Source organism: Sus scrofa, chromosome 3, assembly GCF_054392235.1.
Source record: "Sus scrofa isolate SSC_HxYL_T2T_F1_AM1 chromosome 3, Sscrofa_HxYL_maternal_Yorkshire_Landrace_v2.0, whole genome shotgun sequence".
Lineage (NCBI taxonomy): Eukaryota > Metazoa > Chordata > Mammalia > Artiodactyla > Suidae > Sus > Sus scrofa.
Window position 1 is genome coordinate 90,489,259 of NC_139385.1, and position 60,948 is coordinate 90,550,206.

At 47.5% G+C, this 60,948-nt stretch overlaps 1 protein-coding gene across 1 annotated transcript; it reads right to left on the reverse strand.

Annotated features, from left to right (window-relative positions):
• Positions 1-44,501: 44,501 nt before the first annotated feature.
• LOC110260000 (uncharacterized) lies at positions 44,502-53,645 on the reverse strand. The gene is made up of 2 exons (XM_085019073.1): positions 49,600-53,645; positions 44,502-48,302 (listed from the first exon to the last, which is right to left on the reverse strand). Exons 1-2 carry the CDS (start codon positions 49,783-49,785, stop codon positions 47,892-47,894), a joined length of 597 nt encoding a protein of 198 aa, XP_084875199.1. The 5' UTR covers positions 49,786-53,645; the 3' UTR covers positions 44,502-47,891.
• Positions 53,646-60,948: the final 7,303 nt, after the last annotated feature.

Genomic DNA, 60,948 nt, shown 5'->3' on the forward strand with positions numbered 1-60,948 from the left:
AAATAAGATATCAAGCATTAATGTCTTACTTTTTTTCCTTCCTACTCCACATCGAGAACCATGAAGAAACTGAGATTTTACCCTACTATCAAATTAACAGCTTAGGCTGCCAGTTTCATAGATGCTGGTAGAAAATATAAGACTCCTGAGTCAGAGATGAAGGACAGTTTGTTCATAGAAATATAGGAGTTGAAGTATCATCATTTTTGCACTGGTTCCCTGAGCCCCAGTTCCCTTACAGTGACATGAAGAAGGCCAGCTGACACCTGCACATGCAGTGGGTTGCATTACAAGAGAGGAATCCTGAGCTTAAGGAACCTAAATCTTTTATAATGGGCAGGAAGCATGTCTGCTCTTTGCCCCGGAAGAGACATTATTTCTATTTTCCAAGATTGTTTGCTATCCGAAAAAATAGTCTGGAAAAAAGGGCATTCAGTGCTTCTTGAGGAAACATGAGAGACCTATAGAGAATTGTCTCCTAGAGTTCCCGTTGTGGTTTAGTGGGTAAAGAATCCAACATGGTGTCCATTAAGATACAGGTTTGATCCCTTGCTCAGTGGGTTAAAGATCCGGCATTGCTGAAGGCTGCAGGGTAGTTCACAGATGTGGCTTGGATGTGGTGTGGCTGTGGCTGTGGCTGTGGCTGGCAGCAGTAGCTCTGATTCAACCCTTAGCTCAGGAATTCCATATGCCACAGAGGCAGTCCTAAAAAGTTAAAAAAAAAAAATTGTCTCATAACATTCAAAACTTACCTTAATTTTAATCCTTCTTTCATTTCCATCCTAGAAATAAGTTTTTTCTTTTCATGGCTAACACTCCAATTTTGATGTTGATGCTGGTTCCCTTTTCTGAGACCTAAGGTCATTGACTGTGTCTTCTTTTCATATCTTCATTCTCAAATATTTATTGAATATTCATGGTACAGTGGGAACTGTTATGTAGCATTTGTGCTAGCTGAGGTACTCAGACAAGTAAGCAAAGAAATAAGTTAATCTTAGAATAGGATAAATTCAATACAGTTAAAACCAAAACAGAATGATGTGACAGAAACTGGGATGGAGCTATTTTATAGGTGGTTATTGGAGAAGACTTTTAGGAAAAAGTGACATTTGCATAAAGACCCGAATCATTCATTCATGAAAATCATCAGATTTCCACATTAAAAGAACAGCAAATATAAGGCCTCTGAAGTAGGAATAAGCTTGATATTTTTTTGAGAAACAAAGAATGTCCATGTTTCTGGAGTGTATCAAGCTAAGGAGGAAAGTGGTAAATGATGAATTTGGAGAGGTAGATCATGGAAGGGGTTTTGAATTTTATTCTGATATCTTTAACCTCTGTTACTCCAGCACATCTTTTCTCTAATTTCTATATATACTTTTCCCTTTCTAAATCACTTTTCATATAGATGCCACTACTTTTCTTTTGCAAATTCTATAAAATAGGGAAAGAATTAAAAGATAAATTCTCAACACAACAAAAAGTGGTGCCAATAGAAATTGTGGGGAGCCTTTCCCATTATGGCTCAGCAGGTTGAGGACCTGATGTTATCTCTGTGGGTCTGATCTCTGGTTTGGCTCAGTGGGTTAAGGATCCAGCATTGCCATAATCTGCAGAATAGGTCGCAGATGCGGCTCCGATTCACTGTTGCCGTGCTTGTGGTATAGTCTGGCAGCTGCAGCTCTGATTAGACCCATAGCCTGGGAACTTCCATATGCCAAGGGTGCGGCCCTAAAAAGAAAAGATTGTGAGGAATTCCTGAGAGAAAGCAGAAGGCTGGAAAATGAGTACCCAGAATAGCACAAAAAGAAAACAGCTGTGCATGGAAGGAGAGGCTCAAAACTTTCAAGTTCTTGGTGGTAGGGGTAGTTATATAAGATCTGTGCCTTGAACACACACAAACATGCTTCCTCTCCCTCTCCCTCGAATGCCCATGCCCCCCCCCCCCACACACACATACAGAGTAGCAACAATAGGCAGTGGTGGCATTTATCCATTGCTGAAATTCAAAAGCCATATGTAAGGTAAACTCCCTGTCTGGGAAAGGCCTCCAATGTGGCTGTAGGGGCCTGAGAAAAGGGTAGAACATGAAGTGACTTGGGAGGACTGAGCTGCGTAACAGACGTGGACAGGAGGAAAATGAAAAGGCAAGGTGGTCCTGCCCAGAAGGGAGGTAACTTAGAGTTTTCTACCATCACGGTAGGCCAGCTGGGGCCTCCTCAGCCTGCACGTCTTCATGTGCCCAAGGCTACTGCTGTACCGCAGTCAGCCCTCCTGTACAGGAAAGATACCAGATGAGGGAAACAGCCCCCTGGCTATAGACAAAACCTGGGCACCTATGTGAACTCAACTTAGGTCTTCATTTGTAGATATGCACAGATAGCCAAGGATCATCAGACCCTTAAGTAAACCAATAGCAGGAAAAAGAAGAGCCCAGATAAACAGACAACTGATGTGTGAAACATTTAGCTCAAAGAACAGAAGAGCATACAAAATGTATTCTAATCAATAAATCAGTAACTTTTTGGAGATTCTAGAAGATAATGGAACAAGAACAGACCACTATCCAAAAGAAGAAATGAGAGAAAGGTCTTTTTTTTTGGCTACACCTATGGCACTTGGAAGTTTCCAGGCCAGGGATCGAACCCACGCCTCAGCAGAAATCTGAGCCACTTCAGAGACAGTGCAGGATCCTTAACCTGCTGTGCCACAGTGGAAACTCCAAGAAAGAGATCTTTGAAATTAAAAACATGAGTGCTAAAAATTTTAAAAGATTATGTGTAGGAGAAACAAAACAATGTAATGGATCTAACTACAGATTGAAATAGCAATCTAAGGAGTTCCTAGGGGTGAAAGATCTAGCATTGCCACTGCTGTGGCATGGATTTGATCCCTGGTCTGGGAACTTCTACATGCTGCAGGTTTGGCCAGGAAAAAAAAAAAAAAAGTTTTAGACAAATAAATGATCTAATTTGTGTGTGTACATTTATTTATTTATTTCTTGCTTTATAGGGCTGCACCTGCAGCATATGGAGGTTCCCAGGCTAGGGGTCAAATTGGAACTACGGCTGCCGGCCTACATCACAGCCACAGCAACACAGGATCCAAGCCATGTCTGTGACCTACACCACGGCTCACAGCAAGGCCGGATCCTTAACCCGCTGAGCGAGGCTAGGGATCGAACCCTCAATCTCATGGTTCCTAGTCGGATTCATTTCCACTGCACCATGACAGGAACTCCTAATTTGTGTATTTTAAAATATTATCTATTAAATAGCATATTTGTAAATCGTGAATAAAATATTAAAACATTTAAATATTTTCATATTTCTATAGGACATGGATTATAGTGGCTCAAAAGTTCAAACAGGAGAACAGTCAAGAAGGCTATTGAAGGGAGTTCCCATCATGGCTCAGTGGTTAACAACCTGACTAGTATCCATGAGGATGTGGGTTCGATCCCTGGCCTTGCTCAGTGGGTTAAGGATCCGGCGTTGTTGTGAGTGGTGGTGTAGGTCGCAGACACAGCTCATATCTGGTGTTGCTGTGGCTGTGGCATACTTAGGCCAGCAGCTGCAGCTCCAATTCAACCCCTAGCCTGGGAACTTCCACATGCCACGGGTGCAGCCCTGAAAAGACAAAAAAAGACCAAAAAAAAAAAAAGCTATTGAAATCTCCAGGCAAGGAAGATAAGATGGTGGCTTAACTAGAATAGTAGAGTAGTAATAACCAAGATGGAAAGTAATAAAAAGGATGGGATATGTTTTAGATGAAGCAGAGACAAAAAGGGAAAAGAGGACATCACAGTGGTGACGAAAGAAGGACTTGCAAGACTTGTTTTTCTTTTCTTCCTTTCTTTCTCTCTCCATTTTTCTTCCCTGCACCCGTCTCCCACCCCCATCTCCCTTCAGAAAAACTGAGTATATCCTTGTAGCCAGAGTATTCTTCATGTTGTTGGGAAAGGGAAAAGAGTTGGTGACAAGAAGATTGGAAAGGTGGCCCACATTCGAAATTAATTACTTGTATATTTAATAAAAGAATATCAGAACTTAAATCAACATTCCTTTTCCTTTTAGTTCCTGCACGGCAGGTATTCGAGAGTGGCAGAGCCGGGCAGTTCTGGCTCAGGATCCCTTGCGAGGTTGCAGTCATCTGAAGACTGGCTTGGAGCTGGAGGATCTAAGTCCCAGGTAGCTCATGCATGTGCTTGGCCAGGGGGTGCCAGTGCTGGTGAGAGACCAACTCTTCCTCCCACAGTGTGGTCTTCACAGGCTGTTTGAGTGTTTTCATAAGATGATGGCTGGTCGCAGCCTCTCTTTCTGGCCTGGGGGTAACAGATGTCTGTGAAGGAAAGCTCCAGCTCGTAGAGGGTTGTAGCAGCTGTAACACTGCATTGAGCAGTCAGAATCTTTTTTAAAAATTAATTTATTTTTTGGCCACACCCATGGCATGTGGAAGTTTCCAGGTCAGGGACTGATCCCTTGCCACAGCAGAGACCCAAGCCCCTACAGTGACAACGTCAGATACTTCACCTGCTGGGCCACAAGACGATGCCTTTAAAAATTGTTTTAAATACCATATAATGAAAGTAGCATGTAGTGACAAAATGATGGGTTTTAGAATTAGACAAGTTTATGTTCAAAGTGAAGCTCCATCACTTTTGGACCTTCTCAGATAGAGAAGTACTTCCTCATATGGTTGTGGTAAAGTCTAAATGAGAAAATGAGTATAAAGCATTCAGCAAAGGGTAGGTGCTAATTACCTGAGAAGAGAACTTTTCTCTCTTCTTAATCAAAAATAACACTAAAACCTTTGGGATTTCCCAAACTTGGTGAGGTTTAAAAATAAGTAAATGTGATTTCTAAAGGCAAATTGTGCATATTTCGTTATTGATGTAATCACTGATTTAGATATAAGAGGTTAACAACATCCAACAGAAATGTAGTTTTTTAGGAATGGACCATTGCTCTGAAATAGTGTTAAACCTTTTATGGCGTATCTTTAATGGAAAGTACTTTTGAGTGTGCCACATATTGAATAATTTGTAACAAAGTCTCACCGTAAACTTGTGTTTGAAATAACTAAATCTGTTGTAGATTTTAAAAATTCTTTGTGGTTAAAGTATATGTATTATCCACATTTTCTTTATTAGAAAATAACTGACATATAATATTTACAAACTACTGAAAAAAGAGCAAACCTTGCTTTGAATACTTCGATATCTTCTCACTGGCTGGTACCATCTGTGACACATCCTGTCTACTGTTTATAGACACACAGCTGCAGCTTGTGTGGGCACCCAAACCAATACTGACGCCCTGGCCCTAATTCCTCTAGAAAGAAGGACATAGGTAGAGAGTTAAAAATACAGGAATAGTAGGAGTAATTGACAGTTTAAGTCTTTTCTGTCTTAAAAAACAAACCCTCCCTCCCTGTTGAGGTTCCTCTAGCTCCTGCCTGATCTCTCAGTCCACATCTGTGGCTTCAGCTACATGATTGGCTTCTGAACCTCTATTTTCCCACTTCTGAGCTCCATATCGCTACTTGGGTATTTAATGTCTACCTAAAGCTTTGTTAGCCTGACCCTCCACAGACTATGCATCTCCTAAATAGTAAGTGCTAACTGTGGGCAGCCCAGTCATTTTGTATGTATTTTTAAATGCCTGGTGACATAATGAAATGTTGCAAAATCAAACTGGTGAATTAGCCCAGAAAAATCCTAGTTGTCTTTCTTATAGAAAACGGAAAAGTGCCTATCGGAGTTTCTGCTGTAGTGTGGCGGGTTAAGGATCCGGTGTTTTCTCTGTGTCAGCAAGGGTTCAGTCCTGGTCCCACACAGTAGATTAAGGATCTGGTGTTGCTGTCTGAATTCAGTCCCTGGCCCTGGAGCTTCCAAATGCCGTGGATGCAACCAAAAATGGGGGAAAAAAATAGTGCCTTCTAAATTAGTATGATTAGCTCTATCACTGTGTGGTTCTCCATCAATTTGAAGGAGAATAAAGGATGCTCACATTAAAAGCATTAGCACAAGGGATGAGGCATTTACTCAGTGTTCACTGCTATTTCCATCTGCAAATGTATTTTGAGTGAACTTTGTAGGAAGTGTGAAACCATTTCTTTAAGTCAAAATAACACATACACAGTATAAAAAGTTGGAGTTCTACAGGCTCATGACTAACATTGGCATTCATCTTCTCCAGCACTCTCTTGAGTCAACCACTTGCAATTCTTCAGTTATTTCTTCTGGTATTTACTTCCATGTTTGTAAATAGCATGTATGTGTTTATTTTGAAATTTTTATTTTATTTTTTTTTTGTTTTGGACTGCACCCACAGCATGCAAAAATTCCCAGGCCAGGGATCGAACCTGTGCCACAGCAGTGACCCAAGCTGCTGCAATGACAGCACCAGATCCTTAACCAAAGAGCCACAAGAGGACTTCAAAAATTTCACTTTTTAACCTGTTAATATTTTACTTTGGAAGAGGAGAACCAGCACCTCAGCACTTACCCCTCCCATACACTCTTCCTTTCCCCCTTCTAACGTAGGATACCAGTTTCTGCTTAATCAATATCATGTGTTTACATTATTTCTAACTGTGTAAATAATCAAAGGTTAGCCTATGATTACATTTTTCTAATTTTATAACTTTTTGGTTTCCCCGAAGTTCAGAACTGCCTTGCTTTTTTTAGTTGCTTATTTTTATTGACCTATTATTTCTTCATTATCAACCTCAACTGCAGAAGTGTAAATATTCTTTTACTGAAAGTGTCAGTGATCAGGTAATCTGTTACTTTCAATTTTACTTTTTCTTGGCAATATCCTTCCTAGAGTTCTCTGCTCTCCAACTTCAGTCTGCATAACATACAGTTATCCTTGTAGGTTTTCTTTTTATTATTATTCTGGAATTATTTTTTGTTGTTGTTCTTTTGTTGGATCCTTTATTTGCTGGATCTCATATCAATTCTCTTTCTTGGTTTCTTCCATGCTTTGGTGGGACACATCCTCCAGTAACTTCCTGAAAATCAATGCATGATAATTAAATTTTTAGATGTTGCTTCTTTAGATGTCTTTATTTTAACCTGGCACTGAAGTGACCATTTTGCTTCATTTCAAATCATGGGTAGAAAATAATTTCCCTTCAGAAATTGAAAGTGTTACTCCCTTGTCTTCTGACTTCTAATGTAGCTGTAGAGAATTCTGATTCTCTTCATGCTTTTTAAGTGACCTGTTTTTGTTGGTTTTTTTTCTACTTTGGAAACTTTTGATATTTCTTAATGATGTGCCTAGAGTTGAGTCTTTTATAAATTCATTGTGTTGGGTACTTGGTAATTTCTTTCATAATGAAAACTCATGTACTTCAGTTATGAAAGTTTTCTTGTATTCTTTCTTTCCATTGTCTTTTTCTTAATCAGATACATGGCTAAGAATCAGTCTGACAGATCCTCCAAATTCTGTGTGTATGTGTGTGTGAGAGAGAGAGACAGAGAGAGGGAGGGAGTATGCAATTTTTCCCTTCTAGGAGCTTTCCTGAATGGTATTTTCAAAGTCTTCTTTTGAATTACTTATTTGACAATCGTATTTTTATTTCCAAGTGTTACCTTTCTCCCTCTTTTCAGAATAGCTCTCCTACTCTCAATAATGTTTTAGTTCTCTGATAACAACTGGACAAAATAGTCAGTTTCCATTTTTCTTCAGTGGAGGGGAGGAATAAATGCCCAGCTGTGCTGTCAGAGAAGAGCACCTAGAAGTCTTAGTATTATTTGCATAGAATTCCAAACAGTTGTCTTGTTTTCAATCCTAAGCACAGGCATTCTATCAAAATTACTTGGTGCCTCCAGTTTCTGAGCTTCTCTAAGGTTGCACGTGCTCTTTGGCTCTCAGTCATTCATCCTCCATAGGTACTAGGTTTTTCACTTTCTTGAATAGATTGTCAGTCCTCATGCCCCCCCGCCCCTGCTTTTTTCTAAGATTTTGTTGACAGCTATTTTGTTATCTTGCCTCTGATTCCCTTTGCCATGTTTTTAGTGCCTTATTGTCATTTTAGTTTGGGTTTGGAAGGAAGTGAATGCAACTACTTGTGCTTAATCCCCCATCTTTATTGGGATGGTCCCCTATGCCAGATTTTGTGCACATTGGTAACTCATGCTACCAAAAGAACCCAATCAAGCATTAAATATACCCTGTTTCCTTGATTTTAATTTACCATTAAAGTACTATTGATTTAGTATTGAATTCTGATATATAAAAAAAAATACTGTAGGAGTTCCTGTGGCACAGTGGGTTAAGTACGCGGTATTGATGCTGCTGTGGCATAGGTTTGATCTCTGGCCCAGGAACTTCCATAAGCCACAGGCATAGTCAAAAAAAAGCAGTACTACATTATTTATTTATTGAAGCATAGTTGATTAACAGTATTATATGTCTCAGCCATACACCATACTAATTCAATATTTTTATAGATTATACTCCATTTAAAGTTGTTACCTGTCTTTTGAGATACAAATTCACATGTTTCTGTTGGACATATTCCTAAAATGAGAGGGCTGGGTTATAGAGTAGGTTCAACTTTAGCAGATACTGCCAAACAGCATTTCAAAGTGGTTGTACCAATTTAAACTTTCACCCTACTCTGTTTGATAGATTCCCTTGTTCCACATTCTCACAGCCAGTCTGCATTGTTAATCTTTTAGATTTTAGCCATTCCACTGGGTGTGTCGTGATATCTCATTTTGATTTTAACTTGTATGTCCCTGATTATTGGTGAGGTTGAACATGCTAATTTGTCAACTTTTCAGTGAGTTGCCTATTGAAGCGTTTTACCTAATTTTCTTTGAGGTCATTTGTTTTTTATTGATCTGTGAGAGTTCTTTATATATTCTGAATATGAGCCCTTTGTTATATGTGTTGCAAATATCTCTTCCCACTTGTGATTTGCCTTTGTGCTTCTTCTTTCCCTTTCTTCCTTTCCCTTCCTCCTTCCTCCCTCCTTTGCTTCCTTCCTTCCTTTTAGGCCATACCCATGGCGTGTAGAAGTTCCCAGGCCAAGAATCAAACCCAAGCCACAACAGTGACAACACCAAATCCTTAACTGCTAGGCCACCAGGGAACTCCTCTTTCTTTTTTTTTGTTTTTGTTTTTGTTTTTCTATTTACCCTATCCAGATTTTTTTTTTTTAATTGTACAGGAGTGCCCATAGCAGCATTATTTGTAATAGCTGGAAGTTGGGTAAAACCTTTCACCCATAGCAGGAGAATAAGTAAACGATCAAATCATTATGTTGTACAGCATAAATATATACAATTTTATCTGTCAAGTATACCTCCATAAAGCTGGAAAAAATAAAATACATAAAGCTGTATCCATTAAAAAATAATAAGTTAATAAACTGCTGTATTCATACAATGGCAAACTACACACCATGAAAAGGAATGAACAACTCTTATATTCAACAACATAAATGAATCTCACAAAAGATGCTGAGCTAGACATACCAGTTACAAAAAAGTCCATACCTTGTAGATCCATGTATCTAAAATTCCAAATGCAAGTAAAATTAAGCTGTAGCATTGAAGGATATATGCTTAGTAAGGAGATGATTGCCATAAAATTCAGTCCTGAGGCCATCTCCAAAGGGAGGTAGGAGGCATAGGTGAATGTTCTGGGTTGCCTCACCTAAAGTTCTGTAACATGACTCTGCTTTGTGGAAAAACAATGAGCTGTACATCCTTTTTATACACTTTTCTGTGTTTCCTATTTCACAATAAAAAAGACTGAAAGAAAAATAATTATTATAAAATAATGGCCATATTTCCCTATGCTATAGGATATATCCTTGTTGCTTTATTATTTTATACATAGTAGTTTGTATTTCTTAAGGCCATACCCCTCTCTTGCCCCTCTTTCCACTGGTAACCACTAGTTTGTTCTCCATATCCATGAGTATGCTTCTGTTTTGTTGTGGTAATTGGTTTTGTTTATTGGAGTCCACATATAAGTGATAATATAGAGTATTTATCTTTCTCTGACTTATTTCACTAAGTGTACTATTCTCTAGGTCTCTTCATGTTGTTACAAATGGTTTCATTCTTTTTATGGCTGAATATTTCATTTTATATATATTATATATATATTTCACATTTTATATTATTTCATTGTTATATACCCATTTTATATATATCACATCTTCTTTATCCATTCATCTCTTGACTGGCACTTAATTGCTTCCATATCTTGGTGATTGTAAGTAATGCTGCTGTGCATGTTATCTTTTTGAATTAGTGTTCTCATTTTCTTTAGATATTTACTCATGAAAAGAATTGCTGGATAAAATGGTAGTTCGTTTCTAGTTTTTTGAGGCATCTCCATACTGTCTTTCTTAATGGCTACACAAATTTACATTCCCACATGGTATACAGTAGCATATGGAAGTCCCCCAGCTAGAGGTTGAATTGGAGCTGCAGCTGCAGGGCTATGCCAAGCCACAGCACAGTGCCTGGCCCTTGGTTGGCACTCAGTAGATGCTTCACAAATGCAGATTAAACCAAACTAAAAAGAACTAGAAGATGGAATGATAAATGCTAAAATAATTTCCCCTTATGTATTATTGAAAATAGATTCTATGGATACTGAATATTCAGGAAAATGAAACTGACATTTATTGAAAAATTATTTGCCACATATTTCTAAATAATTATCCCATTTACTCTTCGATAACTTAACACATACACTGTAGTTTTAGGGTAAAACAAGACCATAATCTGGAATCTTCTTTGTTTTTCTGGATGGATAGCCACAGGTGGCCTCTTCCAGTTCTCTGGCGCCCTCTAGTGGCTTTCTGCTTTAACACCAACTCTCAGCCCTTCTCCCTCCCCAACACAGGAGGCTACACTCACTTTGGGCAGCAGCCAGCCTTCTTTGTTCCTCCTCTCCCTCTAAGGGCAATGAAGTGCCCTACAGAGGAGCATATTTCTCTCTCAGAGTCTCCCCCGGCACTCACCCCTCCATGCCCCACCCCACTACCTTAAATAAATCAGGGAGGGACGGCGAATATTGGTGGTCAGCCTGACCCTGGCTCCACCCAGCGTGGAGATGCGTCCTTCTCCCCACCACTCAACTCTCCCCAGGTCCTGTCCCTCCCCAGGTCTCTGCCCACTTCCAGCAGGTGGAGGCTGACAATCAGGTTAAGAAATGAGGGGTAAGTCAGTATCAAGTTCTCCTCCTCCAGAAAGTCCTCTGGCCTAATTCACCTGGTTCCTGCACCTGGTGGTTCCTCAGTAACACATGTGTACACACCACAGAGTCATAGGGGATAACACACATAAACACACCATGGGAGTGTCTGGGTGCTTCAGTTTATATAAAGAGCTAGAAGATCCCAATGGGGGAATCTCTAGGGAGGTGAGATGGATGGAGTAGGAATGAGGCTGACAGAGGGGCCCTGAGGGCTTATCTGGTCGACCCCTTGGCCCCAGGCAGCTTTTCTTTTCTTTAACTCAATGAATTTTATTATATTTATAGTTGTACAATTATCATCACAATCTAATTTTACATTTCCAGCCCAAACCCTGCTCCATACCTCTCTCCTCACAACCTGTCTCCTTTGGTGACCGAAAGTTTTTCAAAGTCTGAGTCAGTTTCTGTTTTGCAAATAAGTTCATTGTATCCTTTTTTAAGATTCCATGTATAAGTGGTAGCATATGATGTTAGTCACTGTCTGACTAACTTCACTTGGCATGATAATTTCTAGGTCCATCCATGTTGCTGCAGATACTATTATTTCATTCTTTTATGGCTGAGTAATATTCCATAGTGTATAAATATCACATCTTCTTTATGCATTCCTCTGTCAATGGACATTTAGGTTGCTTCCATGTCTTGGCTATCAGATTTAGTGCTGCAATGAACATTGGGGTACAGGTATCTTTTCAAGTCATGGTTTTCTCTGGATAGATGCCCAGGAGTGGAACTCCTGGATCATATGGTAATTCTATTTTTGGTTTTTTGAAATTGCCATACTGTTTTCCATAGTGGTTGCACCAATTTACATTCCCACTAATAGTATCAGAGGGTACCCTTTTCTCCACACCCTCTCCAGCATTAATTGTTTATAGACTTTTTGATGATGGCCATTCTGGCTGGTATAAGGTGCTACCTCAGAATACTTTCGATTTGCATTTCCCTAATAATTAGTGGTGTTGAACATCTTTTCATGTGTGTTGCGGCCATCTGTATGTCTCCTTTGGAGAATTGTCAGTGTAGACCTTATGCCCATTTTTTGATGGGGTTGTTTGGTTTTTGGTAGTGAGCTATAGGAGGTGTTTATATATTTTGGAGATCAATCCCTTGTCAGTTGCTTCATTTGGAAATATTTTCTTCCATTCTGTGGGTTGTCTTTTCATTTTGTTTAGGGAGTCCTTTGCCATACCAAACTTTTAAGTTTAATCAGACCTCATTTGTTTATTTTTATTTTTATTGTCGTTACTCTAGGAGGTGGATCTGAGAAGATACTGCTGTGGTTTATTTCAGAGAGTGTTCAGCCTATGTTTTTCTCTAAGAGTTTTATAGTGTCTGGTCTTATATCGAGGTCTTGAATCCATTTCGAGTTTATTTTTGTGTATGGTGTTAAGAGTGTTCTAATTTCATTCTGTTACATGTAGCTGTCCAGTTATCCCAGCACCACTTATGGAAGTGTATTCTCCATTGATTTTTCTTGCCTCCTTTGTCATAGATTAGTTGACCATAGGTGTGGTGGTTTAATTCTGGACATTCTATCTGGTTCCACTGATCTGTATTTCTGTTTTTGTGCCAGTACCATACTGTGTCTTTGTCGTGTAGGCTGAAGTCAGGGAGCCTGATTTCTCCAGTTCCATTTTTCTTTCTCAGGATGACTTTGGCTATTCTGAGTCTTTTGTGTTTCCAAACAGACTTTAAAATATTTTGTTCTAGTTTGCATTAAATCTTGTAGATTGCCTTAGGTAGTATAGTCATTTTGATAGTACTGATTCTTCCAATCCGAGAGCATGGTCTATCTTTCCATCTGCTTGTGTCATCTCTGATTTCTTTCATCAGGATCTTGTAGTTTTCAGAGTACGGGTCTTTTGTCTCTTTCAGTAGGTTTATTCCTATGTACTTTATTCTTTTTGAGGTGATGGTAAATGGGATTGTTTCCCTAATTTCTCCATCTGATCTTCCATTGTTAGTACATAGAAATGCCATCGATTTCTGTGTATTAATTTTGTATCCTGCAGCTTTACCACATTCATTGATGAGCTTGAACAGTTTTCCGGTAGCGTCTTTAGGATTTTCTAGGTCACCTGCAAACAGTGATAGTTTTACTTTTTCTTTCCAATTTGGATCCTTTTATTTCTTTTTCTTCTCTGCGTGCTGTAGCTAGGACTTCCACAACTGTGTTGAGTAGTAGTGGTGAGAGCGGACTTCCTTGTCTTGATCCTGATCTTAGTGGGAATTCTTTCAGCTTTTCACCATGGAGAATGAAGTTAGCTGTGGGTTTGTCATATACAGCCTTTATGATGTTGAGGTAGGTTCCCTGTATGCCCACTTCCTGGAGGGTTTGTATCAGAAATGGGTGTTGGACTTTGTCAAAAGCTTTTTCTGTGTCTATTCAGAGGATCGTATGATTTTTTATGCTTCAGTTTGTTAATGTGGTGTATCACACTGATGGATTTGTGGATATTGAAAAATCCTTGCATCCTTGGGGTAAATCCCACTTGATCATGGTGTACAGTTCTTTTACTGTATTGCTGGATTCAGTTTGCCAGCATTTTGTTGAAGATTTTTTTAATCTATATTCATCAGTGATATTGACATGTGATTTTCTCTTTTTTTGTGGCGCCTTTATCTGGTTTTGGTATCATAGAATGAGTTTGGGAGTGTTCCTTCCTCTGTAATTTTTGGAGGAATTTAGTTTCCAAAGGATAGGTGTTAACTCTTCTCTCAATTTTTGATAGAATTCACCTGTGAAAACATCCGGTCCTGAACTTTTGTTTATTGGAAGTTTTTTAATCATGGCTTCACATTCAGTACTTGTGATTGATCCTTTCATCTTTTCTATTTTGTCTTGGTTTAGTCTTGAAAGAGTGTGCTTTGCTAAGAATTTGTCCATTTCTTCTAGGTTGTCCCTTTTATTGGCATATAGTTGCATATAGTAGTCTCTTATGATCCTTTGTATTTCTGTGATGTCCATTGTAACGTCTACATTTTCATTTCTAATTTTATTGATTTGAGTCCTCTCTTTTTTCTTGATGAGTCTGGGTGGTAAGATCAATTTTGTTGATCTTTTCAAAGAACCAGATTTTAGTTTCACTGATCTTTTCTATGGTTTTCTTCATTTCATATTTAATTTATTTCTGCTCTGATGTTTATGATTTCATTCCTTCTGCTGACTTTGGGTTTTGTCTGTTCTTGTCTCTCTAGTTGCTTTAGGTATAAAGTTAGGTTGTTTGAGATTTTTCTTGTTTCCTGAGGTAGGCTTGTATTGCTACACACTTTTCTCTTAGAATTGCTTTTGCTACATCTCAAAAGTTTTGGAATGTTGTGTCTTCGTTGTCATTTGCTCCTAGGTATTTTTAAATTTCCTCTTTGATTTCTTCAGTGATCCATTGGTTGTTTAGCAGCCTATTGTTTAGTCTCCACGCGTTTGTGTTTTTTGCAGTTTTTTTTTCTTCTTCTTGATTTCCAGTCGTATAGCATTGTGGTTGGAAAAGATGCTTGATATGATTTCAGTTTTCTTTGTTATGGAGGCTTGATTTGTGGCCCAGAATGTGATCTGTCCTAGAGAATGTTCTGTGTGCACTTGAGAAGATTGTGTATTCTGCTACTTTTGGATGGAATATTCTATAAATATCTATTATGTCCATCTGTTCTAATGCATCATTTAAAGCCTTTGTTTCCTTGTTGATTTCCTGTCTGGATGATCTGTCCATTGCTGTAAGTGGGGTGTTAAAGTCCCCTGCTATTAATGTGTTATTGTCGATTTCTCCTTCAAGGTTGTTAGCATTTGCCTTATATACTGAGGTGATCCTATGCTGGGTGTATATATATTTACAATTGTTGTATCTTCTTCTTGGATTGATCCTTTGATCATTATGTAATGTCCTTTTTCGTCTCTTATAATAAAGTGGTTTTGTCTCTTACTCTTTATTTTAAGGTCTGTTTTGTCTGATATGAGTATTACTACTCCAGATTTCTGTCGATTACTTTTTGAAAGGAACATTTTCTTCCATCCTCTCATTTTCAAACTGTATGTATCCCTAGAACTGATGTGGGTCTCTTGAAGACAGCATATATTCGGGTCTTGTTTTTGTGTCCTTTCAACCAGTCTATGTCTTTTGGTTGGGGCATTTAGTCCATTTACATTTAAGGTAATTATTGATATGTATGTTCTTACTTCCCTTTTATTGTTTTCGAATTGTTTTTGTTGGTCATTTTTCTTCTCTTGTTCTTTTCTCTTGTGGTTTGATGACTGTCTTTAGTGTTGTGTTTGGTTTGCTTTTTCGTATTTCTATATGAATATATGGTAGATTTCTGGTTTGCACTTACCCTGAAGTTTTGATATAGGAGTGTCTCTCTGTCTCTCTCTGTCTCTCTGTCTCTCTCTCTCTGTCTCTCTCTCTCTCTCTCTCTCTCTCTCTCTCTATATATATATATATATATATATATATATATATTCTCTTAATTGCAAGTGTATCTCCAGTATCCTGCATTTGTCTCTCCTCTTCTCACAGTTTCTGGTTTTGATAGCATATTTGTGTGTGGATGATTTCTTACCTTTACTATATGTAAGCCTTTATCAGTGAGCCTTGTCATTTGCACTGTTTTTTGTTTCTAGTTGTGGCCTTCCTCTCCCACCTAGAGAAGCTGCTTTAGTATTTGTTAAGGCTGGTTTAGTGGTGCTGAATTCTCTTAGCTTTTGCTTGTCTGTAAAGCTTTTGATTTCTCCTTCAAATCTGAATGAGAGCCTTGCTGGGTCGAATAAGCTTGGGTGAAGTTTTTTGGTTTTTTTGTTTTTTTTTTCTTTCATCACTTTAAGTATATCATGCCACCCTCTTCTGGCCTGCAGAGTTTCTGCTGAAAAATCAACTGATAACCTTATTGTGGTTCTCTTGTATGTTATTTGTTTCTTTTCCCTAGCTGCTTTCAGTATTTTCTCTTTGTCTTTAATTTTGGTCAGTTTGATTAATATGTCTCAGAGTGTTCCTCCTTGTGTTTATTATATATGGCATTCTTTGCACTTTCTGGATTTGAGTGAGTGGTTCCTTTCCCATTTTAGGGAAATTCTATTATCTCTTCAAGTATTTTTTCTGTCCCTTTCTCTCTTCTCCTTCTGGCATCCCTAAATAATATGATGTTAGTGTGTTTAACATTGTCCCAGAGTTCCCTTAGACTGTCTTCATTTCTTTTCAGTTTTTTTTCTCTTCTGTTCCACATCAGTGATTTCCACTAGTCTGTCCTCCACCTCACTTATTTGTTCTTCTCCTGCTTGTATTCTGTTGTTGGTTGCTTCTAATTAATTTTTTATTTTAGTTATTATATTTTGCATCTCTTCTTGCTTAAGTTTTAAATCTAGTATTTTTTGCTCAGTGTTTGCTCTAAATTATCTTTGCCTCCAGTTTATCTCCAGTGTTTTGCATCATCTTCACCATCATGAGTCTAAAGTCTTTTTCATGGAGGTTGGTAATCTCCAGATCACTTAGCTGTTTTTCTGGCGTTTTTTCTTGTTCCCTTATAAGTCATATTCTCTGCCTTTTCATTATGTATGGATTTTTGGTGTGGTCTCTGTTTTGCAGACAATAGGGTTGTAGCTTCTCTTGCTTCTGATATCTGTCCTCCTTGTGGCTGAAGTTGGTATGGGGGCTTGCAGCAGGCTTTCTGATAAGAGGTACTGATGCCTGCCTACTGGTAGGTGGAGCTAATTCTTATCCCTCTGGTGGGTAGGACTTTGTCTCTGTGTGTTATTAGAGGTGGCTCTGTGCCTGTGGGGCCTTTAAGCAGGCTGTTTGCTGATGGGTGGTATGTTCCCACCTGGCTTGTTGTTTTGCCTGGGGCTCCTCAGCCTTGATGGTTAAGGCCAGATTTTTCCAAAATGGCCACCTCTAGAGGAGTTCACGCTGATTATTCCCGAGACCTTTGTCTCCAATGTCCTTTCCCTACAATGAGCCACAGTCATCCCGTTTTCTCAGGAGATCCTCCAAGAACCGCAGGCATGTCTGACCCAGATTCCTATGAAGTCTCTCCTTTGCCCTAGAACCCAGTGCACATGAAGACCTGTATGTGCCTTTCAAGAGTGAAGTCTCCTTTTCCTGCTCTCCCATGCGGCTCCTCTGCACAGGCCCCACTGGCCCTCAACACCAAATGCTCCAGGAGCACCTCCTCCCAATGCCAGATCCCTAGTTGTGGGAACCTGACGTGGGGATCAGAACTCTCACTCCTATGGGTGAGCCTCTTCAATACAGTTGCTCTCCAGGCTGTGTGCCACCCACCCAGTGGGTATGGGTTACTTATATCATGTAATCACCCTTCCTACCACCTCAATGTGACCTCATCTTGTCTTCTGTAGTAGGATATCTTTTTGATAGTTTGTAGACTGTTTTGTTGAAGGTTGTTCAGCAGTTGGTTATAATTGTTTGCTTTTATGAGAGAAGGTGAGCTCCAGTCCTTCTACTTCACCATCCTAATCCTATCTCTTCAGGCAGCTTTTCTTGTCACTACTGAGCAGACCTTGTCCCCATAGCTACTTCCTCCTGCACAGCCCAGCTCCCTCAGCCCCTGCCGCACCCCATAGATTGAATCCCAGAGGCCAGAGTGAATGGTGCCTCCAGGAAGTCCTTCTCTCCACAGCCTGGGATGCAGGGCCTAGGGAGACAGGGGCCTGCCCAGTGCTATAGCCTCTCATAGCCAACTCCAGGCCTCCTGGTACCAACTCCAGCTCTATCTAGTCACAGGGAACATTCCTGCCCCCACACTTCCCACCTGGCCCCTCAGGCAAAGGTGAGACACAGAGCCCTCAAGCTGCCCTTCCTTCTGTGCCCTTCCTTCCATTCCCACGGGACATGGAAGGGGCCATGTGGACCATCCTGAGCTCCCCACCCTGGGTCATGTTTGCAAACATCCCCATTGCCCTCTTCACAGGACCCCTGCCCTGCCTCCAGCAGCCTGTAGTTAAATCCTTGATAAACATTACCAAACAAATACAAACGAAACAACATCCACCCATTTGGTGCCTCATGTTGAATCAGGAAGCTGCCATCTAATTTTCAGTGAGCTTTGTGCCTGATTTTCCCAAAAAAAGGAAGAGATTATTTTTTCACATTTATGCCTCTCTGTTCAAAGAATTTTTGGATCCACTCCTCTAAATTCTGTGGGGACCCACAAAAGAAATAGATGACAGATCTTAAGCTAGGATACCTCCCTGTCCCCCCCCTTCTCTCTCTCTCCTTCTCTTTCTCTCCCCCTGCTTCTCTTGATAAGCAGATTAGAGGAGGTGAAAGCTCAGTGGCCAGCACCAACTATAGGAGGTTGGAGTCAGAGGCAAGTGAGGGGTGGTGTGGGTGGGGAGGGCCCCAGAGGATGAGGTTGGAAGCTGGACATGAGTAATAAGGAGGAATGGGTAGGGTTTCAATGTGGGGAGCTGTGTCTCTTTCAAAGGGAGGTTGGTAGGCAAAACCATCCTGAGAAAGAAAAAAGGAACTGAAGGAATTAGGCTCCCTGACTTCAGACTATACTACAAAGCTACAGTCATCAAAACAGTATAGTACTGGCACAAAAATAGAAATATAGATCTGTGGAGTAGGGTAGAAAGCCTAGAAATAATCCCACACACCTATGGTCAATTAATTTATGACGAAGGAGGCAAGGATATACAGTAGAGAAAAGACAGTCTCTTCAGTAAGCGGTGCTGGGAAAATTGAACAGCTGCATGTAAAAGAGTGAAATTAGAACACTCTCTAACACCATATACAAAAATAAACTTAACATAGATTAAATACCTAAATGTAAGACTAGATACTGTAAACCTCTTAGAGGAAAACATAGGTAAAATACTCTTTGACTTAAATCACAGCAGTATCTTTTTGGATCCACCTCCCAGAATAATGAAAATAAAACAAAAATAAACAAATGGGATCTAATTAAACTTAAAAGTTTTTATACCACAAAGGAAACCATAAACAAAGCAACAACCCACTGAATGAGAGAAAATATTTGTAAATGACACAGTTGACGAGGGATTGATATCCAAAATATACAAACAGCTCATGCAACTCAATATCAAAAAAAAAAAAAAAAAAAAAAAAAAAAAAAAAAACAGTTAAAAAATGAGCAAGGAGTTCCTGTTGTGGTGTAGGGGAAAGAAATCCAACTAGGAACCAAGAGGTTGCGGGTTTGATCCCTGGCCTTGCTCAATGGGTTAAGGATCTGGCATTGCCATGAGCTATGGTGTAGGTCACAGATGTGACTAGAATCTTGCATTGCTGTGGCTGTGGTGTAGGCTGGCAGCTGTAGCTCCCATTTGACCCCTGACCTGGGAACCTCCATTTGCCACAGGTGTGGCTCTAAAAAGCAAACTACACACACACACACACACACATATATAAATTTTTTTTTAATTTAATAAATGGGCAGAAGATCTAAATAGACATTTCTCCAAAGAAGATATACCGATAGCCAGAAAGTATATGAAAAGATGCTCAACATTGCCAATTATTAGAGAAATGCAAATCAAAACTACAATGAGGTATCACCTCACACCAGTCAGAATGGCCATCATCAAAAAGTCTACAAACCATAAATGCTGGAGCGGGTGTGAAGAAAAGGGAACCCTCCTACACTGTTGGTGGGAATGTAAATTGGTTTAGCCACTATGAAGGTTCCATAAAAAACTAAAAACAGAGCTATTATATGATCCAGCAATCCTACTCTTTGGCATCTATCCAAAGAAAACCATAATTTAAAAAGATACATGCACTCTATTGTTCGTTGCAGCACTATTTACTATAGCCAAGACATGGAAGCAACCTAAATGTCTGTCAACAGAGGAGTGGATGAAGATGTAGTACCTATATACAGAGTATTCCTATGCCATATAACAGAATGAAATAATGCCATGTGTAGCAACATGCATGGACTTAGAGATTATCATGCTAAGAGAAGTTAGACAAACATCATATATCACTTATATATGGAATCTAAAAAAAATGATACAAATGAACTTATTACAAAACAGAAACAGACCTACAGACTTCAAAAACAAACTTCTGGTTGCCACAGGGTAAAGATGGAGGGGGGATAAATTAGGAGTTTGAGGTTAATATATAATCACTGCTATATATAAAACAGATAATCCACAAGGACCTACTGTGTAGCACAGGGAACTCACCTCAGTATTGTTAATACGTGTATAAGAAAAGAATCTGAGAATGAATGTATGTTTATGTATAACTGAATCACTTTGCTGTACACATGAAACTAACAACATTGTAAATCAGCTATAGTCCCTTATATAATAAAAGTTAAAATTAAAAAAAAAAAGGGAGTTTGGTAAATTATTCAGAATATAGTAAATATGTACAATGTGCTCCAGGTAACAAGGCTTTTCTCTCATTTCACTGTGTACCTTGGGGTAGGAGAAATGAGGCAGTGGATACTCTGATACCTAAGGCCATGTTTGCATGAAAAACAAAAAAATAGTTTCAACCCCCCCCCCCACAAAAGAAGAGTTTTAAAACCCTCCAGGAAGAAGTGGGAAAGCTCCTTCCTCACTAACCTCAGAAAGTAGCCAGCAAAATTTGGTCTGGAGGCATTTTGCAGATGAGAAAACTGAGGGGCAGACCGTCTAAGTGATTTTGCCAAGGTGCCAAGGCTGAATAGGAAAGAAGGGAGGGCACCCCCGGCAGAGAGGACTGCTGAGCAAAGGCTTGGAGAGAGGAAGGAGCATGATATGCAGGCCTGAACAGAAGCACTCCTTGCCAGGACTGAAGGAGGCAAATGACCGGCCCAGCTCCACCTCAGAGCAGATGCAGGAGGCAACGAATTTCATCTGTGAAATGGACACACAAAGCAACCGTGGGGTCCAAAGGACAGCAGTGTGAGCATGAAGGTGGTTTTCTAGGGTTAATCACCCCAGAATGACCTGGGTGGGGTGAGGATAGAGGCCATGGGCAGTCTGGCCAGTGGTGATTGCCCACCGTACCAGCTCTCAGGACCTTCCCAGGGCAGCCTTGGGACAGAGGCCTCAGCTCCCCAGGGCCTCCTGGATTCAGGGAGGGCCTCCTGCCCCTGCCTATCCTGCCCCACTGCCACCCCACACAGACTCACAGTGAAGGGGGCCCACTTATTCATCTGGGCAGCTCCTGAGCTGAGGGCCTGGGTCCTGGGTCCAGCTTTGCTGCATGAAGGACAAGTCAGAAATGGCCACGGGGCCTCCTGGAGCCATGCTCCTGGCTGGCAGCAGAGATGGAGGCCTGGCCACAAGGCACCACCACCAGGCCTCACCTCTCAATGCCAGGAGAACAAAAGATTGCAAACACACTTGCCCTTTGCCTCAGGGCGAAGGAATTTGCTTGTTTGTAGGAATTTGCCCTACAGAGTGAAATGGCCAGTCACACAAAGTCATTGTCAGGGCATCTTGCAGAAGATGTGATCCTACTGCAACAGCTCAGGTCTGCAGAGGTGTGGGTTTGATCCCTGAAGTGGCTTAAAGGATCCAGCATTGCTGCAGCTACAGCATAGCTGCAGCTTGATTCAATCCCTAATTGGGAAACATGCATATGCTTTGGGTGTGGCCATTTAAAGAAAAAAAGAAAGAAACCATAAGATCTGAAACTATGTGTCCCGTCTTGAGGAGGCAGGAAGCAGGCAGTCCTGGGGGCCACACAAAGGCCTTCGGAGCTGACAGAGGCAATCCCCCAGAGTGCTGCGGGGTCATCAAGCAGGGGCTGCAGTTGTGTGAGCATGAAGGTGAGAGAACACGTGTGCCCACGCCCCCACATGCTGGTGAAGTGTCCAGTGTGCAACATGGCAGTGGCTGCCTCCAGGGAGGCTGAGGTATGTCCTCTGATCCCTGTGAACACCCAAGGAATAGCTGAAGCACTCACACAATAATGCCACAACTGAAAAGGATGCCATCTCTAGGGTGCTCCACATCCCCCAGGTGCCAGAAAAAAAGGCTCATTCAGGAGAGAGAAGCTTCTTTGAGTGAGACCCTCTCAGCGCCACACGCATGCTCTCTCTCCCTCCCCCCTCCCACCCCCTCCTGAAATGCTTGAAAGAGGCCAGGACTTAAGGCCAGGAGAGCCCAGCGCGGGGGTTGGGGGATCCCCACTCTGGTGTTAGAAGGCCAGAGGAGGGGGGTCCCGCTCCAGGTTGACAGGCCAGGCCCGGGTGGGTTAGCGGGGAGAGAAGGCAGATGAGTTTGTTGTACTTTCCTAATTGATTTTGTGTCAGTGTCACCAGGATACTTAGGACCATCTTAGAAACCACTTAAGTGATTGAAAATAACCCAAGTACTCGTAAAGAACTTGACATCTCCTCACACTTCTGGCTTTCCATAAACCCCTTCTGGCTGCAACCTGAGGCTGCCCTGCAGTCAAGAGCAGCCACTTTGGGGAAGGCAGAGACCCTTGTCAGGCCACAGCTCTTGCAGGTCTCCCCAGTCCCAGTAGCCCTCTCCAGGGAAGGCAGGACAGCCAAACCTCCCCCCTCAACACACACACACAAGCACACAAGCCCCCCAGGCTCTCTTACTGGTGCTTTCTCACCACCAGGGCTTTAGGCACTGATCGCGCTCCCTGGAATGCCCTCCCCTGCCAGCCAGCATGCCCCCAGCCTGGCTGATTGTGTCCTAGCTGTTGAGCCTCAGCTATTTGTCCTCCCACAGGAAACCTCCCATGATACCCGACCCGAGGCTGGTTAAGGGGGCCCTCTCGTGCACATGCCGGACACGTAGTCTACCCCCATTAGAGCACACAGCTCGTTGTCATTGAATTATGGCCCATTCAGCTCCATAGCTCAGGGTCCTTGGCCCCATACTCTGTTTCTAAAGCATACACCATCTGCCCAAAGCAGGGCCTGAGATGACTGTTGGGCAAAACAAGGAATTCAAGCATAACTTCACAGATGGTGTCAAGAGGGACATCCCTCCTCTAGATGAAGCCAGAGCCCAGGTAGGCTCTGGCCACCCTGGAAACACCACAGGCTACACCCTAGGGAGGTCAGGGCCAGCCCTTACTGAGTCCTCACCATCACCTCCATTTTATAGATGAGGGTACCCCAGCTCAGAGAGACCCAGCCACTGGCCCAAAGTTACACAGCAAGTCAATGCAGGTCCAGGAAGCCCTGGAGACGTGATGAAATAAGACATGACACCCTGAGAGTCTCCTTAGCATAGCTGGCTTATATCCAGGCACCCCGGGAACACCTGTGTTAACCAGACTCCGGGGGTCACAGGGAGAAGGCATGTAGGAAAGCAGTTCCCCAGCACAGAATGTGGGGAGCAGAGTGGCAGCCTCTGGGAAAGTTCAGGAAGCTGCAGTTCTGCTCCTGAGTGTGACACGTGAGAAACTATCCAAGAGCACAGGGAGATGTTGTCAAGGGCAGTCACACAGAAAGATCATTGGGGAGCCTTCCTAGGTGATCACGTAGAAGGGACAGTAATCACACAGGGCACTGTCGCAGTGGAAAGCTGCCCAGCAAAGGAACCAAGCAAATAGCATTGCAGTGGGACACTGAATAAGCCGCAGAACACACACGGTGTGATGTTGGGTCTATCATGCTTAAAACATGCAAAACACAACTAAGTATTATTTATGGATATATGTGTAGGGGGGGGGTGGATGTATATAGAGAGACAGGCAGACATTTAAAGTGCCCAGGAATTAAAAGAACTAAAAACAGCCCATACAGGACAGGGCTGTGGCTCTCTCTGAAGGGGAAGAAAAGGAGGGGGACAAAGAAAGGCAAGCTAAAGCCTCTGGTTATATTTACAATATTTTCTTCCTTAAAAGAAAAATGTTGACACTATTAGAGCAAAATATCAATATTTGACCAAGTCAGGGGTGTGTACAAAGGCAGTTCATTGTATTGTTGTGTAATTTTCCACATGCTTGAAAGAATTCACTTTTAAAATATATGATGCCTGGTGAAAGAGGGTAGCCCCTTCTCAGACCCACACGGAAGATGCCATTCATCTTTACTTAAAAGGCTCTTCATGAGAGCTGGGTGCACCCCACTTCTGGCACTCCACTTCCTTGCAGGTATCCTCTGACCAAAGCTGACCTTGGAAGCCAAGCCACTCACAGCCCTGCCTCTCAGTCCTAAACCACAAGTATCTCCCATCTGGAATTCATTCCTAAGGGTTAAGCTTTGGCCTCTTCCTCCTCTTCTTGGGTGGGGGCCACATTGGATTCCCTGGCAGCCTCCAGAACCTGCGCTTGAAAGAAGGGAGGCTGCTCAGCATGGGGGAGGAAGCTGCACCAAACACCAATATCCCCTGCCCCCAGCGCAGCAGCTCCACCCTCTCCCCTAAATCACAGCCCCAGGGGACAGAGAATGCGGTGAGATTGGCCTCTCTTTACTCCATAGCCCTGACATGAGACTCCCAGGACCATCAGGGCCCCTCTCCACTCTGCCCAGGGTGGGGGTGCAGCTCATGGACTCCCACTCTCTGATATTTCAGTTGTGATGAGTTTTAAATCCCCCGGTGCCCCTGACCTGGTTGCACCCTCACAGTACCTTCATTGGACCAGGCTGAGCAGAGCTTCAGGCCTCCTGGTCACTCTGGGACTCTTCTCAGCAGACCCCAGGGAGAAAGTGAGGCCTGGGGAGCACTGAGGTCCACGAAGGAGGGAGCAAGGGGAGGGGGTGGGGAGAGAAGGAGCACCGCACCTACTGTTCTTGAGCACCTCTGGGCACAAGGCACTGTGCTCACCACTCTTCATTGTCCCATTGAACCCTCACAACCACCCTGTCCATTTTACAGACTGGAAACGGCTCAGAGAGGTTACGTGACCTGCCCAAGGTCACAGAGCAGTAAATGGCAGAGCTGGGGGTTTCCCTTTTTGAAGCAGGTGTACAAACCTGTGACTAGCCTGGTCACCCCTCAGCCCTGGGAAGGATGCAGAACCAGCCCTTGTCACCCCACAGGTGAATAAAGTGGAGTCTAGAGCAGCATCAGGATGCTGGCCAGGCCACACTTTCAGGGGGAAATTTCCAGAGCTCTGTGGGGGGCACCCTGGGTCAAGAGAAGGGGGCTGAGCGGGTTAGGTGCCCACTACAAAGTGCTCAGCACCAAGATGCTGACAGCCTGAAGGTGTGAGGCAGGTGGGTGGGCAGAGTGGGTGCAAGGCTGGGAAGCGCCTCACCTGGAGCAAGTGGGTTTGGCAGCTACTTCTCCCCCCAGCCTTAAGCACAGGGCCCTGGGATGAGGCTGCCCCAGGCCAGCCAGGGGGAGACCCAGAGAGAGTCCAAAAGGGACCAAAAAGAAGAGAGAGACAGGGGAGGGTATGACAGGGAAATGGAGAAAGTCAGAGTCAGAGAGAAGGAGTCAGAGGGCTGGGGACAGATGTACAGAGAAAGAAAGAGGGCCTCAGACTAGGGGTGTCTCTGCTTCCCTCCCCCATCCTGGCTTGGCCATGACCCTTGGCGGCCACCCTACAACCAGGAAGGAGGCCCTGGGCCTGCATCTCATCACCTCTTCCCGGCCCTGACTCCTCCAACAAGGGGCAAATGGAAAGGTCAGCGAGAATATAGTTTGCCTTTTCATTTCCAGCTTGACCAGCTCATGAAAATGCTACTTTAATAAACTGGGGGGAAATGGAGAGTTCATTCAGGGCTGTGCAGGGAGACATTCGGTGGGCTTAACCCTTCAGCTGTGGGTTCGCAGTCCCACACCTGCTCCCAAGGCTGGCAGATTCCCTGATTTGTCAGTCAGTCTGTCTGTCTCCAGGCCAGGCACTGGGGATAGGGGGATGGCCACAGATGTCCAGCCCCATCCTACTCTCATGCTTGTGAAATTTTGGGGAGAATCAAGACTATCACACAAGAGACCCCATGTGCTCTAGGATTTCAGCCCTTAGAGGGTTAGGGAAGTCTAAGACTTTGAGTCAGGGCTTGCATGAGGAGTCTGACTCTGCCCATCAGACATCAGGAAGGGTGTTCCAGGAGGGAGGAACAGCACAGGCAAAGGCGCAGAGGCAGGGTTTGGAAAGCGCAGTGGTGATCAAGGAAGGCTGCTGGCAGGCAGGCAGGCTGAACACTGGGGAGGAAGCTCAGCGCTCCTGCAGGAAAGGCTCCTGGATAGGGGAGTGGGGTGAGAGCCTGCCTAACCCAATGCCCTCGTCTCACAGAGAGGGCAGCCCACCTGACAAAGGTCACAGAGTCAGCAGCAGAACTAGCCCCAGAGTGCAGCTCCGAGTTATGGAAGGATTCTGATTAGGGGACCCTCAGCCCATGCCCCAGGGGAGAGCTAGAGATAACCCTACCATTCCCAAATCTAACAGGGTCAGGGAGGGGAGGACCCCAGGACTGTCACACAGCGGGACTTGGGTACACTCACCAGAGTCATTCGTCTGCCAAAAGACAGCGACCTGTACCTCCCCATCCCCCACAGAGCTCCCCACCCTGCATGGCCCAGACCACACCTCTCCTCCAAGGCTTCTTGGATGCTCCATCAGCAGGGGATGGGACTAACATCATCACTGAGCCCTACTGTGTGCCCACCACACCGACAGCTCCCCACTCTTACCCTCTACATCCACACCCTGAAAGGTACATGTGGTTCTGCCCAGTTTACAGATGAGAGGAGTGAGGTCCAGAGAGGCTGAGTGATCTGGGGCCAGAAGCTGAGGGACATACAATGTTGTTGCCTCCACAGCCATTGGCCCTGGGCTGCCCACCCTAATCAGGTGCGCAGCCAAAATGCAGAATCTACATGCCAGGCACAGCCTTGAGCACTTTCTGTGTTTTCCTCAGTTAATTCTCACCATGCCCTGAGAGGTGGGTGCTACAAGGGTCCCCATTTTTTAGACAAAGAAACAGACACATAGAAAAAGAAACAGAAGGGTGTCTCCCAGGTAATAAATGGCAGAGCAGGGGTATGAACCAGGCCATCTGGTCCAGGGCCCATGCCGTAACCACTGAATGCTACAGCCCCCTCAGGCCATCTGTGTTCCTCTGGTCTCCAACTCTGTTCATCTGCAGGCAGGCAGGGGGGAACAGGAAATAAAGGAGGAGTTGGAAGGGGTACCAGCGCTTATGGGAGAGGCCAGCTGGCTGAGAGCCTAGAGAAAAACATGTCTCATGTGGGCTCTGTCCTTACATCTTCCCATCACCTGTGTGGCTTCACAATGTCTGATCAAGAACTACTTGCCTACTTTATGGGTGAAGAAATCAAAGCCCTGAGAGGCTCAGTGACTTGCCCAGGGTCACCAAAATCCTGGTGACTCTCCTCCCACAACACCCTTTGCAGCTAGAAGGCACAAAATGTGGAAGTTCCCATTGTGGCTCTGGGGTGTTCTTATGTCTGTCTTTCTAGTTCCTAATAGTTTACGAGAATAAATTCAACAGCAAAAAAGCCAACAACCCAATTGAAAAATGGGCAAAAGACCTGAATAGACATTTCTCCAAAGAAGATATACAGATGGCTAACGAGCACATGAAAAAATGCTCAACATCACTGATTATTAAAGAAATACACATCAAAACTACCACCTCACACCTGTCATCATTAACAAGTCAACAAATAACAAACGCTGGAGAGAGTGTGGAGAAAAGAGCACCCTCCTACACTGTTGGCGGAATGTAAATTGGTACAATCACCATGGAAAACAGGATGGAGGTACCTAAGAAAACTAAATACAGAACTACCATATGACCCAGCAATCCCAGTCTTGGGCATATATTTGGACAAAACTTTCCTTGAAATAGATACATGCACCCGTATGTTCATTGCAGCACTATTCACAGTAGCCAAGACATGGAAACAACCTAAATGTCCATTGATAGATGAGTAGATTAAGAAGATGTGGTATATATACACAATGGAATACTACTCAGCCATAGAAAAGAACAAAATAATGCCATTTGCAGCAACATGGATGAAACTAGAGACTCTCATACTAAGTGAAGTCAGAAAGAGAAAGACAAATACCATATGATACCATTTATATCTGGAATCTAATATACAGCACAAATGAACCTTTCCACAGAAAAGAAACTCATGGACTTGGAGAACAGACTTGTGGTTGCCAAGGGGAAGGGGGAGGGAGTGGGATGGACTGGAAGTCTGCGGTTAATAGATGCCAACTATTCCATTTGGAATGGCTAAGCAATGAGATCTTGCTGTATAGTCACTTATGTCTAGTCACTTATGATGGAGCATGATAATGTGAGAAAAATGAATGTATACATGTATGTGCAACTGGGTCACCTTGCTGTACAGTAGAAAATGGACAGTACACTATAAACAACTATATTGCTGAAAAAATTATTCTAAGTAAAAAAAAATAGTTTATGAGAATAGGTAGTTTTACCACATCTTTTAGGAGTTCCTGTCGTGACTCACTGGTAACAAACCTGATTGGTATCCATGAGGACGTGGGTTCGACCCCTGGCCTCGCTCAGTGGGTTAAGGATCTGGCGTTGCCATGAGCTCTGGTGTAGGTCACAGATCTGACATTTCTGTAGCTGTGGCATAGGCCAGTGGCTACAGTTCCGATTTTATCCCTAGCCTGGGAGCCTCCATATGACACAGGTGTGGCCCTAAAAAGCAAAAAATGGAGTTTGGAACCCCCTTGGTCCTCCTCTCCCTGCCCCCAGGGCTGTCTGTGTCCTCTTTCTTGAACTCCTGGGTCAAGTCAACCAAGCACGGTCCTGCCCCAAGTCATGTGACTTGCTGTTCGCTCTCCCTGGAGCGCTCTTCCTCCAGGTATGCCTGGGGTGACCCTCTTCACTCCACTTAGGTTTATGCACAAATGTCCCCTCTTCCAAAATTCCACCTCCAACCATCCTGTCTAAACAAGCACCCCCATCCCCTAGAACTCTCTAGGCATCTCCTGGCTTTGTCTTGCAGCAAACTGTTCCCCTGTGATGTTAAACATTATGTGCTTTATCTGCTAACTGCCTGCCTTCCCTTCAAACATGGAAGCCCATGAGGACCAGGCCTCCATTTGCTTTCTTTGTGCTTTGTCAAGTTGCTCAGAGTGGCTGTTCTCTACCTGGGTAGCACATGAGTGACACCTGGGGAGCCCGGGCTCCATCTCAAATCAGTTAAATCTGAATTCCTGGGGTGGGGCTTGGATACCAGAATTTTTTAAACTCCCCAGCTGATTCCAGTTTGCAGCCAGATGGAGAGCCATGGCACCAGCAGAGCGAGGCACAGAGGAGACATTCAATACAGATTCGGTGAGTGATCAGTGAATGAATGAGTAAAAGAATGACTTGTGGTTGCCTAGGGGGAGTGGGATGGATTGGGAGCTTGGGGTTAATGCAAACTATTGCTTTTGGAATGTATTAGCAATGAGATCCTGCTGTAGAGCACTGGGAACTATGTCTAGTCACTTATGATGGAGCATGATAATGGGAGAAAAAAGAATGTATACATGTATGAATAACTGGGTCACCCATGCTGCACAGTAGAAAAAAAATTGTATTGGGGAAATAACAATTAAAAATTTTTTTTAAAAAGAATGAATGGATTCTTATGGGCCCAGATGAGAGACAGCGATCCAGAAAGCAGGAGTCATACACTCGAGCTTCCCTAGGCTCAGCCCCAGTTCAACCTCTCCACAAATGTTATACCCCTTGCTCCAGGAGCCCGCCAGGCCTCCCTTCAGGGCATCTCCAGGAGGTCTACCCAGAAGCGCCCAAAGGCCTCCACTCCCTCCTTTTAATTTCCAGTACTCAGCCTGTTTGCCAGTCCAGTGACCAGAGCTGAAGTCCTCCTGCTTCCACTCCCAAATGTCCTATATTCAGAGAGGTTATGCAACCCCAGGGTAGACCTTGGAGGAAGTGGGCTTGTGAGAGCTGTGGGGTGGGTGGGGGCGCTCCCTGGAGAGGTCAGACAGGACAGGCATACCCGGATACCTAAGAGGACTCAGAGCATCTGTCCACTGGCCAGCTGAGCACCCCAGCAGGTGTCCAAATGCAGGTCCTCTCAGGCCCTGGAGATCCAGGAATCCAGTGTTCCCTAGGTGACTGATGAGCCACCAGGCTTAAGAACCACAGGTCAATGTACCTTCTACCCCTGTGCCCCCCTCCGCAAGGAAGGACTTGAGAAGCACAGAGAGAATTGATAGCCAGTAGAGTTCAGGCTCCAATCAGGCCCTGGGTCTTGAGGCCCCCTTCCTAGGCTCCCACCACAAAGGAGACACCTGGGGTTTGGCAAAAAGAGACACTGTAAAAAACGGAGGGAGGGCTTTGTGGTCCTTAGCTCAGGAGAACAGCTCCTGACCATCACCCTCAGCAAGATCACTTCCCACACCTCCTCCACTCCTCCCCCACTGTCTGGGTTGCCCAACACTTCACACTGTACTGTCTCTCCAGCCTGGTCTTCTAACGCCAGCACCCAGCACCCGTGTCACCTAAGTAGAGCTAAAGGCTTTGCATACATTATCACGTCTGCCAGATGAATATCGTCTTTTACAGATGCAGAGACAAAGGCTCAGAAAGATCACACAGGGAGTGTTAGGCCAGGTCTCACTCAAGCCTGTTTGATGGCCAAGAGATGAGACAGCAGAATGGTGAAAAGGGTAGATTCAGGGCCAAACAGCCTGGGTTCGTATCCCAATCCACCATTTACTAGCCATGTAACCTTGGGCAAGTTGCTTAGCTTCTCTGGGCCCCAGTTCTCTATCTGTAAAATGGGGATAACACTGTACACCTACCTCTGGGGGCTGCTATGGGCATTAGGGCAGACTGACACAGGCTACAAGCCGTGTAAATGTTGTGATTATTTCACCTCAACTACCCCTTCAGGAGGGTCCCTTATTCACCCCCAAGCATTTATCAAGCAAAACTTCTTGGTTCAAATCTCTAATAACAGGCTACAGGGGGACATGGGGATACCCTTTAACAGGGAACAAAGCTTTAAGTGAAAGGAGTTCCATTAAGCCAGTGAGGAGCTGAAGGTATTTTGGAGGGGGGCCCAGGGGTCACCAAAGTGGTGGGCAGTGATGGGCAGTGTCTGGACCCTGTGGTAAAGTGAGCTCAGCTACGCTCATCCCCACAGCCAGGCGCTCGTGCAGGCTCTGCAGACAGCGGCTGTCCTGCTGTCACTGCATATTTGGGAAGACATAGGGTCTGTGGATTCCTCGCTCTCCATGAGTCCACTCTGCCAAGATTTCCTGAGGGCCCCCCAGGGACCTGGCATCCCCTAGGGTTCTACAGGCCCAGCTTAGAGCCCTGCAGGGGTCAGCTGATGGTCTACTCAGTCCCAAAGGTGGAACTCCAGAACAGCCCCAGACAGTATGTAAATGAACAATGAAGAGGCATGGCTGTGTTCCCCTAAAACTTTGTGGACACAAATTTGAATTTCATGTAACTTTCCTGTATCATGACATATTCCTATTCTTTTTAATTGGCTATTCTTTTTTTTTTTTTTTTTAAACATTTAAGACACAAAGATCATTCTTAACTCATGGACCATGCAAAAACAGGCAGCAGGCCAGAAGGGAAGCCAACAGAAACAGAAAAACAAACAAATATGAACATGACTACAAAGTGTGATAAGGGCCATGAAGGGAAAGATGGGGAATTAGAATAACTGCAGAAGGGAGGGTGTTTCTCTGAAGGAAGTTCATTTAAGCTTCAGGTTGAATAAGAAGGATTCATCCTCAAAGAGTGGGGCAGAACATTACGTACAAAGGGAACAGAGGTGCAAAGCCCCTGTGGTTGGGAAAATAGCATGGGGTCTTCAAGGAACACAAAAACAACAGTATGACTGGTGCGGAATGCACCCAGGAGAGGCACAAGGGAGTGGTCAGGGCATCAGGTAGCACAGGGCCTCTCAGACTGGCAAGCAGTCTGGAAGTTTGTGTGTGTGTGTATTTGTAGGGCCACATCCACAGCACATGGAGGTTCCCAGACTAGGGGTCAAATTGGAGCTATAGCTGCTGGCCTATACCAGAGCCACAGCAGGGTCTGAGCCACATCTGCGACCTACACCACAGCTCACGGCAATGCTGGATCCTTAACCCACTGAGCAAAGCCAGGGATGGAACGAGCATCCTCATGGATACTAATTGGGTTCGTTAACCACTGAGCCACAACAGGAACTCCTGGAAGTTTGTATTTTAATCTAAGAGCAATGCAAAGTCGATAAAAAGTTTAAGCAGGGTGGGTGAGTAGATTTGATATGGCTTTTAGGATGATCACTCTGGCCACTGAGCAAAGGACTGGTTGTGGAAAGACCCGTTTGGAAACAGAGAGAAGAGCAAGGCTTCTGCACGATCTGGTGAGAAGTCTCTGGGAAGTATTCTAAAGCAGAGCTGCAGGGCTTGCTTGACAGTGGTGCAGGGAGGTCAAAAATGCCACCAAGTTTTTTGGCCTGGACACTGGAAGGATGGCGCTGTCATCAAGGAGGACAGGCAGGCTGTGGGACAGTGGGTGGACCTTCTGGAAAGTTCCTCCTGACTGTGCTGAGAAAACACTTTGAAGACGCAAAAGCCACCTCCTCAACAGAATGTCTAGTATCAGCTGAGCCGCAAAGTTTCCCCAGGAGCCCTGGGCGAGGTGCTAAGGGTCAGGCAGGCAGCTTCTCTAGAAGCAGCCACAAACACAGCACTTACAGCCCCAGGTGGCACAAGCACCTACAGGGTTAGGCTGTGGTGGTGCACAGAGGGCCAAGGTCGCTCACCAGGGTCCCTAGTAGGGCCTCTCCTGTGAAGCTGGGGCACCTGCCCGGCCACCCACTGGCTGGCCTCCCCTCCATCCTCTCTCTCCTGCCTGCCCCGTCCTGCCCTCCCTCCACTTCCCCGACTCCCAGTTCTCAAGCCCCAGGATTGTGACAGTGAGAAAACTCATTTTCCATGAGTTAAGTTGACTGCTCAGTCTCAGCTCAGCAGGAAGATACACAAGGCCCAGCAGATGGCGGGGCCTCTCCAGGATCAGCCTCAAAGGTCACCATCTGTCACTGCCCACTCTTCCAGCCTCTTCTCATTGACAGAGTCTCTCATGCTGACTTAAGGCCTGGCTACAAGGTAGGCCATGACATCTCCTGTGGACTGACTCTGTGTCAGGCACCATGCTAGGCCTTCTCTAAACATTAACCCTTAATTCCCACACCTGGCCTATGAGACCAACTATCATCCCCATTTTATAAAATGAGGAAACCAAGCTAAGCAATTTGCCAAGGTGGTAAAAGCTGTCTAGCTCCAGTGTCGAAATTCTTAACCACCATGCTACACAATCGCCCCTTCTTTGAGCCTCCACTGTAAAATGGATGAGGGGCTCAATGAAGATTTCTGGATCCTCCTGAGCTCTTATAGGTCAAGGATTTTACAACTGCTTCCTTCCAGGGTACTTGGTAGGTTCTTTCTCCCCCAGCAGTGGCTGCTCTCAGGAAAAGACCTTATTGACTCATTCATACTACGGTGTAAATGACTGGCACGGTGAGTAAGTCCAGTGAGTATGGTGAGGTAACTGCTGGAGCAGAGTCAAACCCAGACCTGCCTGGCTTCAGCAACTGACCTGTCCCTACAACATAGTATGGTACCGTCCACAGCCTGTGGGTTAGGACCTCCTCCCAAAAGTATTCTTTACCTTCATCAGTATTCCCTGTCTGAGGAGAATGGAGCCAAAATGAAGATGAAAGAGGGACTGGGAACAGGGGAGCAAGGGACATAAGCTATCAGACCCATGAGTTCCCAAAGTCAGGGCTTCTGATCCCTAATGGAGGCCTGGGTTCGAGCCCCACTTCCAGTTTATTTGCACAGCAGTCTGGAAGGAGTCAGGTCTCAGAGCAGGGACCTGGTTCCCAGCCCTGGCCCATCCCTAAATCAGGGCTCAAGTTTCCACATCTGTAGGACAGGGAGTTGGCCCCTCCCAGCTCTGGCAGTTGTGAGTTTTGCTCATACCCTGGCCTTGGCTGAACCCCATTAGCATTCTCAATCACTCCTAGTGCCCCCAAACCCAGAGCTCCTCTCTGAGCTGGGCACAGAAAATCCACCTCCTGGAGGAGCGGGAGCTGGAATCACAGCCTCTGGGGGAGGTTCCCAGCAGGCCCCACTCACAGCCTTGGCAGGAGTGGGGGTGCAATAGTGCCCTTCGAAACAGACACCTGACGTGCAGCTGCCCCCTCCACCCCAATCCCCCCTCTCTCATCCTCTCCTGCCTAAGGCTCCTGCTCCTGACCTCCTTCTCCAAGGTTCAGCCTTTTTACCTCTGTAAATGGCTTTTAAGTTTCTCACCCAGCATCTCATTTCTATCAGTTTCATTACTGAGGAGTTCTCTTGTCGCCATGAATGTGTTAAAAGGGGCCCAGGGACTTCAGGCCATGGCCAGCTGTCTCCTCTGCCTCTCCTGCCTTCCCCCCTTCCTTGCCCAGCATGCCCCCTCTGTGCCCCTGTGTATCCCATCTGACTCTCTGTGCAGCCTGGGGCACTCCTGACCTCCTGCCCCAACCCACTCATGTCCCTGTAACCCGAGGAGGCACAGACAAAACCAAGGCCACGGCCACATCCATGTGTGACCAGAAAGGCACACAAAAAGGAACACCTGTGAGTGCCTAGGCTGGTGAGGCCTTTGGCCCCAGTGTCCCCACACCACCTTCCCCTGGTCTCTAGCTGGAGAAGGAGCCCTTCCCCACCCTAGGAGAGGTCAGCACAGAAGGCACAGCCCACACCCGCGTGGACACTGTGCGCCTCAGTTGTGTATCTGAGACCATGCTTTAAGGATTAATGCTGACAGTGACCTTTCCTGGAGCTTCTGCCATGTTCCCAGTGATACCGTCAGCAACTTTGATCTACTGGCTCCCACCTTCACCAGTGTCATAGCCTCAAGGTCCTGATAAGGTTTTACCATTTTTCTTTTTTTTTTAGGGCCACACCCGCAGCACATGGAGGTTCCCAGGCTAAGGGCTAAATTGGTGCTGAGCTGCCAGCCTTTGCCACAGCCACAGCAATGCCAGATCCAAGCCAAGTCTGTGACCTACACCACAGCTCACGGCAAGGCTGGATCATTAACCCACTGAGTGAAGCCAGGGATTGAACCTGTGTCCTCATGGATACTAGTCAGATTCTTGTCTGCTGAGCCATGACAGGAACTCCCTGTTTTACCATCTTTTAAAACACCCAGAGTCACCTTAGATAAGGACACTGTAGCAGCCCCATCCATGGTCTAGGCTTCTCAGAGGCTAGAGGTCTGTGCCCCACCCAGACAGGCGGATGAGGAGTCTGGGGTTTGTCCCCTCTGCTGGAAAGCCCAAGTCACCTCACCTCCCAAGTGTAGGATGGGCAGGCTGTGATGACTCAGCTAGCCCTGGGCTGCCTTCCCTAGGCCCAGGCCTGGGATCTCAGAGCCCTGCTCCCCTCCCCTCTGGGTCTCCACTCACTGCAAAAGTGGGCAGATGGAGGTGAGACAGGAGGGAAGGGACAGGGCCAAACCTTTAAGATAATGAGAGAGCCATTGAAAAACAGGACAAAAACTAGTCAGAACCAATTAGACCCAAGATGGCGGAAGATTGGACTTCCGGTGCACCCAAAGCCTTGCTTGACACTCACCGTGATGCAATAGCTAAATAATATACCCACGGGCGTCGTGACAGTTCTGAGGCTGAACTGTCATAAAAGGCCAAAAAGCAGGCAGAGGCCCAGTTCCTGAAATCCCTCCCCCTTATCCAAAATAGTTGGGATAATCCTCCCACTTGTTAGCCTGTGAAATTAGCCCATAAAAACTAACCAATCCATATTTCAGGGCTCCTCTCACCTTCTGAGACGGACCACATTCTGTCTATGAACTGTGTATCTCTCTCAACAAATCTACTTTTTAACATTGCTTTGCCTCTTGCTGAATTCCTTCTGTGCAAAAACATAAAGACCCTGAACTTTAGTAAATCCTGATGCCAGGTGAGTAATTTTCATTAAAAGACAGTGGGTCTGAGTCCCAGTCTGAGTTCTGTCTGGGTTCAAGTCTCATCTGGGTTCAGGTCCCATTTCACCACCAAACTGTGTGTGGTTTCAGTTTCAGACAGACTGGACCAGGCTACCCATTCCCCAGCCATCCCACCAACAAATGTCCATGAGCCACACAGCTCCCAGGAATTGTTCAAAATGTCCACTGCAAAAGCAAAGCTTCCTTCAAGTCTCCTGCTTCATCATGATTTTGCATCCTTCCTAATGCAGCCATTTGTTTTAAAATTAAAATAGTGATTTCATCCAGATCATCAAGCAAGACCAACACTCCAGGAGGAAGGCCCAAAGGCAAGAACCACACAGGATCCTGTGGCCCAGGCCAGCCCATGGCAGAGTGCCAACTCCGCCCCTGCCATGACAGGACCACCTTTCTTTCCCACCTACCTCCGCAGCCACACAGGGACGATCACACCACTCATCTCACTTCCACCCCAGCTCCCAGAAATGCCAAGTACTGATGCATCCTGGGATTGGGCAAATGGGTTCCAGAAGGGGTCCAGAGAGAGGCCTCCAGCCTCAGCACTTCCCACCCTGCATGACGCCAAACAGCCTCTCCCTGTCCACTTCCTGACTCTGAAGACTTTAAAGGAGGTGGAGGGCCATCTCCAGGCCCAGAGGGACTCAGAGGCTCCCTCTGTGTGAGCCTTCCTCCTCCCTCACCCTACTCTCTTCCTCTCTCTCCCTGCCTTACACCAACTCTCTGGTGCAGCACAAGGCTCTAGCTGAGTTGCAAATTAGCATCTCAAGTTCCAGGAAGAGAGAAAAAGAGGCAGCAAACAGGGGACAGGGTTCCAGAAGCAAAGGAAGAAAGGCATGCAAGGAATAGGAGCAAAAGGAGGGAGATGAGCCAGAGAAGCTGGGTTCAAGGCCAGGGGTACCAGAAACAGGGACCCTCTGCCCCCTCCAGACTTTTTCCATCCTCATCTCCCCTGTGGGCTCCGTAGCCAATGCCTCATCCCCAAAAAAATCAGAACACATTTTCTAACTATAATCTTGAGGTGGAGCAGGAGGGCCACACAGGGCTTTCTCAACTACCCAGAAATGAGAAAGAATCTATCTTTCTTGGGAATTGCAATTATTTGAAAATAATGTCAACAAGTCTTGCTTTTTTCTCCCTGGCCATCTCCAACATGGACGTTTCCATTCTACATCTATCATCTAACCCGTCTACCTTTGTATTTACCTAGATTTCTACCCATCTATCTGTCTGGGTTTCTTATATATCTGTCTGCCTGTCTCCTCCTCCCTTCTGCTGTTCACCAGCATTTTCTCTTCCACTCCTGCTTAAGAATTCCCCCCAGAGGAGCAGAGTTCATCTAGGAGCTACTCAGCATCCTGGTCAGCACCCCTCTGACCTTAGATTAGCCCCAAATACCCACTGCTGGGCATGGGGGGGGCGCAGTCTCTCCCACAGAATTGGGAGAAGAGGACAAAGGAGCTGGGTAGGCCGGCACCCTGGGTGTGGAAGGCGGGGCTGTTGTTGGAAGAAACCTCTGGGGCCACCCGGCCGGGCACCAACCTTGAAGAGGTGAAGGATGTTGGTTGTCATGATGGAGACCAAACTCCTAGACGTACCGATGACACCCACCTCACACTCGGGTTTGGTGATGATGGCAGGCCACCACTGTCACAGCAGACCTCCAGCATGGGTGTCCCTAGCGCATACGTCCAGAATGTGGGGGCCCAGTGTGACTTCAGGCAGCAGGACCGGGTCACTATTGCGATCCAGAGATAAAAGTATGGCCTGGAGTCCCTGTCATGGCTCAGTGGTTAACAAATCCGACTAGGAACCATGAGGTTGCGGGTTCAATCCCTGGCCTTGCTCAGTGGGTTAAGGATCTGGCGTTGCCGTGAGCTGTGGCATAGGTCACAGACATGGCTTGGATCCTGCGTTGCTGTGGCTGTGGTATAGGCCGGTGGCTACGGCTCCGATTGGACCCCTAGCCTAGGAACCTCCATATGCTGCCAGAGAGGCCCAAGAAATGGCAAAAGACAAAAAAAAAAAAAAAAAAAAAAAAAAGTGGCCTCCAGCCAATGGATGCCCTTTTCCTTCTTGAATTCTCCACAGGCCTTGCCCTCTGGGCCCAGGCCATGCCCCAGGAACAGGCCTCCCTGCGTGGTGTCACTATCTGTGCAGATGGCATTCATGTGGGGGTGGCCTTTGGGTTTCTTCAGGGAAGAAGGCACACAGGGCCCATAAAGGCTGAGGAGCAGGCAGAGGGGCAGTAGGGCCCACCACCAGCCCTGGCCCCTCTCCCCAGGCAGCTCAGAAACGCCTAGAGACCCATGAACAGCAGGCTCCACTCCTAGCCTTGGAGGGCCCCTGGCCCCACAGCCTGGGGGAGCATGGGCACAGCAGCCCCCAGAAGTCTCTCCAGAGCTGCTTCAGCAGCGGCTGGCTGAGGGCAGCCAATGAGCTGGACCATGCAGGTGCTCCTCGCCCCTCGGGCAGTGCTGTTGCCAGCACAGGCCACTCACAGATGTCAGGGAGTGGGGTCAGGCTGCAGCAAAGCTCTGGTCTTGGTCCCCAGGTCCTGCAGGCCTGTTCTTGGTGGATGAGTGTGAACAGAGGAGAGGGCCCCTAGCTTCGCATGTCTTGGCACCAAGGAGAAAACAGCTCCAATACTTGCCTCCTACCAACCTGAGAGAGAGAGCGAATCAAACAGGAGCCCAAAAAAGACATTAGCTCTTTTGATCTCTCATCAGGAGCCTGAGAGGAGATGCTGGAGGTGATCGCCAAAGACTCCACAAATCTCCTAAACTTGGTTTTCTCCCAGCTGCTGCTCAACTTCGATTCAAACGGGAGAACTTAAGGCAAAAGCTATATTTGAAGATTTCTTGAGGCCTGTGCCCACTGCCATCAGAAGCCCAGGTATCAGAGAGCACACTCCCCAGGAAACAGCCTGGGAAGCTGAGGAAGAAGAGGGGCCCCTCTCAGCACACATGCAGAGGAAGAAGCAGGCAGAAACCAGTCCCACCAGGCATAACCAGTCCCACCAGGCATAACCAGTCCCACCAGGCACAGTTCAGATGTGAGGAAACTGAGGCCCAGAGCAGGAAGGGCACTTGGCTCGAGTCACACAGATAGTGAGCTGAACACCACCTGGAACCCAGCTCTGGAACCAGACAAACTTGGGCTCCATGAGGACTCAGAGACAAGGAGAGCCTACAAGGCCCCAGGAGAAGAAGTCAGGCTGGGAGCTGCTCAGTCTGGAGGCCAGGGAGAAGCAGGGGCTGCAGGACTTAGGGTTCCCCTCCTGAATCAGGGAGCGCTAGGTGGACCTCTCGTTCACTTTGCCACCCCAGTGGCAGCTCCTTTTTCCTTGCTTGACCTCACTCCCCCGCCTCTCCCTGAGAGGCTTTACCTCTCAGTTTCTCATTGCTCCTTCTCTCTCCTCCACTCCCTCCTGCTGAGAGTGGGGCTCGGGTTCTGGCCTGAGCTAGGACCCATTGTTGTTGTGATTAAATATTTATGTGCAAGGATAGAGAACACCAGCTCTTCCTCATTCTCACTGCTAATTTGGGCTCATTTCCCCAGGGGTTCCTTCCCTCTGCCCAGCCTTCCCTCAAAGCCAGCCACCTCCCTCCCCTTGACTAAGGAGGCCACTGGGAGAAGGGCTGAAAGCTGAGTCAGGGCTGGGCTGGGGGCTGGACCCAGAAGCCAGTTTCTCCATGGGTTTGCCTGATAAAGACCAGCATACTTGGTCTGTGCCTCAGTTTCCCTAGCCTTTTAGAAGAAGAGCTTGTGTTTGGAAATTTCCCTGGAGATGTGGTCCCTCCGTCAAGACCAAGTAGCAGTCTTAGAGTCATTCATCCCCACCCAGAGGCTCTGACTGCTCCAGTTCTGCAGGAGGAGGAGGAGGGAAGGAGGGGGTGCAGCACACCAGGGTCCAGCCTCAGTTCCTGGGGTTCTCTGCCAGTCACCTTCTGGACCCTCACTTCACATCTCACCCCATCAGAATGTTCCCTCCCCCATTAGCTCCTCAGAGACCAAGAGTATGGCTCTTAATTCTCCTTAACCTCCTTCTGCAGGTGAACCAATAGCCCTGAGCTATCACATAACTCTCCCAAAGTCACACAGAAGTCAAGATGGATGAGGACTCACAGCCAGCACCAGTGACACTGAGAGAGCCTGGGGAAGCTGGCAGGAAGCCAGGACCCAATGACCTAGGGCTGGGAGTCAGTGCTTCGAGGACGGCTTAGGAGCTGTTAAAATACAAGGGAAGGGAGCTACACCTGTGTGGAAGCTTCAGCACCATTCACACCTTTGTGTGAGTTTATCAGATCTTTCCCAGGCAGCTGTAGGACATGAGAGGATGTGGGGCATGCTGCTGAGGCAAGGAGTAGTCAATTCAGGGAATAGGAGAAGCCTTAGACAACCCCCACAGTCCTGCTGCTGCCCTACTGGAGCACCTGTCCACCTCGGGGATCCTCAGTTTCAAAATCTGTAAAATGGATGGGCTGGAGTAAGATCCAGTCTGGAGGCCATAGTGTCTCTGTGGGGTTGTCACAGTGATGGGAGGGAGTCACCTACTAGCCCACATCCAGGCAGGGATCAGAGATTGGTGGGGAGGGGGGCAGCCTGCACAATGAAACACTGTCTTGTCCAAATGTCAGTGGTGCCCCATGGAGAAATAACAGCAAATGACAACATGCTGCTTTGTGCCAGACACTGTCCAAGTGCTTTGCTTGTGTTTCCCCAGGTAACGCTTACATCCTATGAGCTAGGTGGTATTTTGATCCCTGTCACACAGATGAAGAAGCTGAGGCACCAAACCTCATATGATGACATAGCCCAGAGTACAGTATAAGCTGCTTGGGCCCTGACCGCTCCTCTATGCTGGCCTGGAGGGTCTCTCAGACCTGCCCAGGTCCAACATCCTGGGAGTTCAGGCTTGGGTTTCTTGAATTTCAAATGGAGGGATTTTTGGTTGAGGCCACAGAAGGGCAGATTCAGGCCAGGAGACCAATACACAGTAGCTTCTGCTAGGCTCTGCTCAGGCTTCCAGACCCTTTGTGAGGGCTCCACCCTCCATCTTTCCCTGATGACCCAGGGCCTGTACCAGAAATATCCACAAACCACAAAACAGCAACCAGAAGAGAGCTACTGTGATTTTCTGAAAGAAGCATAAGGAATATAACTTTTCTTAGGTGTGTAAGATGCCTGCATCAGCTCTCCCGCCGAGGGCTGAAGAAGCAGAGCCTCAGTGTCCCCTCTGAGGGTTGGAGGTAGGACTGAGCCCCTCCAGTCATGTATACCCCATCCCCACCTAAGAAAAGTTATATTCCTTATGCTTCTTTCAGAAATGAAGAGCTTCGGAGTTCCTGTCATGGCTCAGTGGTTAACGGATCCGACTAGGAACCATGAGGTTGTGGGTTCAATCCCTGGCCTCGCTCAGTGGGTTAAGGATCCGGCGTTGCCATGAGCTGTGGTGTAGGTTGCAGACGTGGCTTGGATCCTGCGTTGCTGTGGCTCTGGCGTAGGCCGGTGGCTATGGCTCTGATTTGACCCCTAGCCTGGGAACCTCCATATGCTGCAGGTGCGGCCCTAGAAAAGACAGAAAGACAAAAAAAAAATAAAATAAAATAAAAAAGAAAGAAATGAAGATCTTAGAAATGAATGCTTTAAAATTGAACAGCTTGAAGCCCTCCCGTGAGCGTCTCCTTTGCTTGACTGCACCCTAAGCATAATCACCTGTGAGCTAAAGCGTATGTACCCGGAGTACATTTGCCTTGAGTTAAAGATTATAATCCCCTGTTTTTCTGGAAACTTCCTGGTTTGTGCTAATTTCTGATCAATATGCCCTTTTTGCAAGTATTGTTATTCTAGAAAAAGGCAAGATGCAATAACCCAGAAGACCACCACCAGGATCACACTGAGATCTCTTGATGAACTTCTGATAACTAAGTCAAAAGAAAGAAGAAAATATGTTTGCCCCAACCTTAATTCTTATCAGAAGTCCCGTTTTTCCCCTTTTAGACTATAAAACTCCCTGCAAGTCTTCCCCAAGGGAGGGCACAGTCTTTAGGGCATTAGCCTGCTGTGGCCTCCTTTGCCTGGCAAAACAATAAAAAGCTATTTTTTTCTCCTTTGCCCCAAACTCTGTCTACATGTTTCTACCCAGCACAGGTGGACAGAGGCTGAGTTTCAGCAACAGAGCCAGGTCCCTAGAAGATTCCAAGTCTTCCTGGCCGCCCCCGGCATCCCTGCCCTCAGCCTTACCTGAGCCAGGGCTCCCGACCTGTGAAGACCCCTCTCCCTCTGCTTTCTTGCTCTTCCTCCAGCACCTTCTCCATCTCTGTTCACCTTCGCCTCTGCTGTGCCCAGCCCAGGTGCTCTGAGAATTCAGACAATGGTGAGTGCCTGAGTTGAGTCAGGTTGGAATCACCTGAGCTGTTTAGAAGCCTCATCACCCACATCTCACGTTTGCATGATGGAGGGGCTGGCAGCACCACTCCCCAAATGGAGAGCACTGCCCCTTGGAGTGTGGGTCCAAGACTCAGGACTGCAGGCCACCTCTGAGGCCCCATCGCTCCTGTGGCCCTGGGGACCTTTACTGGCTGGGCAGACGTGCGGTTTGCTGGACAGTCTCCTCCCAGATGGACAAGGGCTAAACCCAGGAAGCAGATAATTGGAAGCCTGCTACATCCCAGCTACATCAGCGACAAAGCCCACAGTTTAATCACCCATATGACTCAGTTCTGTGGGGAAAGGAGGGTGACAAATTAGCTCCATCAGAGCCTGGCAGCACAGCCCTCTCCCCACCTGGACCACAGCTTGAGGGGATCACGTCATACGCGTCTCGAAATCTCTGCATCCCTGCCTACAGAGCCTGGCCTCCCCCATCAGGGTCTGTGGAAGTGAACAAATGATTCCCGGGCTCTTTCCATGCTTCTCTCTCAGGTCATCTATCTCTATATCAATAGAAAGGGCAGCCCTGCTCCCAGGCACTCGCCCAGCCTAAGCCATGTTCTGGGTGCTGTGCCCCCTCTCCTTCAGGTCCTTGAACTCCTCCTACTCACCAGCCTGATCAGGAACCCGCCCCAGACCTCACTTCAAAAGCCATCTTCTCCCTGTTCCACCAAAGCAGCAAAGGCCTGCTTCAGAGGGACTGGTTCTGTGCTGAGAACGTAGTGGGTACTGAAAAATACACGTGGAAAGAAAGAAGGGATGGAGGAAATAATTCCTGAGCTTAATGCCAATGGAAACTAAGGTTAAAACTTGAAACCAATTGCCCTTGCCTCCCCCATCCTTGGGTTCTCTCCATCCTTCTCCCCGCGAGGCTCATCCTTCAAGTGAGCAAGTGAGATGCTTCTTCCTCCAGGAAGCCTGCCCTGATTATTTCAGTTCCTGTTATCTCCTTCCTCCACAGTTAATGCCATAAAGCTTCTCTGTGTTGTTATTTGGCACTGATGAGCCCAGCAGCATGTTAAGGGCCTGTGTGTTCAGCACCTCCCTCATCTCTGTATCCTCCCACCCTCATCCCTAGCCCAAGGGTCAGAGCACAGGAAATTCTCGATAAGCACCCAGACAAGGCCCTGGTCCCTGCCCAGACCCAGCATGACAGCCACCCTCCCCAGTGTGGAGCCCAGGGCAGGGGATGGAGGGTCTGCAGCAGCATTCCAGGTCCCTGGAGTGGACTCAGACCTTGCGCTGAATTCTTACAACCCCCTTGTGTAGTCAGGCATGGAATATAACCTATGACCATTCAGTTATTCAATGTGCCATCCGAGTCTGTGTTGAGCTCCTGCTGTGTGCCAGGCTCTGCTCTGGGCACTGGGAAAACACTGGGAGAAAAACAGATACGAACACCTGGCCTGTGAAGCCAACGTCTCATTAATCAACCACTAATATGTCTAAACAGAGATGGGTGGCACTTCAGGGGATCAAGAGGATATTAAGACAAATGAAGCAGGTAAAGAGAAAGGGAATAACCCAGAGAGGCTTTTTCAGAAAAAGATAGTCAGGGAAGACTTCTCAGAGGAGGCGGCATTCCAGCAGAGATTTCTATGCAGACCCCTAGGCCTCTCCTTCCCACCCGCTGCCCCACTTGCCACCGCCATCGCTGCTTCCAGCATAGCAGGTGTTTTTGTCTGCAGCTGTTGCTATGGTGGGCTTCCCGCTAATGCTCCTTCTTCCTCTCTCCTCTTTTGTTCCCCTCTTTAACCCAGGCACTGCCCTGGAAAGCTGGGGCCCACTGGCTTAGCGAGCTGATGTCCAACCTCTACTCTCTTGCACAGCCGGGAACAGAATCATGGTTATGGGTGAGACTTCCAATCCTAAGCCAGCATGAGGCCAGGCACAAAGAAGGGGCAGTGACATATGAGAAACAATCTTAAGCCATAAAATTAAGAATCCAAGTTAAGTCTCTAGCCTTTATTTCTATATTCAAGTCTAAAAATAGTCTAAAAATAGGAGTTCCCTTGTGGCTCAGTGAGTTAGAACCTGACTAGTATCCATGGGTTAAGGATCTGGCAAGATGGACGATATGGCTTGGATCCTGCATTGCTATGACTGTGACATAGGCCAGCAGCTGCAGCCTCAATACTATCCTTAGCCTGAGAAATTCCATATGCCACAGGTGTGGCCCTAGAAAGGAAAAAGAAAATCAAAACCAAATAAAAATAACCCTGTAGCAATGAGGTATTTTTGCTAGAAGTCACACCCCAAGGGATCCAGAGGCTGGTTTCTATCCCCCTGAGGAACAGAGGGGTGGCTGGGAGGGTTGAGTGTGGGGGATGGGATGAGGGCAGGACCCAAACCACGTGGCCCTGATGTAGGTGTCCCAGCCTGGGATGAGCAGCCAGCTGAGCTCTCCCGGGGCCTCATCATAGCCAAAAGGTGGCCAGTGCCTCTCCAAGAGAGTAGGGAGGCTTAACAAGACACTGAAGTCTGCTCATCAGCGTGGCTCTGCCAAAAAGGCACGGCTGGGCTCGCTCTATGGGCTGTCATATCCCAATTACTGCAGATAACATCTACCTTAATTGAACAGGGTCCAACAATGTCATTGTGCCCTGGGTTCCCCAATTTATTTAATACACTGTGTACACATATACTTATGCCTCATTGCTGCCACGAGATTGCTAAACAGTATGGTTAATAATAAAAGATTTCATCAGCTTTAATTTAAGGTGATTTTTACTATCCTTGTGCTGCTCGTTTTCTAGAATGAAAAGAAGCCAAGAGAAATTCAGATTGGGGGCAAGAGGCTGTCTCTGGCCTGTGGACTGGAGGCTGGTGGGCAGGGCTGCAAGCAGGCTTCATCTTTCCCAAGTAAGTGCAGTTTATACGTCTCCCTTTCAGGAGCAAAGCTCAGGCAGGGGAAATGAGTTGGGTAGGAGCAAGGGTAACCTAGGCAGAAGCCTCCAGAGCTTGACTGCAGGACTGGTGGAGAAAAGGAAGCTAGTTGAGAATGCAGAGCTATAAACCTGGGGTTGGGCTGGGAGGCAGCAGAGAGACAGTGGAAGAGGCAGAGCAGGAGACAGAGAGAGGCCAGAAACTGCACATCGAGGAAAGAAACAGAGCTCCCAGCAGCAACAGAAAAGGCAGCTTGCATTCTGGCAAGGCCCAAAGGCAGTGAGATCTCTAATAGTTTGATGGTCCCTGCAAACTAGGGCAGAGTTGACTCGGGAACAAGGTCTCCCTGCTCTTTCCAGGAGCCGGCACCAGGCTGGGTGGGAGTAGCAGAAAGCTGGTGCCCTCTGCTCCAGCCTGCTGCCCACCCGGGGAAGCCTCTCAGCCACCTCCCTCAGGTCTGCGTGGGCAGCTGGCAGCTCTGCCAGCCCCAGTGAGCAGGGCCAGAGCCCAGATACCAGCTCCCCCATGCCTTCTCCAGGTGGCAAAGGTGGCTATCACTCTGCAGAAGTGAGATAACCTTCCAGCCAGCAGCCAGGCTCAGGACCTGTTCTGTGGGTCACACTGCCTGCCCTCCACTAATATTCCATATACCTCTCTCCTGATCACCCCCACCCCCCCACCGGCCCACCCGAGAGCAGTATCACAATCCTTTGGGTTAAGCCTTGTCTTCTTCTCTCAATCTCTATTAAATGAAAATGGCCCTGGAAATGACTAAACTCTCAGGAGGGGGTAGCTTTTGGGTATTTGTCCCTGAGAAGTGTGAAGATTTTGACAGATAGGGCAAGGTTGATGGCTATAATCACAAAAGTTGGGGGAGATAAAGACAGTGGTCACCTAATTCACAAGTGGCATTCCCATCCGGGGCTGAGCGGAGGCTCAGAGGCACCATCCCCAAAGGTTCCCACCCCACCCCAAGGACAGAACTGGAAGGGCTGTAAAGACCCTCCAGGAAGTGATTCTCTGGGGTTCCTGGGAGAGTGGCAAGGACTCTGACCCTACTCTCCCCTGCACCCAGGCTCTCTTCAAGTGTCCTTGCCACATGCCCGCAAGGCCTGCCCAGGAGAGGAGATAAGCCCTCCAGACTCCTCTGTGGGAATTCTGCCACTCAGAAAAGCTTCTGCAGGTCCTCTTCTTTTCATGGAAGTTCCCCTACCTTCTAGCCCCCAGGTCTGGAGGAGCTGAGGGTGCACAGCCAGAGCTGAGGCCAGGCATCCCATGTGGATCAGGGAGATGGTGCCAACTGAGGGCATATCCTGGGGTGAAGCAATGGGAGTTGGCACATCCTTCACTTCCGCCAGGAGCTGGCCCAGGGACATGAGGTTGAGTAGCAGGCTGTGGGCATGGGCTGCCCCCTCCCAGACCTGGGCCCCACTTTAACCCCACAGTGGAGGAGGGCAGGGACTGTGATGGGACACAAACACACACAATCCTCCCACCACCATCACCAAGGGCTTTCTGCTAGACTGACAGAGGGGCAGACTAACCACCGCTCCAACAGACACGGGACTTGGGGCACCCCATTAGGCAAGCTCAGCTCAGTCCCATAAAGCAGCTCTGTGCCAGGGGCGGCTGTGACCAAAGAAGGAAAGAAACAAGGAGTCTCCTCCAAAAAGGCCCAAAAATCTGAAGGTGGGGGCGCGCTTAAATTCGGGCCCTCAGGATTCCCTGCTGCCACCACTGCCGACTCATTTCAGCAGAACACCCTCAGACCGCCCTGGTAAGGGGGCGCCTCTTGTAGTCCTGGCTTCTACCTCACAGCCCCTGCGCAAGGAGGGGGCACTTACAGCTCTGGGGCGCCGGGGAAACACGATCGTGGACCCCCAAACACACACGGTGTCACAGCCGGGCCGCTGCACTGGGGTCCCGGAGCGGTAGGTCCCGAGTGTCCGAGAAGCACCTGACCCTTAAGTTCGGAGGGGCTGGGGGACCTCAGATGCTAGGGTGCGGTCCCAACCCGCCTCCGCCTGGAGCAAGCAGCCTAGGGCTCCAGACAGTGGCGAAGGCGACGCTGGGGCGGCCAAGGGAGCGGGACGGGGAGCAAGTGACAGGAACGGAGCCGAAGAGCGCCAGGCTGGCGCTGCCCTCCCCGAGGAGACCAAGGGGAACCGGTGCAAAAAAAAAAAAAAAAAAAATCCCCGCGCCCCCACCGCTGCCCTGTCTCTCGCTGAGGAGGGCACTGATACCGCCTCCACCAGGACGCGGGATCGGTCCCCCATCCGGTGGAGCCTGACACAACCCCAGGCACAGAGACACTTTCTCCCAGGCCCACAAAGAGGAGCTGCACTATTCTCTCTCTCGGGGCGCTGGGAGGGCCGGCCCCCACCAAACAGGAAGACCCTCTAGCCCGGGTCCCGCGCCCTCCAGTCCCGGGGGCCCCGATCCGCTGGCCTTCCTCTAGGGTCTGCCTTGAGCGCGGGAGCTCGACAGAGGCCACCTCCTCGAAGTGCCCGCGGGAGAGCACGGTCCCCTCTGCCCATTCCCGTGGTGAGTCCGCCCGAACCGGGGGCGCCGGAAGGCGCGGAGCCGCCGGGAGTCCGAGATGCAGGGAGGAGTCGGCGGCTGCCCCGATGAGCAGCCGCCTAGCGCGCAGCGGTCGGCTGCTGCTCCGGGGAGAACTAGGAAGCGGCGGCCAGCCCTGCTCCGACCTTTTGTGGGGCCCGGAGTCCGAGTCTCAGGGAGAAAGGAGGCGACTCTCGGGAGCGGGGTCCAGATGAGGGTTACGGGCTGGGAAGGGAGTGGAGCGGGTGCGGAGCCGCGAGCGCAGCCGTCCGACTGCGGGCTCTCGGCGGCGCAGGAGCATCGGCACTGGAGCAGGGGGAAAAAAAGAGCGAGTGAGCGACGGAGCAACAATGACGCCGAGAGGGGAGGCTTCGAGAGGGGGCGAGCGCCGGGAGCACGAAGGGGCCGCAGCCGCTGCCACAGTTCGGAAGGCGCGGGTCCCGCCCAAGTTTGCTCCTCAAGTATGGTAGAGCGCGCGGTTTCTGCAGGCCGTTTAAAGAGAGAGCACCATCTAAGACTCCGCATCTGAAGCGTCGCGCCGCCCCTCCTCCTGCCCGCTTTCAGCTCCCCATCCAACCACGCCACACCGGCGCCCTCTCCCGGAAGCCCCCCTCTCCTCTCCCCGGGCGGAGGTCTGCTCCTTGACTCCTAGGACTTGGCTAAGACCCCTCCTGACCCCAAAGGTCGGGGGTCAGGGAGCATAGCCCTGAGAAGTACAGCAAAAACAGTGATGCCAGAGGTCGCACTCCGCCCATTGCCCTGTGGGTCACTAGGGCCCTCACCTTAGGCCAGATTCTCACACATCTTCACCAGGCACGTGGTGTGTCCCCCTCCTCCTCCCCGTGTGGTATACTCATTTGCACACCCCACTGCTCCTTGTCTGAGCTTAAGACACGGGATGGGGGAGAATTACATTTGCCCCTGGTCACACAGCCTGTCAGAGGGCCCCTTCACCTCAGAATTTCACCAGGCTAGGGAACCCCCACCCCATGGCCTGCAGCCCGCTGGTCTCCCTTCAGCATTGGTTTGCAAAGTGTAACAGGTGGTCTGACTGGGAGGCAGGAGTGAGCCTGGGGAAGAATCCCTCAGCCAGGGAGAAGCTGAACCCCACCTCTAGTCCTTCCCAGGGGGCTGTGAAAAATCTCTGGAGGTGGCTGCCCTTAGAGAAAGGCAGGGGAGGAGGAAAGGGAGGGAGCCTTGCAGCCTTAGGATTGCAAGAGCATCTCTTCCCAGACTGAAGAAGCTTCTTTAATTAGAGCTGTGATGTGTGACTGTCCTTGTCCTGGGGAGGGTGTTCAGCACAGCGCCAGGGAGCTGAGGGGAGAGAGTGGCTGACATAAGGATAAGTTTGGCAGAAATTCAGAGAAAATTCATTTCAATGGGAACCGCAGTCCTGTCCATGTCTGTTTCTTCAGGATTGATTCTCGTAGCTTTCAAATATCTTTTCAGTTGAAAAACTTTAAACAAATAAAAACTCCAAAGGATCACCTACAACTATGCTACCAATGTTTGTTTCAAACCCACTGTTTAAATGAAGGACTCCCTCCAGGCTGTGGAGAATGGCTGGTGATAGGAGCACCCCATAGAGATTAAAAATACTGACCAAGGCTGGCCCGCCTGGGTGGGCACAGGCAAAGCTGGTGCCAGTGGCAAGGGGTTCTATTTCTCTTCCATGTTCTCTTCCTGGCTCCTCTCTTTTACCTCCTTGGGCCTTGCAGCGAGGGAGGGCTGCGCTCCTGATGGGGGCACCTCCAGGATCCGGATAATGCTTTTGCGATCCAGCCTCCATGGCCTCTCTGGATGGTCCCTAATGCTCCTTCCATGAGGATGTCCCTTCCCGTGGTCCCTAATGCTCCGGACCATGAGGATGTCCAATGGCCGCACCGCTTCCCCCAGTGCTTCCAGCCCGCGGCCCACCAGCCGGTTCTCCTATGAACTAGGGCCCCGACAGGCGGGGAACTGAGTGGGAACTGAGCAGCGGCAGCCGGCGACTGGGAGAGAAGAGAAATGTGGCTGGGATGGGTCAGGATTTGGGCATCTCGGGCGGTTTCCTAGTGCCACCTCGTGGTTGTATTCGGCGTTGCAGCGCCTGCTCTGAAAGAGGCCGCTGACGCAGGGACTGCAATTGGGCCAATTTGGGTTCTTAGACAATGACACTGCGACGAACGCCTAGCCCCTTTTCCTGTCTTTGAGGGGAAACCAAAGCTTGAGGGCCTCTGAGGACTGTGGCGAAAGAGAAAGGCGGGGAAGGGACCACTGAGGGGGATCCAGCTCAGGGAGGCCCGGATGGGAGTGAGGACCCTCCCCTCCGGGGCTCAGGACGGAGAAGAAAACACTTCAGCCTCCATTAAGGCTCCAGAACACTTTATGGCTCTCCTGACCACAGGCTGAATGCCACCATCTGTGGTCAGGTGAGAGAACCTGGCTTGGTAATGTCATGGTCCACTCTCTCCTGATTACTGAGGATAGATGGAGAGAAGTGGGGCCACAGCCGAGGACCTGGACCCCTGAGTGAGACAAGCATCCTGGGCCAGCCCTCCTCACCCGTGGAACCTCCAGCTCCAAAGCAGCCTAGGTGTCAACAAGGCAGTGTCCATCCACTGCCCTGAGACACCACCAGGCCAGGCAGCCAAGGGCAGCAGGATAGCAGTGTGGGGGAGTCTGGGCCTCTTGGGATTCCTTGGGAGGCCCCAGAGCCCTCACCAGCAATGTCCAAGCCTGCTCTGGTCCCCTTTGGAGGGAGTGGGAAGTATGGGAATGACCCTCAAGAGGCTCACACAGCCAAGATGTGGGTGAACTACTGCTTGAACCCGGGTGTTCTGGCACAAATCCTGGGTTCTTTGCTTGACTCTGTGTGAGGAGTGAGGGGTGGCGCTGTGGGATGTGAATCCAGGAAGCATATATGGTGGGGGATGGGCGGGGAGTCAGGATTTCTAGCAGAAAACCAGGGGCAGGTGATTCCCACGTCCCTGGGCAGTGCCAGCAAGGCCTGTGGTCAGATAGGAGGCTGAGTCCTGGGGATACTGTGGCGGATGGTGGGTAGTGGTGTGTCAGAGAGATGGGCCAGGCAGGGATGCAGATGGCGAGGTATCACTACATGATCGTAGCACTGTATTTTCTTGTTTTGCTTTTAATTATAAATTCTGAAATATTTGAAGCACATAGAAAAGTGCATAAAATGATACAATTACCTATAACCCTCCAACCAGTTTACTTGTTCTAAATATTTTGACTTTTTTAATTATACATTTTTTTTTTAAAGAAAAAATGTCACAGGAAGAACTAAAGGCCGCTCTTGACCTCTCTCTTTCTTCCTTTCCTGAAGTATTTTTACATTCCCAAACATGCTTTAAACCTTTTGCCAATGGGTATCTATCCGTCAGCAATACGTGGTATTGTTTTGTGTTGTAAAATTAGACATCAATGATATTATAATGTTACATATCATTACGCAAATTTCTTTTCTCACATCATGTTTTTGAGATCTCCGAGGGCTGATCTATGCAAATCTTTTTTTTTTTTATCTATGCAAATCTAATCCACTTGTTGTAATCTCTTCATGTTTTTTATCTGGTGCTGACCATAATTTACCTACTCTCCTGCTAAGAATAATATTTCATGATTATGATCAACAGGCACAGGGAACCTTCTTGAACTTGTCTCCTTGGACACACACGCAGAAGAGTTTCTCTACAGTTGTCATCTGGAAGAGAAAATTCTGGGCCTTGATGTTCATGCATCTCCAACTTTACTAAGTACTGTCAAATCGTTCTCCAAAGTGGTAGCACCAATTCACACTCCCATGAACAAACTATAGAACTGGAGTTTCTTCACGTGCTCCGATGAAGCCTATTAATTCTTGCCAATCTGTTAGGTGTGAAATGGTATTCCATTCTTGTTTTAATTTGCATTTCCCTACTTACTAGTGAGACTAAACAGCTTCTCATGTATATTGGCCTTGGGTGGCTCCTCTTTTTTCAAAGGTCTGTTCAGATCTTTTGCCTATTTTTCTTTTAGGTTATTTATCTTTTTCTTACTGATATAAAGGAGTTCCAGAAATCTTCTGTCAGTTACACTGATTGCAAACATCATCACAGCCCTCTTTCCACCTGATCCTGGATAGGGACTGAGGACCGCTGCTGGGATGGATTAGTGATGCCTGCAATAGGTATGGGACTGGATGCCAGAAGGGCTTTGGATTTAGGCTACAGTGTGGTGGTCCAGTTGTTAGATTACGACCAGTGAGGAAACTCCATTATAGGTACAAGTCTCAGTAATGAGGCCAGAGCAGGTCTAGGCAAGTCAGTTTAGCAGGTGAGGCCCTAATCATCAAATCAGACCTTTTAAAATTATTCTGAGAGACTTCTGAGAAGCCCATGGTGGGTTTACCCTACAAGCATTTCTCTAACGTGTGTATCCTTTTTTTCCCCCCTCCTTTTTAGGGCTGCACCCACAGCATATGGAAGTTCCCAGGTGAAGGGTTGAATCAGAGGTATAGCTGCCCACCTACACCACAGCCCCAGCAACGCCAGATCCAAATCGAGTCTGGGACCTACACCACAACTCTCAGCAACACCGGATCCTTAACCCACTGAGCGAGGCCAGGGATGGAAGCCAAATCCTCATGGATACTAGTTGGGTTCGTTACCGCTGAGCCAAATGGGAGCTCCCAAATGGTGTGTATCCTTAATGAGGGATACTGCAGGAGAGAGTCTTACAGACTGTGTGCTCGGCATCCACCTGGGCCCTAAATGTGGCCCCCATGGACCTGTGGGATAAGAGAAAAATGCAAACATGAAGCTCATGCTACTTGCTGTGCTTTGAGTAATAAAGTCCTTTGTCTCAGCCCAGGACTCCGATGTCTTCTGCCAACATCCATGAAATCATGACCAGTTAACTTGTTAACTTGCAAGTGGGGCAAAACCTCCGACTCTTCACAGCCTTTCCCAGGGGCCTTGTTAACACTGTAGTGGCCCTCCAGCATTAAAAAACTTTCTTTTAGGAGTTCCCGTCGTGGCTCAGTGGAAACTAATCTGACTAGTATCCATGAGGTTGCGGGTTTCATCCCTGGCCTCGCTCAGTGGGTTAAGGATCCAGCATTGCTGTGAGCTGTGGTGTAGGTCACAGATGCAGCTCGGATCCTGAGTTGCTGTGGCTGTGGTGTAGGCCTAGCCTAGGAACCTCCACACGCCAAGGGTGCAGCCCTAAAAAAGACCAAAAAAAAACCAAAAAACCCAAAAAACACTTTCTTTTTTGGGGGTGGGACGAGGGAGGTTCTACATCTGTGGCATGCAGAAGTTCCAGGCCAGGGATTGAACCCAGGCCACAGCTGCAACCAGAGCCACAGCAGTGACACTGCTGGATCACTAACTCACTGAGCCGTGAGGGAACGCCAACCTTTTTCTAAAATTGTAATAATAAAAAAAAAAACTACATATGATATGGTTCGTTTGAGTTTCCTCACATGTTCATCGTTTGATTTGCTCACTATTTCTTCATGCATTTCAGACTCTCCTTCTGCAATCATTTTCCTTCTTCCTAAAGTGTGTCTTCTAGTGGAGAACTGAGAGTAGTATACACTCCCAGCTTTGTTTTTGGAGCTTTTAAACAGTTATAAACCATAGCACATGTATAGAAAATTGCCAAAGAAAAAAATGGAGAGAATACTTATAAAATGAACTCTAGACCCCAATGTGTTCCTTTTTCAGTCATGCTTCAGGAACTATCATTATGTTAATCAAATCCTTGCTTTTTCTTTTTTTCTTTTTAGGGCCACATCTTTGGCATATGAAAATTCCCAAGCTAGGAGTCAAATCCAAGCTGTAGCTGCTGGCCTATGCCACGGCCACAGCAATGCCAGAGCCAAGCTACATTTGCAACCTAGACCACAGCTTGCAGCAATGCCAGATCCTTAATCACTGAGCGAGGCCCGGGATCAAGCCCACATCCTCATGGATACTAGTCAGGTTCTTAACCCAGTGAACCATAATGGGAACTCTGCTTTTCTTTTTTGTTCTACCTACATCTCTTTCAAACTCTTCATCTCCTTGTCTCTTTGTACTGTTCGCCAGGTAATTTGTATATAGCTTGAGCGCACTCATCTTCTCATCAGCTGTGTCTAATATGCCTTCAATAAGGTTTTTAGTGTCAACCATCGTATGTTTCATTTCTTGAAGTTCCATTCAAAAATCTCACAACCAAAGATTGTCTTTCCTAATTGTCTTTCATCGAGTGGTTTCTTTATGACAGCGCCTTATATCTCTTTAGGTATCTTACAAATACATATTCTATATTTTGTATCTGAAAACCCTCCAATCTTCAGTCCTTGGGGATCTAAACCTGTAGTTCTTTGTTTCTGCTGACTCACAGACACCGTCACGTGCCTCCTCATGTGCTGGTGACCTTTGGTTGTGAGTTCATTGTTTAAAATTGGTAGGCGTCTGTGGGCCTTAGGTGGCTCTTGGGGGGAAGAAATCCCACAGACAGCATTTGCTTTTCTACTTCTACCTGGGTTACTTCATCGTCCCTCGAATGAGGGACTCCAAGACTGCCCTTCCCCATTTGGGGCTGGCTCAAGCTTCAGCGTCCTGATAATAGAGGGAAATTTATTAGGCTACCTATTCCCCCTGCCCTGGTCCCTTGTTCAGGAGTGGGTATTCTTGGAGACATCCCTTCTCTCTTATCAGATCAGCTTCCTCTCAAATAAATATGTTTTTCAGAGTTTGGCTGTCCTCCCCCGCTGCGAGGCCATAATTCCTGAATCAGAAGACTGTTTATATTCTCAAATAACTTCCTTTCTACTTAAAGCATTTTGCATGGCTTCAGTTGTTTGCACTAAAAACCAAATGTGAAGAATGATTTCCCTTTGTCTGCAGAAGAGCAGCCCCTTCTTCTGAACCACGGATCACATGACTGTAATCCTTGAGCTCGGCCCCTCAGACTAAGGGGGTGGGTCCCATAACCCAGGATGGCAGATCAGAGGCCTTCCCTGGGAACTTCTAAATTTGAGTGAGAAGAGACGCTTCTTCCTCTTCAGAGCAGCGTCATAGGATGTGAGCTCAGTGGGGCTGAGGTCCTGCTTCCCCACATGGGGAGAAACTGCACAGAATGAAGAGAGTGGGGATTCCGTCCTCCCTACGCTACCCGTGGTCCAATGGTGTGGGCTAGGGCAGCCTCCCGGGCCCACGCAGCTTTTCTGTCTTTTGCAGTCTTGCCTTTTACATGGTGAGTTGGTGGACGGTTATTCTTTTGTTTTCTGCTTTCCTGTATTTGAAGTGTTTTATCATCTACACACTTTAAAAAATCTATTATTAAAAAATCTGCATACATTTCTTTGGTGAAGCACGTAGCTTCACCCTAACTTGCTTTTGTGAAATGAGAGCTTCCTATGTTGGATTTGGAGAAAGCAGGGACCCTTGGAGAGGGTGAGGAATCGTGCTTCCATCCTTCTGACGGTGAGTGAGACACATACCTTGCTCAGGAAAAGCAGCCTGGCCTTGGTTGTGTCAAGTGGGGTGGGGGTGGGGCTGGCTGTGATTTCGGGGCTCCCTGCAGAGCTCCAACCACTGCCTCCGCCTCACTGGGCAGGAAGGGGGCCCTGCCTCAGTCAACCGATGTCCTCAGCACCCAGCACTGAACTGGCAAGAAAAATTTTGAACGTGACTTTGCCAGATGACAGGTTCTGAATCAGGCAAACCATATCCTTCTTTGGTTCTGATATGAACAAGCTGTGTGGTCTCAAGCAAATCATTTAGCTTCTCTATTTCCTTTTCCATAAATTGAGCTTAATAATGGGTCCTCAGCAGGGTTGTTGAAAGGATTGGTCACAACGTACAGAGTCCACACTCAGTGACTCCCTATGACGGGGCAGAAGGAGAGTTCAAAGGGCAGGAGCTGACGATCTCAGATTGTGAAAAAGACACTGAAAGACACTTTTCCTGTTGTCACTAAGGAATCGAATCTGGGACAAAGAAGTGTTTGGCTTTACATTCTAGAGGAAGGAGACCCTGCTGGGTAGCAGACTCCCCTCCAAGGCTTCTCAAAGCGGCTGAACCAGTTCTGCTTCTCCAGATCATTCTGCCTGTTACCTATAGCGATGGCATATTCCTGAACCAAGTAGCAGAAGTTACCTAACTTCTGTGTACTTCAGGGGCCCTACCTGTAAAATGCTGCCCACCTGCTAGGATTAAAGACAGTCCCTGTAAAAGAGAACAGTGACCAGGACCTAGGAAGCAGTACCTCTATCTGCTACTATTATTATTATTGACATGGGGACCAGAAGGGACAGAACACTGTGTCATGTGACTTGTGTTTGGGGAGAGGTTTCCTCTGAGGTGGGGATGCAGACAAATACCCATAGGTGTTCCCACAATGGTGACAGATACACACAGGTGCCCCCATGAAGGTAATACAGGCACACCTGCAGGTGCCTGAGATCATGGGGGACACACATCCACAGATGCCTCTATGCCACCCATGCCCAGACCCTGCAACACGTGCTTTGCTCTATGTTACCCTTATGGTCCCTTGAGGACTATGAAATAAAATAAAATCCAGGTTAGAAAGAAGACATTATTATTTTTTTCTTTTTTGGCCGCCCTTCAGCATATGAAGTTATTTCCAGGCCAGGGATCAGATCTGAGTCCCTGTTGAGACCTAAGCCACAGCTATGGCAATGCCAGATCCTTAACCTACTGTGCCTGGCCGGCAATCAAACTGGTGTCTCAGTGCTCCCAAGATGTCGCCAATTCTGTTGCACTGGAAACTCAGAAAGGAGACTTTTATTGCAAAAGAATTATTGTTAAGAGGAAGGGGGGGCATTACAGTGGGGGGAGGACTACATTGCAGAGGAAGGACAATATCTGTACAAGGGGTGGTGTTACTGTAGAGAGGTGACTAGTATGATGGGGGAGAATATGACAATCAATGGAGGCTTTGACAATGTGGGAGGGATATTACTGGAGAGGGGATCTTACAATAAAGGAGCACTGCTCCTGTAGCTGGGGGACTATTACTGCAGAGGGGGAATGCTACAATGGGGAGAATTAAGATAATGTGGGAAGATGTTACACTGGAGGTGAGACTGTGACAATAGAGGGAGGACTAGTATAATAAAGGGGACCATTCAATAGAGGGGGACTGTTACACTCTCAGGAACACTGTTACTATAGAGATGGGATATAACAATAGAGGAGGACTCTTATTGTAAAGGGTGAACTGTGACTGTGGAGGGGAGCTATAAGAAGAGGACTCCTTGTGAGAAAGCTGACTTTTTATCTGATGCTCTCAAGGTAATGACAGAAATAACATCTAACCGAAAATAAACAATTAGCCATCTGAAAAAAAAAAAAGAGGACTATTGTTGTGAGGGGTGGACTATGACAGTATGGATAACTCCTGACAAGGTCTCCAAGTATCTAGAGAGTTGGGGCAAAGGTGGTTTCTCCTTGGAGAGGAGTAAACACAAGTATAGTGGAGCTTGGCCGATAGGTTTTCTGCTCTGATGGCCTTAGTGCCCCAACATCTCCCCCATATTCTCCTCTCAAGACCTAGTGGTGCATGGAGTTCCCATTGTGGCGCAGTGGTTAACAAATCCGACTAGGAACCATGGGGTTGTGGCTTCGATCCCTGGCTTTGCTCAGTGGGTTAAGGATCTGGCGTTGTGTGAGCTGTGGTGTAGGTTGTAGATGCAGCTCGGATCCCATGTTGCTGTGGCTGTGGCGTAGCTCTGATTCGACCCCTAGCCTGGGGACCTCCATATGCCACGGGAGTGGCCCAAGAAATGGCAAAAAAAGACAAAAAAATAAAAAATATAAAAACAAAATGACCTCACGGTGCATGAAGTCCATGAAGTCATCTGACCACTGGGAGCCCTAGGAGCCATCAGGCCCAACCCCCACACCACCACATCCCCACACAAGCAGGATCTGAGAGGGCTGCTCTTGGTTGCTCTGAGCACTCCATCTGGGATTGGCTCTCAGGATGGACAGACCCGGCTCTCCCCACCCTGACCACGAGGGAGTTTCCAGCAAGGCTGCCTCCGGTCAAGAGCCCAGGACGCTGGAATCAGGCCACATCTGGTCTGTCCTTGCAGGAGGCTGGGCTGCACTTCAGGAAGCTCCTGGCTTAAGGCCCTGGACCCTGACCACCACATGGCCAGAGAAATTGGTAATGTTTGTGTTTTGCATGTTGGAATGCTTAAGACTGAAAGATTTTCCTCAGTGGAGCCCAAGAAACATACATCCTAGCTCCCGTATGAGGGTGTGCCCCTGTCCAGGGATGAGAGACCCCACGTGTGTGACCTGTGCCTCCTAGGAGAGCTGCCCTAGCTAATTTAAACCCGACCAAGTTCTGTCTACAGGTAGCTTTAGACCTCCCTATGTTCTGTCTACACTGAGCATGTTTAGACCTAACCATGTCCTGTCTACATTGGGATATTTAGATCCAAGGGTGATCTGTCTACACTGAGCACATTTATACCTGCTATGTTCTGTCTACACCGGAACACTTAGACCTGAATGTGTTCTGTCTATATTAGGAAATTTAGACCTTACTCTCTTTTTAACACCAAGTCCATAGACCTGCCTGTGTGTTGTACACTAGCACGGGGAGACCTGGGTAGAGACCCAGCCTGGCCTCCGTCTTGGAGCTTCAGGGGACCCGGCCTGGCCTCACTACTGGGAAGTTCCGTGCCTGCATCTGGATGTCAGTGCTTAGAGGTCTGGGGTCTGGGGCTGAGGTGGCTCATCTGGGTAACAGCCTCTGCTCTGAGTGTGGTTACGCAGCCCTCCCAGGGGTGGGTGCTGTGGGAGGGGCCTTGATCCTCAGCCCTGTAAGGTTCGCCTTCCTCGGTGCTGGTGAAGACTCCTCAGGTGAGCTACCTGGTAATTAATCCAACTCACCAGCACGCACTGGGCGAGTGGGGAGACAGGTTTGCCTGGTGAATTGATTGCTGGGCATGTGGATCTGGGCGTAAGGCCAATGGACAGCAGGTGAGTTTGCCTCTGTGCTCTCCTTCCAGTCGCCCATCCCTGCTCTGCAGAGTCCGGACCTGCCCCTTCTCTTTCAGCCCTGCTGTCCCGTGAGTTTCCTCAGTACCTCAGCGAGATGGGAAAGGGCCAAGCCTGCCAGGACCAAGGTAGTGTATTCAACTTTAGCATGAAAGCGTAAAAACAATTAAAATCATGCAGCACCAAAATGAAACTAGTAGGGGACTGACTTCTCTGAGACAAGTATGGGGAGAGGTATTGACCTTACACTTCTTTCTACGGTCCCAGGAAGTCCCAAGGACCTCATTCCCACATTGGGGGTCCAACCAGTGCAGCCGTGGTGTCCTGACCACAGGGGTGTGTGACCCAAGGTGCAGGGTCTGGGGGGGGTCACCCTAGTCAGCATGGACATGTGACCCCAGGTGAGGGTCTGGGGAGGTGGATCAGCCTGGTTGGTGTGGACGTGTGACCCCAAGGTGTGGGGTCTGGGGACGGTATGGTCTCACCCCGTCTGTGTGGATCAGGCTCCCACGCAGGGGGACCCCATATCTGTTCTTTGCCTGCAGGGTGTCTTGTCCCCTCTGTGATTTCCAACATCTCAACTGAGGGTGTTGCCCTGGAGTAACCTGTGGTCCCCTTTCTTCTCCTAATCTTCTCATATTCATTTGAGGACAGGCATTTTGGAGCAGGCTACTGCTCTGAGTTCTGCTGAGTGACAACCCTTGGTGGCATATTTATATCATGCCTAATCCATGAGGGTCGCTGCTGTCTGGGTTCCCCTGGACAGAGCTCAGGTCGCACAGAAGAGCCCCCCTGTGTGAAGGCACCATCATGGTCCCTGAGGTGGGGGTCAGGGCTTGGCCCTCGCACATTTGTGATTAAGGGGAGTTGAATTGGAATCTCAATTAATAAGATAGCACTTAAAAACTTTATTTAATTTTAAGTGAATTTAAACACGCCACATACCCTTTACCAGCGTCACCATTTTAAGTGTGTGTTTCCAAGACATCAGGCACATTCACCTTGTTGTGGAGCCATCACAACACCCCCTAGAACTTTTCATTCTGTAAAACCCAAATTCCGCAACTATGAACACCTCACTCCCCAGCCCCTCCCACAGGCCTGGCACCAACGTCCACTTTCTTCCATGAGTTGTCCGATCCAGGGCCCCCGTTTGACTGGAATCCTGCAGTGTTTGCTGTAGGGTCGTTTTGGAAGAGCTGACTTTCAATCTGAGACTCTGGTTGTTTGCATCCGAAGAACCTGCATTTAGGAAGAGGGTGTACAAGCGACAGTGTGTCTGGGGTGCAAATGAGTCAAGACCTGGCCAGCTGCCCACGGTGTCCTCTGGTCTCATTTCTTGGGCTGTGTCTCATCTGCGTCATCACTGTCCCTGCTGGCGTCCCTAGGATCCTGGTGTGCAAGTGGGATTCATCCTGCTGTGTTGCTGCCCTCGCTCTCCTCCCTCTTCCTGCCTGTTGGGGAGGGAGCTGCTTGCTGGGTCTCCGCTCCTACAGCAGGAAGGACCCTGAAAGACGAACCTGCAGAGAGTCAGGTGTGATCCCAAGACCTTGGGGTCCACATAGGGCACAGCACTGGGGCCTTGTCACCGACATAGAATGTCCCCAAGATCCTGCTCAGGAGGATGTGGCAGGTGGCCTGGGACCGCAGAGGCCCTGTTCTGTCCTTGAGCTCAGAGAGCACATCTCCCGTGGGCTGTGGATTCACCCCCTGTCTCACAGCATCTCCCTCCCTCTGTCCCGCCTTTGAACGCAGGAAAATGACTTCTACTGGTTGTCATCTACACCACAGGCCTGCTCCTGTCAGTATTAGGGGTCTCTAATTTAGGTGGCCTGGGATAGCAGCTATTTTTAGGCCTGAAGAAGGAATAGCTCATTAGTGTAAAACATTTTCAGGTGAAAGTACCATTTGATGACTCTCTCTATACTATTTGGTATTGGCTT

Bases quoted from the DNA above. Each gene is read 5' to 3' on its own strand.
- LOC110260000 (XM_085019073.1), bottom strand. From the start codon at position 49,785: ATGGAGGCTGGATCGCAAAAGCATTATCCGGATCCTGGAGGTGCCCCC. The intron at 48,303-49,599 runs GTCAGTATTTTT...CCCCTGCTCCAG, and splicing joins ACCCAGGCGGGCCAGCCTTG to TGCCGATGCTCCTGCGCCGC.